The sequence below is a fragment of the Rutidosis leptorrhynchoides genome, chromosome 1 (assembly GCF_046630445.1).
Source record: "Rutidosis leptorrhynchoides isolate AG116_Rl617_1_P2 chromosome 1, CSIRO_AGI_Rlap_v1, whole genome shotgun sequence".
Lineage (NCBI taxonomy): Eukaryota > Viridiplantae > Streptophyta > Magnoliopsida > Asterales > Asteraceae > Rutidosis > Rutidosis leptorrhynchoides.
The window spans coordinates 71,632,950-71,705,038 of NC_092333.1; the positions used below are offsets into that span (position 1 = coordinate 71,632,950).

A 72,089-nucleotide genomic window follows, 5' to 3' on the forward strand; every position below is an offset into this window, starting at 1 on the left:
GAACTTTTCATTTAGATATCGAATGGTTTCAATGAACGGATTAGAAGTTATAGTCAATTGAATTTTTGTATTATTATTAAAAATGTTTATTATTATCGTCGTTATTATCGTCGTTATAGTTTTTATCTAATTATTATTATTATTATTATTATTATTATTATTATTATTATTATTATTATTATTATCATTATCAATAAAAGGTATTATCATTAAAAATTATTATTTTTATTATTATTACTATCGTTATTATCGTTAAAATTATAATTAGTATTATCATTAATATTATCATTAGTATTATTATAATTAAAACTAGTATTAGTAACACCTAATTATTTTGATTACTATTATTATCATTAATATGAATGCGATATAAAAGACGATTAAAAGCTATTAATAAATTGATTAGGAAATAATGAGTATAAGTATCATGATGAAATTAAAATATTGAAAGGTATTGATTTAGATAAAAATATCGTTTTCATAATCCTTATCATTATTATTATCAAAAGTGTTATTAATATTAAAACTATCATTTTTTACAAAAATTATTATTTTTAATAGGAATATCATTGTTAATATAAAATTTCATTATTATTATTAATAAGAATTATCATTTTATCATAATATCATTTTTAGTAAATATAAATATTGTTATTATTATTAGTAGAATAATAATAATTATTATTACAAAATAATACAATTTTTTTTACGTACTATTGTTATTATCGATATTATTTTATCAAATAAATATACGATACAAAGATATTTTACTACGTGTAATATAGTTACATTAATAAAACCTATCATATTATTTTTATGATATTAAATGAACGTTATAAATTTTATTACTTAAGATATATAAAAGTATATTTTTATTATATAAATTTTAATATAAAATTTTATTTATTATATTATTTACTCTAATAAATCTGTTAAAAATATTTAAAAATATAAAATGACTATATTTAAACTATATAATAATCATGTATAAATTTTGGAAATCTTTTTGAGTCAAATTGACTTTTGTTGACTTTTGCATAGTAGTCTCGAGTATTAAGATTGTGATACACTATGACTTGACCTAAATTATTAGACAATTATTGACCAACATATAAATATATATAATTAATATAGGTTCGTGAATCCGGCGTCAACCTTGCACTTGTTCAATGACGTCATATGTATTTTTACTATGAAATACAGTATGGTGAGTTTCATTACTCCCTTTTTAAATGCTTTTACAATATATTTTTGGGACTGAGAATACATGCGCAACTTATAAATGTTTGACAAAATAGACACAATTACTTAAAAACATTCTACGAATGAGTTATGAGTACACCGGATATCACCCCTTTTAGTCTGGTAATCTGAGAATTTGGGAACCGAGCCCCAAATTGACGCGAATCCTAAAGATAGATTCATAAATTCAATTTCATTGAAGAAATACTCCATAAGAGTTATGCAATTTCTAAAGTCTTTAGGGATTATTCAATTCTAGTTTCAATCGTAATTCAAATAAGTCTAATTTAATATTAACTCATTAAATCTATGTTACATCTGAAGAAAATATGCACAAATATATTTTCATAAAGACTGTAATAAAATTCTTTTGTACAAAATATTAATTGTGAAATTTTTTTTAACGGGTAGGTAATACCCGAGGGATATATAAATTCACAATTAATATGTTACATTCTTCAAATCTGATTCAGCAATCATCAACTATACTCACTATTTTCTCAACAATATACATTCTTTCATATGAATCAAAATAACCATATTCATTCAAGTTCAATTACACATTCTGATTTTTAAATCTCAGAATTCAACTCGAGATATAACCAAAATCATCACTCTTAGATTCTTACATATTTCAAATCTATACTTTGACTTCAAAACTGTGTTAAAACATCATATGTATATTAACGATTATAATCTGTGTTCAAGCCCTTCGAAATACCTGAAGACACTTCAAATAATGAACAATCGAGATGATGATCCAACCACATGTTACCCACAGTTATGTTCCTGAAAAGCTCTCAAAACCAAAGTCGTAATTCGACACGTATCAGTGTCAGACTCTTTGACATTTATTAACTAAAATAACTTTTCAATTCCTCTCTAGAGAAGTCCGTTTTGTCACAGCTCCAGCAAGTCAACTTCAGCTTTTCAGTCGAAACAGCCTTATTATAACCTTGATATATACGTTGCCATTTCGCCATCGTTACCGGGGAACCGTTTATATTCCACCACATTAGCAGTAAACTTATCAGCAACCATAATGATCTAGGATTTTCCGAAAAATCATTATATCGAAACCCCATCATTTACTCATCCGCACCTTGTAACAAGAATTGTCATACCAATTATTGAGAATCAGCAATCAGTATTTTGAAATCTCGCTGCATGTCTACATCAACGGTTATATATACATATAACGTCTATCTCCTGGACTTACATATTTTAAATGTAAAGTTTCTGAAAAACACCCTGAACTGTGAACTAGTTCTCAAAATACTGATGATGCAGCAAAAACTATAAACGACCTTAACAGTAAAAAGTTTGATGATAAAGAGTAGTGTGTTGGCAAAGCTCAGAAAAAGAGAATATTTGGTACTGAAAAACGGATTGAGCAAACTATGAAGGAGGCTGTGGATAAATCACAAGGACGAAATCTACCTTCAAAGAATCAAAATGATTCCGTGTCTGCTAAAGTCATTATCGAATACGTTGTTCCTGACTCTAAACCCTTGCGGACAATATTCTTCATCATCCTCTGATATTAGAAATTCTAAGATATCATCGTACCTTTTATCTTCCATATTTCTGAAGATATTTCCATAATTATTCTTATCTGAAATCATTTACCTCTTCGCGCTAACTGTATTACGTCATAAAGGAAAATTTTAAGTTTCTAAAATCTGAAACCTTCGAGTTGGAAGTATGAATGTTTTCGAAGTAGTGTTGGGAGCTGAAGCATGAGTTAGTATAATATAATGACACTTGATCAACGTGATTATATTACAGTAATTCATGCTGAGTTTCTAAATGGAACGTGATGATTCACAGATCATAACGTCATCATGTGCCATGTTACACGACTCGTGTATTCTATTTAACCTCTAAAATATCAAGAAAATATTTCTTGATGACTCGGTCTTTTCTAGGGTATTCTGGTAATTTAACAAATCAAAATCGCGCCATTACGATTTCCTTCTTAGAACATTAACAATGTTCATTCTGAAATTCATATCTGCGAATTCTAGACCATTACAAGCAGTGCTTAATCGCAAGAAGAGGAAATGAAAGAATGAAAACTCCAAAATAGAAATGGGAGTATAAATCGCAGCAAATAGAAGGAAGCATTAACTATGGATGACAATGATTATAGGAGACAGAAGCGGAAACTTTGAAATACAAGGGAAGATATAAAACTCAACAAATTAAAAACCGTATATATCAATGCATATAGCAATGTAAAGACACGGGAGAACTAAAAATACTATAAAACTAAGAGTATAGTAGAAGTAGACAGATTCTTCAGGTGGTAAATGGAAAAGAAGAATGACATATATGAAAGTGAGGAATATATCAAGAAGTAGAACTGGATGAAGCATATTAACGAATGTTTTAAAATATGAGTTGAGGGAGAAAAGAATAGAAGGTGTGAGTTGTAAGGAAACGAAGGAGGTGGAATTATAGTAAAATATCCAACAGATAAATCAAGATGAATTATCGCATTAATTCGAAGAGGATCATAATTTCCTTAATCGTCGAAGAATCAAATCCAATATAGATTACAAAGACTTTCTTTAAATTCGGAGATCAATTATGATGATGTCAAAAGATATGACGAATCACTATAATCTTATTTCATTCACTTACGATAACTTCACTCATACGCTTCGAGTAATCGAATTATTTTATTCATACTTCTTAAACACAATAAAACTCTATAATCGTCATAATAACATTCTCATTGTTAGCCATGACGACCTCTATCAAATTTCGGGGACGAAATTTCTTTAACAGGTAGGTACTGTGACGACCCGGAAATTTTCGACCAAATTTAAACTTTAATCTTTACATTATTCCGACACGATAAGCAAAGTTATTAAGATTAAATCTCAAAGAATTTTAAACTATGTTCATACATTCATTTAACCTCGACCAAATTCCAATGATTCACGAACCATTATATGAACGGATATGATTATAAATGTATATGTGTATATATATTATAACTTAAAAATATTTACAAAGTATTAAACGAATAATACTTTACATAAACGTATTTGTTTCAATATGTTTATCGGCGGAATTAGAAGATAATATTAAATGGTAGAATTATTGGATACATTGAATTATGATTACGAGTCTCTGTTGAGAGGTCCACTTTAGGAAACCTTTCTTTAATGGTATTTGGAATATTTGGTAAAGTAATTTACATGTAAGAACAAATGTGTCAATTGACGAAGGTTAGACAAAATTTAGTGGAGAACTGGATTTCATAATATTCCACTGACATATTTTCAAACATAAGAAAACGATTTCAAAAACTGAATTATTGTAATCTGTTATTTATAAAGGTAAATTGATTATATAGAATTAGCAGAATTTAAACTTTATATTATAAAGGTGTATATATATAGTGTTCCTTAAACAAAAACGTTTTTTGATATAATAGACTTTTAATATTAAGAACGTATTATGACATAACAACTTCTATTATTATAACCTTTGTAATAAAATGATTTTGAATATAAAATAATTTGATTATTAAAATGTATTTGTGAACGTTTGTATATAAATGAGGTATATCAATTTTAAACTTTAAAATACAAATATTACGAAATAATATTTCTTATTATTTAAACGATTTCAAAATATATAATTTTTGAATATCATTAGTTTTGAAAAGCTATATATTATATATATTTTTAAATAAATATTCCAAATTGACTAGGACATTTTTTAAGGACTACTTCATTAAGGTATTATTATTATTAATATTATTATTATTATTATTATTATTATTATTATTATTATTATTATTATTATTATTATTATTATTATCATTATCAATAAAAGGTATTATCATTAAAAATTGTTATTTTTATTATTATTACTATCGTTATTATCGTTAAAATTATAATTAGTATTATCATTAATATTATCATAATATTTATTATCATTAGTATTATTATAATTATAACTAATATTAGTAACACCTAATTATTTGATTACTATTATTATCATTAATATGAACGCGATATAAAAGACGATTAAAAGCTATTAACAAATTGATTAGGAAATAATGAGTATAAGTATCATGATGAAATTAAAATATTGAAAGGTATTGATTTAGATAAAAATATTGTTTTCATAATCCTTATCATTATTATTATCAAAAGTGTTATTAATATTAAAACTATCATTTTTTACAAAAATTATTATTTTTAATAGGAATATCATTGTTAATATAAAATTTCATTATTATTATTAATAAGAATTATTATTTTATCATAATATCATTTTTAGTAAATATAAATATTGTTATATTAGTAGAATAATAATTATTATTATTACAAAATAATACAATTTTTTTACGTACTATTGTTATTATCAATATTATTTTATCAAATAAATATACGATACAAATATATTTTACTACGTGTAATATAGTTACATTAATAAAACCTATCATATTATTTTTATGATATTAAATGAACTTTATAAATTTTATTACTTAAGATATATAAAAGTATATTTTTATTATATAAATTTTAATATAAAATTTTATTTATTATATTATTTACTCTAATAAATTTGTTAAAAATATTTAAAAATATAAAACGACTATATTTAAACTATATAATAATCATGTATAAATATTGGAAATCTTTTTGAGTCAAATTGACTTTTGTTGACTTTTGCATAGTAGTCTCGAGCATTAGGATTGTGATACACTATGACTTGACCTAAATTATTAGACAATTATTGACCAACATATAAATATATATAATTAATATAGGTTCGTGAATCTGAGGTCAACCTTGCACTTGTTCAATGATGTCATATGTATTTTTACTACGAAATACAGTATGGTGAGTTTCATTACTCTCTTTTTAAATGTTTTTACAATATATTTTTGGGACTGAGAATACATGCGCAACTTTTATAAATGTTTGACGAAATAGACACAAGTACTTAAAAACATTCTACGAATGAGTTATGAGTACACTGGATATCACCCCTTTTAGTCTGGTAATCTGAGAATTTGGGAACCGAGCCCCAAATTGACGCGAATCCTAAAGATAGATCTATGGGAACTAACAAGCCCCAGTCAGATAATTTGAACTGCTTTAGTACTTCGAAATAGGTATACAACCGCCAGCTTTAAAAGATATGATCTGTTTGTGAGGTGTACACAACCATCATATTTAAAAGAGTGGCCTGATTGTATGCTTTTTGCATGTCCGTGCGGAATGCCGATATGCGGGGGATATTCTAGATGCATTTTGTTAAGGTCGATTACCAGGTGTTTGTAGTTTGTATGAATGACTTTTATCTCTATGTCGTGCGAAATGCCTGATACGAGATTATGTTTATGAAAGATGGAATTTAAATCTTGTGGTCTATTAAAACTATGGAATTTATGGATTATGATAAACTAATGAACTCACCAACCTTTTGGTTGACACTTTAAAGCATGTTTATTCTCAGATATTAAAGAAATCTTCCGTTGTGCATTTGCTCATTTTAGAGATATTACTTGAAGTCATTCATGGCATATTTCAAAAGACGTTGCATTCAAGTCATTGAGTTCAATAGAGATTATTATTAAGTAAATGATAGATTAGGTGGTATGCATGCCTTTTAAAAATGAATGCAATGTTTGTAAAATTTATCATATAGAGGTCAAATACCTCGCAATGTATCCGTATGTTATTGTACTCGTCATTATGGATTAGGACGGGTCGTCTCAGTTAACTTATTAAATTAATTTAATTTAATTAAACTTATGTTATATCAATTTTAATACAAATATTATATCAGAAAATATTATAACATATAATATTAAAATTATTTATGCATTAATTATCAAAGTTGACTTAAGTTGACTTAGGTTGACTTTTGAGTTGACTTTTTCAGCTGACTTTTACGTTTGACTTTCTGTTGACTTGAGTTAACTTTCTAAATAAGGAAACTTTCCTAAATTAGAAACTTACTAAAAGTGTAAACTCTCTAAAAATAGAAACCTACTAAAAATAGAAAGTACGCGTAACACTTATTCAAATCTTTTGTCACTTAACTCCAAAGTCACTTCAAGTACTAGGACTATCATGCTATGACCCGACCTAAGTTAGATATATTCTGACTTACTTTATTATTTAGGTTGGAGTCTAGATCACTCTTGATCTACTTTATTCATGTAATTGTTAACTCTTCAGTGCATTCTAAGGTAAGTTATAGTCCCTTTTTTACTATCTTAAATCTTTTTAGGATGATAATACATGTTTTTCATTTTTACATGTTAGATACAAGTAATCAAAAATGGTAAATTATTCATCTGTGGGTTGTACGAAAATATACCTTAGCTTGGTAACTTATAACTACGGGCTCTGTACTGTAGTGACCCGAACTTTTCCATGTTTATATATATATATATATATATTAAATGAAATTGTTATTTACATGATTAAGTGTTTCCAACATGTTAAGCAATCAAACTTCTTAAGACTTGATTAATTAAAATAGGTTTCATATAGACAATTGACCACCCAAGTTGACCGGCGATTCACGAACGTTAAAACTTGTAAAAACTATATGATGACATATATATGGATATATATATATATATATATATATATATATATATATATATATATATATATATATATATATATATATATAGTTAACATGATATTATGATAAGTAAACATATCATTAAGTATATTAGCAATGAACTACATATGTAAAAACAAGACTACTAACTTAATGATTTTGAAACGAGACATATATGTAACGATTATCGTTGTAACGACATTTAATGTATATATATCATATTAAGATATATTAATACATCATGATATCATGATAATGTAATAATTTAACATCTCATTTGATTTAATAAATAATGGGCTAACAACATTTAACAAGATCGTTAACCTAAAGGTTTCAAAACAACACTTACATGTAACGACTAACGATGACTTAACGACTCAGTTAAAATGTATATACATGTAGTGTTTTAATATGTATTCATACACTTTTGAAAGACTTCAAGACACTTATCAAAATACTTCTACTTAACAAAAATGCTTACAATTACATCCTCATTCAGTTTCATCAACAATTCTACTCGTATGCACCCGTATTCGTACTCGTACAATACACAGCTTTTAGATGTATGTACTATTGGTATATACACTCCAATGATCAGCTCTTAGCAGCCCATGTGAGTCACCTAACACATGTGGGAACCATCATTTGGCAACTAGCATGAAATATCTCATAAAATTACAAAAATATGAGTAATCATTCTGACTTATTTACATGAAAACAAAATTACATATCCTTTATATCTAATCCATACACTAACGACCAAAAACACCTACAAACACTTTAATTCTTCAATTTTATTCATCTAATTGATCTCTCTCAAGTTCTATCTTCAAGTTCTAAGTGTTCTTCATAAATTCTACAAGTTCTAGTTTCATAAAATCAAGAATACTTCCAAGTTTGCTAGCTTACTTCCAATCTTGTAGAGTGATCATCCAACCTCAAGAAATCTTTCTTATTTACAGTAAGATATCTTTATAATACAAGGTAATACTCATATTCAAACTTTGATTCAATTTCTATAACTATAACAATCTTATTTCGAGTGAAAATCTTACTTGAACTTGTTTTCGTGTCATGATTCTGCTTCAAGAACTTTCAAGCCATCCAAGGATTCTTTGAAGCTAGATCCATTTTTCTCATTTCCAGTAGCTTTATCCAGAAAACTTGAGGTAGTAATGATGTTCATAACATCATTCGATTCATACATATAAAGCTATCTTATTCGAAGGTTTAAACTTGTAATCACTAGAACATAGTTTAGTTAATTCTAAACTTGTTCGCAAACAAAAGTTAATCCTTCTAACTTGACTTTTAAAATCAACTAAACACATGTTCTATATCTATATGATATGCTAACTTAATGATTTAAAACCTGGAAACACGAAGAACACTGTAAAACCGGACATACACCGTCGTAGTAACACCGCGGGCTGTTTTGGGTTAGTTAATTAAAAACTATGATAACTTTGATTTAAAAGTTGTTCTTTTGGGAAAATGATTTTTCTTATGAACATGAAACTATATCCAAAAATCATGATTAAACTCAAAGTGGAAGTATGTTTTCTAAAATGGTCATCTAGAAGTCGTTCTTTCGACTGAAATGACTACCTTTACAAAAATGACTTGTAACTTATATTTTCGACTATAAACCTATACTTTTTCTATTTAGATTCATAAAATAGAGTTCAATATGAAACCATAGCAATTTGATTCACTCAAAACGGATTTAAAATGAAGAAGTTATGGGTAAAACAAGATTGGATAATTTTTCTTGTTGTAGCAACGTGAAAATTGGTAACAAATCTATATTAATCATATCCTAGCTAACTTATATTGTATTATCTATGTATTCTAATATATTATGTAATCTTGGGATACCATAGACACGTATGCAAATGTTTTGACATATCATATCGACCCATGTGTATATATTATTTGGAACAACCATAGACACTCTATATGCAGTAATGTGGGAGTTAGCTATACAGGGTTGAGGTTGATTCCAAAAATATATATACTTTGAGTTATGATCTAGCCTGAGACGTGTATACACTGGGTCGTGAATTGATTCAAGATAATATATATCAATTTTTTTCTGTACATCTAACGTTGGACAACTAGTTGTAGGTTACTAACGAGGACAGCTGACTTAATAAACTTAAAACATCAAAATGTATTAAAAGTGTTGTAAATATATTTTGATTATACTTTGATATAAATGTACATATTTTTTATAGGTTCGTGAATCGACCAGTGGCCAAGTCTTACTTCCCGACGAAGTAAAAATCTGTGAAAGTGAGTTATAGTCCCACTTTTAAAATCTAATATTTTTGGGATGAGAATACATGCAGGTTTTATAAATGATTTACAAAATAGACACAAGTACGTGAAACTACATTCTATGGTTGAATTATCGAAATCGAATATGCCCCTTTTTATTAAGTCTAGTAATCTAAGAATTAGGGAACAGACACCCTAATTGACGCGAATCCTAAAGATAGATCTATTGGGCCTAACAAACCCCATCCAACGTACCGGATGCTTTAGTACTTCGAAATTTATATCATATCCGAAGGGTGTCCCGGAATGATGGGGATATTCTTATATATGCATCTTGTTAATGTCGGATACCAGGTGTTCACCATATGAATGATTTTTATCTCTATGTATGGGATGTGTATTGAAATATGAAATCTGGTGGTCTATTGTTACGATTTGATATATATAGGTTAAACCTATAACTCACCAACGTTTTTGTTGACGTTTAAAGCATGTTTATTCTCAGGTGAATACTAAGAGCTTCCGCTGTTGCATACTAAAATAAGGACAAGATTTGGAGTCCATGTTTGTATGATATTGTGTAAAAACTGCATTTAATAAACATATGTCGATGTAATATATTTCTATTGTAAACCATTATGTAATGGTCGTGTGTAAACAGTATATTTTAGATTATCATTATTTGATAATCTACGTAATGCTTTTGAAACCTTTATTGATAAAATAAAGGTTATGGTTGTTTTAAAAATGAATGCAGTCTTTGAAAAACGTCTCATATAGAGGTCAAAACCTCGCAACGAAATCAATTAATATGGAACGTTTATAATCAATATGAACGGGATATTTCAGTTGGTATCTGAGCGTTGGTCTTAGAGAACCAGAATTTTGCATTAGTGTGTCTTATCGAGTTTGTTAGGATGCATTAGTGAGTCTGGACTTGGACCGTGTTTACTTGAAAAATGATTGCTTAACAAATTTTGTTGGAAACTATATATTTTTAACATGTGAATATTATGTGATATATTAATCTCTTAACGTGTTTGATATTATGTGATAGATGTCTACCTCTAGAACAAGTCCCATTGACTCACCTAATAATAATGAAGAGTCAAATGTAAATTGGAATGATTCGTGGACTGATTCACAAGTTCCCGAAGAGGAACCGGAAGAAGAGTCGGAACCGGAAGAAGAGTCGGAACCGGAAGAAGAATCGGACCCGGAAGAAGAAATAGAACCAGTGGGGGAAATAATAAAATGGTTAAGTAGAAGAAAATCCTCAACCAACCGACCAAAGTTAATTATGGTCAATGGTGTTTCCGCCAAGGAAGCAAAGTATTGGGAGGATTACCAATTCTCCGATGAATCGGATCCCGACAAGGATTCCGATGATGTTATAGAAAATACCCCAGCACAATTTAATAAGGCAAAAGAGAACAATAAGGGAAAGGGCATAAAAATAGAGAAATTTGATTCCAAACCCGATGAACTTTATATGTATCGTCAACACCCGTATTTCTTAAGTTGTAACAATAACCCGGGAACCTCTAAACCACCAGGTTTTTCTAAACCAATGTGGAAAACGACGGCTCGTATTAGGGGAACATCATATATCCCTAGAAACTTGGCAAAACGAACCAAAACCGAGTCGAAATAAGATAGTTGTATTCGTGTGGTGTAATATATGTAATATAGTGTGCTTATGCTTTATGATATATGTAAAAATTGCTTGTATTAATAAGTATTTTTTTTTATGAATCTAACTTTTGTCTATTTTACAGTTTAAAAACACAAAATGGATAGACAACCCAATATTTTAAGAGACCTACCAGGAGACATGATTGATGAAATCTTGTCTAGAGTCGGTCAGAATTCCTCGGCATAACTATTTAAGGCGAGATCAGTTTGTAAGACATTCGAAGAACGTTCCAAGAATGCCTTGGTTTATAAAAGGCTTTCGTTCGAAAGATGGGGGATATCACATTGGGAAATCCATAAGTTACGATGTGTTTACTTTGACGCATATATTGCGGGGAACCCAAATGCTATTTTACGCAACGGGTTAAGAAATTATTTTGACTCAATATATCCGAATATAGGACTTCGTGATTTAGAAAAATCGGATAACATGCAACATAAAGAAGCATGTTACGCTTACGGGTTAGTAATGTTCGCTTCTCACCAAAGTGAGAACAAGAACATCGGGCTACAACTATTAAACAAAACGTTCCCACAAGTGACGGAGTCGGTAATTGGGGTAAGAAATGAGGTTTTTAGATTGTTACGGGACTGTTGAACATTACGTAACCCTCGTCCCTTTGACGACGTTACAACATGCTGTCTTATCAACGGCCATAACGGTTATGTTCCACAAGACCAAGGATGGGAAGTAGTCCTAGTAAAACCAGAATGCATGACTTGTTTCTGGACGTATGAATTACGTGTCTTTATTGCCTTTACTGAACGACTTGTGTACTAGCTAGAATTATCTTCACAGCTATCTTGTATCAAAGTTATTGTGTGCTATATTTCATGCTATATGTAAAATAAGCGGTATTGTAAGTTTGTAAAATATTGTGTAAAAGTTTGAACGCGAAATATTATTATAATCAGTTTTTCATATAGAATTGTAGTAGTTGAATTGTATATTAGCTACTAATTATGAACTTAACGGGTAGGTACTACCCGAATTTAAACTTATAAAACGCTAATATGAAGAAAAAGCTTTTATAAATGAGTTCATATTATGCTACGAGATACTATTGACTACTCTTAATATTCTGTATGATTAACTTGTTTCATTTGACTATTTGAAGGAAATGGCACCGACTACTCGACAAACCATGAATATGAGCGAAGAGGAATTTCGTACCTTTCTTGCTGCAAACATAGCCGCAGTACAGGCTGCGCTACATACCAACAATAACTCCGAACCTAGCAATGCAGCTAACGGCGCAAGAAATCATGTAGGATGCACCTACAAAGAATTCACTTCCTGCAAACCTTTGGAATTTGATGGAACCGAAGGACCGATCGGATTGAAACGGTGGACCGAGAAGGTCGAATCGGTGTTTGCCATAAGTAAGTGTACTGAAGAGGAAAAAGTGAAGTACGCTACGCATACCTTCACATGTACTGCGTTAACATGGTGGAATACCTATCTAGAGCAAGTGGGACAAGATGATGCTCACGCACTACCGTGGTCAGCATTCAAGCACTTGATGAATGAGAAGTACCGTCCCAGAACCGAGGTCAATAAGCTCAAGACAGAACTTAGAGGGTTACAAACCCAAGGATTTGATATTACCACGTACGAAAGACGATTCACAGAATTGTGCCTATTGTGTCCGAGAGCGTTCGAAGATGAGGAAGAGAAGATCGACACATTTGTGAAAGGATTACCGGAAAGAATCCAAGAAGATATAAGTTCACACGAGCCCGCCTCCATACAACAGGCATGTAGAATGGCTCACAAACTAGTGAACCAGATTGAGGAAAGAATTAAAGAACAGGCAGCTGAAGAGGCCAATGTGAAGCAAGTCAAAAGAAAGTGGGAGGAAAACAGTGATAAGAATCACCAATACAACAACAACAACAATTACAACAATAATCGCAACAACTATCCCAACAATCGCAACATCAATCGCAACTACAACAAACGGCCCAACAACAACAATAACAACAACAACAACAACAACAACAACAACAACAACAACAACAACAACAACAACAACAACAACAACAACAACAACAACAACAACAACAACAACAACAACAACAATCATCCCAACAACAATAACAACCGCAACAACAACAACAATCAGAAGCAGCTATGTCAAAGGTGTGAAAAGTATCACTCGGGGTTCTGCACCAAATTTTGCAACAAGTGTAAAAGAAATGGTCATAGAGCGGCGAAGTGTGAGGTCTACGGACCAGGGATTAACAGAACGAAAGGAACAAATGGTGTCGGAACGAGTAATGGCGGAGTAAGTAGTGTCGGAGAAAGTTATGCCAATGTAGTTTGTTATAAATGTGGAAAACCGGGCCACATTATTAGAAATTGCCCGAACCAGGAGAACACGAATGGACAAGGCCGCGGAAGAGTTTTCAATATTAATGCAGCAGAGGCACAGGAAGACCCGGAGCTTGTTACGGGTACGTTTCTTATTGACAATAAATCTGCTTACGTTTTATTTGATTCGGGTGCGGATAGAAGCTATATGAGTAGAGATTTTTGTGCTAAATTAAGTTGTCCATTGACGCCATTGGATAGTAAATTTTTACTCGAATTAGCAAACGGTAAATTAATTTCGGCAGATTATATATGCCGGAATCGAGAAATTAAACTGGGAAGCGAAATATTTAAGATTGATTTGATACCAGTAGAGTTAGGGAGTTTTGATGTAATAGTTGGCATGGACTGGCTGAAGAAGGTGAAAGCAGAGATCGTATGTTATAAAAACGCAATTCGCATTGTACGAGAAGAAGGAGAACCCTTAATGGCGTACGGAGAAAAGGGCAACACGAAGCTACATCTTATTAGTAATTTGAAGGCACAAAACTGATAAGAAAAGGTTGCTATGCTGTTCTAGCACATGTCGAGAAAGTACAAACTGAATAAAAGAGCATCAATGATGTTCCCGTTGCAAAAGAATTTCCCGATGTATTTTCGAAAGAATTACCGGGACTACCTCCACATCGATCTGTTGAATTTCAAATAGATTTTGTACCAGGAGCTGCACCAATAGATCGTCCTCCTTATAGACTCGCACCCAGCGAGATGAAAGAACTGCAAAGCCAACTACAAGAACTATTAGAACGTGGTTTCATTCGACCAAGCACATCACCATGGGGAGCTCCTGTTTTGTTTGTCAAGAAGAAGGATGGTACATTTAGGTTGTGTATTGACTACAGAGAGTTGAACAAACTTACCATCAAAAACCGTTATCCACTGCCGAGAATTGACGACTTATTTGATCAACTACAAGGCTAGTCGGTTTATTCAAAGATCGATTTACATTCTGGATATCATCAAATGCGAGTAAAGGAGGATGATATTCCAAAAACTGCTTTTAGGACGCGTTATGGTCATTACGAGTTTATGGTTATGCCGTTTGGATTGACTAACGCACCAGCTGTGTTCATGGACCTTATGAACTGAGTGTGTGGGCCATATCTTGACAAGTTTGTCATTGTTTTCATTAATGACATACTTATTTACTCAAAGAATGATCAAGAGCACGAAGAACATTTGAGAAAAGTGCTAGAAGTATTGAGGAAAGAAAAACTGTACACTAAGTTTTCAAAGTGTGCATTTTGGTTGGAAGAAGTTCAATTCCTCGGTCACATAGTGAACAAAGAAGGTATCCAGGTGGACCCGGCAAAGATCGAAACCGTTGAAAAGTGGGAAACCCCAAAAACTCCGAAGCATATACGTCAATTTTTAGGATTGGCTGGTTACTACAGAAGATTCATCCAAGATTTCTCCAAAATAGCAAAACCCTTGACTGCATTAACGCATAAAGGGAAGAAATTTGAATGGAAGGATGAACAAGAGAAGGCGTTTCAATTATTGAAGAAAAAGCTAACTACGGCACCTATATTTTCATTGCCTGAAGGGAATGATGATTTTGTGATTTATTGTGACGCATCAAAGCAAGGTCTCGGTTGTGTATTAATGCAACGAACGAAGGTGATTGCTTATGCGTCTAGACAATTAAAGATTCACGAACAAAATTATACGACGCATGATTTGGAATTAGGCGCGGTTGTTTTTGCATTAAAGACTTGGAGGCACTACTTATATGAGGTCAAAAGTATTATATATACCGACCACAAAAGTCTTCAACACATATTTAATCAGAAACAACTGAATATGAGGCAGCGTAGGTGGATTGAATTGTTGAATGATGACGACTTTGAGATTCGTTAACACCCGGGGAAGGCAAATGTGGTAGCCGACGCCTTGAGCAGAAAGGACAGAGAACCCATTCGAGTAAAATCTATGAATATAATGATTCACACTAACCTTACTACTCAAATAAAGGAGGCGCAACAAGGAGTTTTAAAAGAGGGAAATTTAAAGGATGAAATACCCAAAGGATCGGAGAAGCATCTTAATATTCGGGAAGACGGAACCCGGTATAGGTCTGAAAGAATTTGGGTACCAAAAATTTGGAGATATGAGACAAATGGTACTTAGAGAAGCTCATAAAACCAGATACTCAATACATCCTGGAACGGGGAAGATGTACAAGGATCTTAAGAAACATTTTTGGTGGCCAGGTATGAAAGCCGATATTTCTAAATATGTAGGAGAATGTTTGACGTGTTCTAAGGTCAAAGCTGACCATCAGAAACCATCAGGTCTACTACAACAACCTGAAATCCCGGAATGGAAATGGGAAAACATTACCATGGATTTCATCACTAAATTGCCAAGGACTGCAAGTGGTTTTGATACTATTTGGGTAATAGTTGATCGTCTCACCAAATCAGCACACTTCCTGCCAATAAGAGAAGATGACAAGATGGAGAAGTTAGCACGACTGTATTTGAAGGAAGTCATCTCCATACATGGAATACCAATCTCTATTATCTCTGATAGGGATGGCAGATTTATTTCAAGACTCTGGTAGACATTACAGCAAGCATTAGGAACTCGTCTAGACATGAGTACTGCCTATCATCTACAAACTGATGGGCAGAGCGAAAGGACGATACAAACGCTTGAAGACATGCTACGAGCATGTGTTATTGATTTCAAAAACAGTTGGGATCGACATCTACCGTTAGCAGAATTTTCCTACAACAACAGCTATCATTCAAGCATTGAGATGGCGCCATTTGAAGCACTTTATGGTAGAAAGTGCAGGTCTCCGATTTGTTGGAGTGAAGTGGGGGATAGACAGATTACGGGTCCGGAGATAATACAAGAAACTACCGAGAAGATCATCCAAATTCAACAACGGTTGAAAACCGCCCAAAGTCGACAAAAGAGCTACGCCGACATTAAAAGAAAAGATATAGAATTTGAAATTGGAGAGATGGTCATGCTTAAGGTTGCACCTTGGAAAGGTGTTGTTTGATTTGGTAAACGAGGGAAATTAAATCCAAGGTATATTGGACCATTCAAGATTATTGATCGTGTCGGACCAGTAGCTTACCGACTTGAGTTACCTCAACAACTCGCGGCTGTACATAACACTTTCCACGTCTCGAATTTGAAGAAATGTTTTTCTAAAGAAGATCTCACTATTCCGTTAGATGAAATCCAAATCAACGAAAAACTTCAATTCATCGAAGAACCCGTCGAAATAATGGATCGTGAGGTTAAAAGACTTAAGCAAAACAAGATACCAATTGTTAAGGTTCGATGGAATGCTCGTAGAGGACCCGAGTTCACCTGGGAATGAGAAGATTAGAGAAAGAAGAAATACCCACATTTATTTCCAGAAGATACGTCAACACCTCCAACTGCTTAAAATTTTGGGACGAAATTTATTTAACGGGTAGGTACTGTAGTGACCCGAACTTTTCCATGTTTATATATATATTAAATGAAATTTTTATTTACATGATTAAGTGTTTCCAACATGTTAAGCAATCAAACTTGTTAAGACTTGATTAATTGAAATATCTTTCATATAGACAATTGACCACCCAAGTTGACCGGCGATTCACGAACGTTAAAACTTGTAAAAACTATATGATGACATATATATATGGATATATATATATAGTTAACATGATATTATGATAAGTAAAAATATCATTAAGTATATTAGAAATGAACTACATATGTAAAAACAAGACTACTAACTTAATGATTTTGAAACGTGACATATATGTAACGATTATCGTTGTAACGACATTTAATGTATATATATATCATATTAAGATATATTAATACATCATGATATCATGATAATGTAATAATTTAACATCTAATTTGATTTAATAAACAATGGGTTAACAACATTTAACAAGATCGTTAACATAAAGGTTTCAAAACAACACTTACATGTAACGACTAACGATGACTTAACGACTCAGTTAAAATGTATATACATGTAGTGTTTTAATATGTATTCATACACTTTTGAAAGACTTCAAGACACTTTTCAAAATACTTCTACTTAACAAAAATACTTACAATTACATCCTCGTTCAGTTTCATCAACAATTCTACTCGTATGCACATGTATTCGTACTCGTACAATACACAGCTTTTAGATGTATGTACTATTGGTATATACACTCCAATTATCAGCTCTTAGCAGCCTATGTGAGTCACCTAACACATGTGGGAACCATCATTTGGAAACTAGCATGAAATATCTCATAAAATTACAAAAATATGAGTAATCATTCATGACTTATTTACATGAAAAAAAAATTACATATCTTTTATATCTAATCCATACACCAACGACCAAAAACACCTACAAACACTTTCATTCTTCAATTTTCTTCATCTAATATCAATTAGATGAAGAAAATTGAAGAATTAAAGTGTTTGTAGGTGTTTTTGGTCGTTGGTGTATGGATTAGATATAAAGGATATGTAATTTTGTTTTCATGTAAATAAGTCATGAATGATTACTCATATTTTTGTAATTTTATGAGATATTTCATGCTAGTTGCCAAATGATGGTTCCCACATGTGTTAGGTGACTCACATGGGCTGCTAAGAGCTGATCATTGGAGTGTATATACCAATAGTACATACATCTAAAAGCTGTGTATTGTACGAGTACGAATACATGTGCATACGAGTAGAATTGTTGATGAAACTGAACGAGGATGTAATTGTAAGTATTTTTGTTAAGTAGAAGTATTTTGAAAAGTGTCTTGAAGTCTTTCAAAAGTGTATAAATACATATTAAAACACTACATGTATATACATTTTAACTGAGTCGTTAAGTCATCGTTAGTCGTTACATGTAAGTGTTGTTTTGAAACCTTTATGTTAACGATCTTGTTAAATGTTGTTAACCCATTGTTTATTAAATCAAATTAGATGTTAAATTATTACATTATCATGATATTATCATGTATGAATATCTCTTAATATGATATATATACATTAAATGTCTTTACAACGATAATCGTTACATATATGTCTCGTTTAAAAATCATTAAGTTAGTAGTCTTGTTTTTACATATGTAGTTCATTGTTAATATACTTAATGATATGTTTACTTATCATAGTATCATGTTAACTATATATATATCCATATATATGTCATCATATAGTTTTTACAAGTTTTAACGTTCGTGAATCACCGGTCAACTTGGGTGGTCAATTGTCTATATGAAACATATTTCAATTAATCAAGTCTTAAGAAGTTTGATTGCTTAACATGTTGGAAACATTTAATCATGTAAATATCAATCTCAATTAATATATATAAACATGGAAAAGTTCGGGTCAATACACCATAGGCCGGCAAACCCAATGAATATCTAACCCTTCAGTTATTTATAAGGGTTTAGACTTACAAATAGCTTTATACTTTTATTTTTGTTTCAATGTATGCTGTATACTCAGAAAAATATCAGTGTACGTCACATACTTTCAAAAAGTGTTCTAATGTAAACTATTGGCATTGGTGAATCTAGAATGAAAGTTCAATGGGGTCATAATTTTTTTTTACAAAGTACCATTCATAATTTGTAGTCGTTTATCTTCAAAAAATTGTAATCTTACAAATATATGGGGTCATATAGTTAATTTTAGTGGTGTCCTATACGAAATTGAGGGTAATTAACAAAAAAAAAAATTCAATGTTAGTGGGGTCATGGGACCCCATAGTATATAAGGTGGACTCGCCACTGACTATTGGTTACTGGTTACCTGCGTGTGCAGTCCCTGGGGCTAACAGACGTTAACAAGAACCAATTATATATCGAATTGATTGGAGTTTCAGGTTCTTGATTACTCCTTCAAGCTTCGTGTTACATCAGATCATGTTAAAATCCATCTCTGAACAGCAGATCGAAAAGTCAAAGTTTATGAGATTTTGGTCAACAATTCAATTGGATCATTTCTCGAAATTTCAGGTCTTGATTTAAATTCACGAGTGTTAGGTGATGGAATTAGAAAAACTCTCATGAAGAAATCGTATCCTAAAACGCCTAAATGCTAACGTCCGTTAGCTTTAGGGACTGCACACGCGAGCAACCGGTCACCTATAGCCTACATTAGAACACTTTTTGAAAGTATGTGACCTACGCTGGTATTTTCTGAGTATATAACCTACATTATAACAAAAATAAAATTATAAAGCTATCTGGTAGCCTTAACCCATTTTATAAAGTAACGTATTATTTTTTGAAGAATGCTAGACTATGTTTAAACATACAATATTTAACTTTTAAAACTCTATTAAATTAATTCAAAATATAAATATCCTTTTTTTTATTATCGATTTTTTACATAATTTATCTTAGCGTTATTCGTAACAATGATTAGTTATAAACTAGTTGTGGAGCCTCGCTTCGTGCCGGAGGCTCCGTTTTGAATGCGAGTTAAAAAAAAGAGTCTTGATCTATTTTGTAAAAAAGAATTTTTTTCGACATCTAACATTGAAGGGTTATTCCTTTTGTGAAAGTTGCTTCTTTTAGCGTTTGGGTTTTCTTTTTTTCTTTTTTAAAAGTTAGTTGATCTATTTTGTAAAAAAGAATGTTTTTCGACATCTTTATCTTTTGGTAACATTGAAGAGTTGGTTCTTTTACGAAAGTTGCTTCTTTTATCGTTAGAGACAAAAAAAAAAATACTGTAGCACAATAGTGGCCCCTGTGGGTCCAACTGTTTGAGCGCAGCGTACAAATTGGTAAAGCGTGGTGTGTTATTATTCATTATTTATGGTTTTATTAATGGGATAAATAATAATTCAGAATTTAGAATATAGATATAAAGTGGGGGGTTTGATTTGTATTTTAATAGAAGTTAGGAGTTAGTTTTGTGAAAAGCGAAAATGTAAATAGTACTATTCATCGCATATAAGACAAATTAGACAAAAATGGTGAATAGTAAATAGGGGCATTTTTGTCCTTTTACCTTCTTTTTTTTAATTTTCTAATTAAATTTCACTCCACCCACAAAGACCCCACATTTTTTCCAAATATTCAAATCGACCCCCCAAACAGGGGGTAAAGTGTCAAATAACAATTTTCATAAAAAAATCTTAAATAAACAACACCCAAATATTCAACGGGTCATATCTTCTCGCTCGCAACGAGTTAAATTTTACCGACACCATCGTTAAACACGAAATAATTTTGAGAACACAATGTCACTAACTATACGCAAAACGGAGGCTTTTTAAAAAACGCTAAATATTTGGGGTACTTTTCATACACGTTGATTTTGCGTTAAATTTTTAAAAGTCGATAATTACATAGCTAAACGCGAAGATGGACATATATTGTTAATTTAAAATAACATTTAAATCTTTCACGGGTTATACCTTTTAGTTCGACTCGAGTTACGCGCTTCAACGACATCATTCTTTTAGCCACAAAATAATTTTACAAACTAAACGCAATAAAATACATTGAAAACCGAACCCCCGGTGCGAAGCGAGGGTTCAACTAGTTTTGTCTAATAGATAGTATGTTAATATACAATTAATTTATATTTAGTATATTTACATATAACTCTTATTGCTACATTTATCATTTTCCTTTTTTTTTTTTTTTCACAAACAAAATTTATAATTCACAAACATGGTTACAAAGTGTTTAAAACATGGGTTCAGATTATGAGCCAATTTATTTGATCGTTGAAACTTAGAAGTCAAAAATCAAACAATAAACGTACACTTGCAATTATTTGCGTTTGATTATAATAACAAAGCTTCTTATTTACACGTTAATGACACAAATTACCAGATTTCCATAAAAATCACATTCTTTAACGTTTTCCTTGCAAAAAATAATTTTGAAATGCTCATAACACATTGTCACGGATCTTAGTCTGATAGTTCTTTATGTTTACCTTTCTTTAACTAAATGATCTTTAACTAAACGATCTTAAGATAGTCAATTAGTTTGTCATTAAGTTAGTCCGTTAGTTCTTCATATTCTCCCCGTAAGGTTCTTTTGGAGCCTGAAGCATGAAAGATGTGTTTGTTATAATTGAATGATTTAACGTTAAATGGTTTATAATCTAAACGATTCAAAATCTCTAAACAAACTTCGTTTTGAATGAATTATGAACATAAGTTGTTTGATAATCATTTTATATGAACGAAATGACATGAGTAAAATTACTTTATTAACGTGTTAAGTTAATAAAAAATTCAATATACTTGTTTGTTATGGATTTTGGATATAATTGAGGAGTATATTATAGAAAATTTAAGTGCTTAATGGTTATGAGATTTTTCAATTCTGGATGGTGCAGCACTGAATGGTGAACCATTCAGCATCATATGTTATTCAAATGTCGGATGCAAATGCGCTAAATACTGAATGATTCAACATTCAGCGTTATACTATTCAATTAAGAGTTAACAACCACAACTTAAAAATATAATGAGGAGCTTCTAAATTTGGTAAGTGATACTATTAAGATGTTGTAAACAAAATCAATCAAGCCTAATTATTCTAGCATCTGTATGTTGAAATTGATTGAGTTGGATATATTTTGCAAAATTAACTAGTAGTGGTAGTGTGTAGCTGATAGCAATTAGCTCGTAGTTGATAACAATTAGTTCGTAGCTGATATCTTTTTAAAGTATATGTATTTAGGTAGTTGACATAATAACTGAAACTGTTAAAATAAGTAGTAAAATGAAAGTAATTAATTTTTTCTCAAGCGCTAGTTTTATTAGCTTTTAACTTTTTCTTTCAAAAAAGTTTAAGCTTTTTAAACTGAATGAATTTATTATATAAGAACTTTTCATAAAACTTAAAACTAAAAACTCAAAAAAGCTTCAAAAAAAAAAAAAAAGTTGCTAATAAAACATACCCTTAGGACTCGTATAGTCAAAAGAAGTTTTTAAAGATCCTTGTAGTACGGAGTGACCTTTTAATTTAATTATAGTTTAGGTGATATATACTGTAAAACAATATTGCCCATTTTCTTGTCTCAAAATGTGTGTACACCTTAGTCATTTTGGATTTTATATGTTTCCTTCCGACATCGACAACATAATATCTTACTCAAGAGTTGTTTCTTTCATGTTAGAAAAAGTAATTCATCGGTTCATACTCTAAAACACAAACAATATCGTGTGAAACGGGGGATCAAATTTCAAATTTTGAATGAAAGTATTTATTTATGATGATTGTTTGGGGAACAAATCGTGTAAAACTAGTATTTATTTATGATGAAAGTATTTATTTATTTATTTAGGAGTTTGGGGAACAAATCGGATTGAGGTGGCACAGCCCCAATCCCCGGTAAGTGTTCTCCCTTTGCTTTTCGTTTTAATTATCATTTTTATGAAGATAATCTCGTTGAATGTTCGTGGGTTTGGGGTAATAGGAAAATTCGGGTGGGTTAAGGGTATTTGTGGTAAAGTGAGACCGGATATTATTGCGCTTCAAGAAACTAAGTGTAGAACTCTAGGGGATAATTGGGTGCATTTTTTGTGGGGTAATGATAATTGCGGGTACATTCAAAAAGAAGCTAATGGTAACTCGGGAGGTATGCTATTGATTTGGGATACTAATAGTTTTGTAGTAGAAAGTGGGACTAAAAGTGAGTATTTTTTAGCCATTCGGGGTAAATGGCGTGGTTTCGGACATGAATCAATTATTATAAATGTCTATGGACCGCATAAGGATGCAAAGAAAAAAGAGATGTGGTGGTCGTTGGAAAACCTTATTAAGAGTATTGATTCGGCTTGGGTGGTTTGCGGTGATTTTAATGAGGTAAGAAACCAATCGGATAGGCTAAATTGTGTATTTCACCCGTCTAGGGCGAATCGATTCAATGATTTCATTTCGATGACTAATTTGATTGACATTCCGATTAATGGGAAAAGATTCACACGAATTAGTGATGATGGAACCAAATTTAGTAAACTTGACCGATTTCTTTGAAATGATGGGTTCATTAGATTGTGGAAAGACCTCTCGGTTGTCACATTAGAACGGAGAGAGTCGGACCATTGTCCGATATTGCTTAGAGATAATACAATCGATGTTGGCCCTAAGCCTTTTAAGGTCTTCGATGAATGGCTCAAAAAAGACAGTGTTGATAAAGTGGTTCATGTTTCATGGGGGAAAGTGGTAGTAATCCAAGGAAAAATTGTTTATTTAGAGATCGTCTTAAAAATGTGAAAAATGATTTGAAAAGTTGGAGTAAAAGTGAGTATGGGGGCTTAGATGAGGAAATTATTGTGTTAAAAGATGAAGCTAATGGTCTAGAATTACTTGCTGATTCCGGAACAATCAGTGATGGTGATCGTGTTCGATGGTTGGAGGTCCGAAAAAGGTGGATTGAAAAAGAAAAAAATGAGGACAAACATGTTGAAACAAAAAGCTCGCATTCGTTGGATTCTTGAGGGAGACGAAAACTCTAAGTATTTTCATTCATTTATACGAAGGAGGTATAACAAATGTAATCTTAGAGGTTTAAATATAAACGGGGTATGGATCGAGGAACCTAATGTTGTTAAAGAGGCGGGTTTTTAGCATTTTCGTGCAAGATTTGGGTCGAACTTGAATACCGCGAGACCATCTTTCTTCAGTCGATCGTTTAACATTATTGGGCCTGCCACATCTAATTCTAATAATGATTCTGATTATATTGGTTTGGCAAAAATAATTGAAAGGGAGGAATTGGATTTAGAGGATAAATTTAAGGAGGAGGAAATTTTGGAGGAAATTAAAGATTGTGGTAGCTCTAAGGCCCCGAGGCCGGATGGGTTTAACATGGGCTTTTATAAGAAATACGGATGGGTTTAACATGGGCTTTTATAAGAAATATTGGAGCAGTATCAAAATTGATCTTATTGAAGCAATAATTGGGTTTTGGGAAAAATGTGAAATCTCAAAAGGATGCAACACATCTTTCATTACTCTTGTTCCAAAAAAGGTGGACCCGGTAGGTTTAAATGACTTCCGCCCGATTAGCTTAATAGGGAGCTATTACAAGGTGATTGCTAAGCTTCTTGCCAATCGTCTTAAAAAAGTGATCCCTAACTTAATCGGGTTCAAACAAAGTGCATTTATAAAAGGAAGAAATATTTTAGATGGTGCGCTTATTGCGAATGAAACACTTTCTTTTCTAAAACACAATAGTCTTAAAAGTCTAATCTTCAAGGTTGATTTCTATAAGGAATTTAATTGCCTAAATTGGGAGTTTTTGGATGAAATGATGGAGATCATGGGATTTGGTGTTAGATGGAGAAAGTGGATACTTGCGTGTCTCAAGTCGGCTACAATCTCGGTTCTAGTAAATGGGTCACCTACAAAGGAATTTAACTTGGAATGTGGGGTTCGACAAGGTGACCCACTATCCCCGTTTCACTTTATTTTAGCGGCGGAAGGTTTAAATGTTCTTACGAAGAATGCGGTGAAAAACAAAAAATTCTTAGGCGTGGAAATTGGCCATGAAAAAGTTCCAATTTCTCACCTTCAATATGCGGATGATGTGACGACCCAGAAATTTCTGACAAAATTTAAACTTGATCTTTATATGAATTTGACGCGATAAGCAAATGTCTGTTAGGTTGAGTCTCAAAACAATTTTGAACTGTTTCATATATTCAATTGACCTTCGACCATCCTCGACGATTCACGAACAATTGTGTGTAAATAAATATGTAAATATATATAGATATAATTATAAATATAAGTGTATATATACTAATTTGATTTAATAATATATAATTTAATCAGTAGAATTAAAAACATAAAATAACATACCGAATAATTAAGTTGCTATTAAAATGAACATATATATATATATATATGTATATATGAAATATATACTTAATTAATTATTATATGTATATTGTTATATATTAAAATACTCAATATATGTTATTATATAATAAGTAATTAAAAAGTATTATATAAATAATAATATATAAGATTTATAAATTTAATTTAATTACAAAGTAAAAATATAGTTGTTATAATTATTACTTACATTATTATTATGTCAATATTAGTATTATTATTATTATTACTATTATAATTATAAGTAATAAAATTCTAATAACTTTAGGGTTACCAGAAAAATATATTTTTTTAGAAATGATTAAAATTATATATTAGTTATGATTTAAATAAATTATCAGTATTATTATTTTCAAAAATTATGATTTTATTTAATATCATTAATATTGATATCATTCTTATTAGTATTATTTGGATTACTAATATTATTATTATTAATTCTTTTATTATTATTGTTAGTATTTATATTAATTATACTATATACTAATTGTTGTAAATGACATCCAATGAGGAACCGCCACATACCCCCAAATTTACTGTTACACTGTAGCATTTTGCTGTAGCACTTTACTGTAGTATTTTTTATTTTTTTTTTGCAAATACTTATATATTTTTTCTTTTTCTTTTTTTTCAAATACATAAAAATCTAATTCCAATTTTCTAATACGATCGATCGTAGGTGTTTATTTAATGGGTTTTTTAGCAACAAATAGAAGCTTAAAAAAATATAGGTAAAAATGGTTATATTTTTATTTTTCATCACCTTTTTCAATATAATGTATATTATTTGATTTTTATCTGTTAAAAAACCTACTAAAATTATATGGACCATAAGGTTTTGCCGAATAAGTAATTTGTTTAGAAGCCTCAAAACTTAATTTGTTTTGATTCATTTTGTTGTTAAATTGAGCATTGCAACCCAGACTGTAACATATATATCCAGTTGTTTACGTATTTTTCATTTATATAGTAGAATATTACCATAACAGTTGACGGCCATTGCGTAAATAGTCTGGAAAGAGTGGACAACATTTTGATGACTTTCAGGTTGAAAACTGTCTAACGATATAGTAGCGTTAAAATGACACTAATCCGCCTCGAAGCGCGGTCCACAAATCTAGTTATAATACTAATAACTGTATTATTATTATTATTAATAATATGGTCATATTTATTACTTATTAATATTAATTATATATATAAAATAAAAATGCAAGAATATATTTCCTATTTCTATAAAATCTTACTCTCCTGTCTGTGATACAGGCTGATTCCAATCAAAACAAAACAAAATTTGTTAGATATCAAAGTTATAAAATGTACGAATATGTTTCATGTAACTATCACACTGTATTTGATTTGCAAAATTCGTACAAATCATAATTTAATCAAAAGAACAATCCAAGAATCTGTTAGCCATCTCTACCTGTTCTTCTCAGGAAGGATTCTTTCTGTCAACCAGATTGTCACTACAATCTAATGTAAATTAATACTTGTTACAAGTATCAATCACTCAATTCCTCTATATACTTCCCTACTGCTTCTATTCAAGAATCAAAAATAGATATTAAGCGTAAATATTGTTATATGTCTCCGTCTACTTTAATTTACCTTGTTGTCTTCTTCCTGGCGAATATTTCTGTCAACAATCTCAATCTTCTTTTATTTTTGTTGATATCTCTTCGGAATGATTCTTCATGTCGACACCTTTCTCCTTATATATGATATGCACATATGTTGCATTAGAGAGAGAGATAGAGATCACCACGAAATACGAGCGTCATTACTCAACAACCACACCTTCGGTTCTCTTGATCAACCATGACCTTCGAATACCATCGAGACCCCTTCTATTCTTCATGATCACCACCACCATCGTACCATCTAAACCCACCTTTGCTATCATCACTAATACTGCCACTATCATGTTTCTGTTTAACCTACAATATAACTGAACACCACCTTTGAATCCCATATTCATCACTATTCGATCACTACCTCACCATTTCTTTTTGTGATATTCGATCACCATCGCCAACCATGATCGACACCAAGAACAACTATCCTCACCATCATCACTACCAAACCCACCTTGTCGAATTGATAATAATCTTTGAGCCAAGATAAACGACACCACCTTCATCATATAAACCACTATTATTACGTCACCATCATCGGCTATGTAAACAAACTACCACCCTTGATCACCACCATGTGTAACCATCACATCTCTCCACCACCGAACACCCCTTCCTTTTCTTATTCGATTACTATCACAACTTCTCATCACCACCTTCTCTCACTACCATTAACCACCACTTCACCTTCATCACAACCACTTAACCGCTGAAAAAAATCTCCATTTCTATATTTTTCCCGACAAATAACCCATCGAACAAACACTTCAATGGCTGTTATAATTCTGTGCTGCAGTTACAGCTGCAAAATCACCTGTGATGAACTAAACTACTACTATACCTTTTCGTGAATATGCATTAGAAAACCAAGTAAAGGTTATTGACACTTTGTTGGAAACTAAGTTGAAGAATATGTTATTAATGTAAGTCGACAAGTAGATATAGATAGGGAATAAGTGGACGGTAGGGTTGGGGTAATTAATTTACTCAAAGTTAAAGCTTCTCAATTTGATGATACAAAATCCACCCAAGTTGTAGTGCGTATTAAAAAGAAAGGAGGTATCCTTTTTAATAGATAAGAAGGGTCCATGATATTGATAAAAAGATATTTAGGTAGGGTCGTGGTGTTGATATTTGAATCGTTCTCTATATTTATGATCGAATTAGAATAAGTACGATATGATAATGGTGATTAAGATGATAATAAGTGTGATGATGATGTACGATGATGTTCGAGGGTGTCTGATATTTGGGTTAATGGCGGGAACCTTGTTACGGTAATGAACCGAAATCAGTTAAGGATCCATGGATTAATAAAATGTTGGGCTTACTAAACTGTTTTTATGTTGGGTCGTAACTATTGTTATTGGGTCACATGAAAGCCCGACCGATTGTTGTTGCTGCTATCTGACTTCTGTTTCTATTCTAGTTCGATTTTTACAATGAAGTCTGTGAAGAAGATAGCGAGTGGATGGTGTAACGATTACGATTGGGTAATAATGAATACTGATGATCATAAGCGAGATGGTAATGATAATTATGATTTTATGTTCAATAACGATGATGGTGATAACAATAATAATACGATTATGATAATTGATTATGATTATATGATAATGATAATGAGATCGATAATGGTGGTTAGATGATGATATGATTTGATAAAGATAGTATGATGATAGACGATTATGGTAAATTAAGTAGTTTAATTCTAGGAAGAAAAAGGAAGTGGACAAACAAGGGTTAAATGAAATAAAGGTGGTAAGAATTTCAGAAATGAAATAGACAGAGAGATGGTTAAGGATGTTATCAGGTTAGCGGGACGTCGCGGGTTCAAACCCGGACTTGGGCATTTTTTTAAGGACTACTTCATTGAGGTAGTATTACTATTACCATTATCATTATTATTGTTATCATTATTATCATTATTATTATTATTATTATTATTATTATTATTATTATTATTATTACTATTATTATTATTATTATTATTATTATTATTATTATTATTATTATTATTATTATTATTATTATTATTATTATTATTATTATTATTATTATTATTATTATTATTATTATTATTATTATTATTATTGTTATTATTATTATTATTATTATTATTACTACTACTATTATTATTATTATTATTATCATTATTTTCATTTTTTTTATTATAGAAACGATTAAGTAACAAATTAAATAAAATTTTTAATATTATCATTACTATATTATTATTATAATAACAAACAAATATTTTTATATAAATAACTACATTTAATACATATAACATAACTATATTGATATTCTTACTAATTATTTATCTAATGTATATAAAATAGATATATTTAATTAAATTATAAATGAAAACTATAAATTATTAAATATAATAAGTATATCACTAATAATAACATTTAAATTTGTTCGATTACCATTACATGTGTTAATATATATATATATATATATATATATATATATATATATATATATATATATATATATATATATATATATATATATATATATATATATATATATAAATGATATAGGTTCGTGAATCTGAGGCCAACCCTGCATTGTTCAATGTCATCATATGTATTTTTACTACAAAATACAGTATTGTGAGTTTCATTTGCTCCCTTTTTAAATGCTTTTGCAATATATATTTTTGGGACTAAGAATACATGCGCTGCTTTTATAACTGTTTTACGAAATAGACACAAGTACTTGAAACTACATTCTATGGTTGAATCATTATACCGGATATCACCCTTTAAAAAGCTTGGTAGCCTAAGAATTTGGGAATAGACCCCCAAATTGACACGAATCCTGAAGATAGATCTATTGGGCCTAACAAACCCCATCCAGGTTATGGATGCTTTGGTACTTCGATTTTATATACATATGAGTGTACCTGTATATTTGGAGATATTCTAGATGCATTTGTTAATGTCGGTTACCAGGTGTTCACCATATGAATGATTTTTAATTCGCAGGTTATGCGTACTATTTTGTACTCGGGTTACGTGTACAATTATATATCAGAAATCTTGTGGTCTATTAAAATGATGGAATTGAATGTTTATGATAAACTAATGAACTCACCAACCTTTTAGTTGACACTTGAAAGCATGTTTTTTCTCAGGTTTGAAAGAAATCTTCCGATGTGCATTTGCTCATTTAGAGATATTACTTGGAGTCATTCATGGCATATTTCAAAAGACGTTGCATTCAAGTCATTGGGTTCAATAAATATTATTATTAAGAAGATAACAGATTAAGTCATTTATAGATTGGATATATTATGAAAGGGTAAGCATGCCTGTCAACTTTCAATGAAATGAAAGTTTGTATTTTAAAAACGAATGCAATGTTTGTAAAATGTAACATATAGAGGTCAAGTACCCCGCGATGTAACCATATGTTATTGTATTCGTCCTTATGGATTAGGACGGGTCACTTCATGTGGTATCAGAGCGGTGGTCTTAGCGAACCAGGTCTTGCATTACTGTGTCTAACTGATAGTTGTTTAGATGCATTAGTGAGTCTGAACTTCGACCGTGTCTGCATGTCAAAAGTTTTGCTTATCATTTCTAGTCAGAAATCATCTCCTTATCATCTGTAGGAAATTACCTACTTATCATTCCTAGTCTAGACACGTTTTACTGCATTGACTGCATGAATAGTGTATAGACAAAATTCATATCTTAGCGTACCTGCTACTGTAGACTTGCCTGAAATATGCCGTAAATTCCTCCGTAGTCTACAAAATATTTAGTACTATATATATATATATATATATATATATATATATATATATATATATATATATATATATATATATATATATATATATATATATATATATATTCTATGTAGTTAGAATATCATTCAATATTCGAAAATCATTTCATATTGAAAAATCCTTTATTCAATCATACGAAATGGAATTTGCCACTAGTTCAAGTCCCTCGGATTCCGATATGGAGTTTCACCTGAGCTCCAAAAGCAGTGTAACCAGAATGGATCAACAAATCAGTCATCACCAATTCTCGATGAATTGGGGATGGGTTCGTAGTCAACTTAATCAATGGAGATGAGTAGAAGGCGATCCTTTCCACCCACCAACCTGCACTCTTGGAGAAGAATCTGAAGCACTTACCGGCAAACCAGTCCGAAACACCATTTTCACCATCATTTCTCAAATATCTCAACATGATTATATACTATCTCAAATTCGAAACCTTATTCGTCTGCTCGTTCCAACCGTTAACCATCCCAGAGTAATAGAAGAAGTCAACGAAATTCGCGCTCGAGTAATCAATTTGGAGAATATTGTGCAAAACTTACCAGCTTCAGCAACACCACCAACACCCCAAGTTTCAACATCACATGCCTCAACATCTCATTCTGTACCTCGAGTATAATCATCGTTCTACATGACGTTCTACATCATTTATCTTCGTTCGACATGGCGATTATGTAATCTATAATTTTTTAGAGATTATATATTCTTGTTCTAACCGTAAATCATATGAGTTTAATATCATATTAACTCATTAAATCCATGACTACATCTGAAGAAAATATATATGTAAGTATATTTTCATAAAGATTGTAATTAAAGATTCTTTTGTACAAACTGTTAATCGTGAAAATATTTTAACGGGTAGGTAATACTCGAGAAATATTTAGATTTCACATTAACATGTTATACTGTACATTCTTCGAATCCGATGCAACAGTCATTGAACTATCCTACCTACATCCACATATATATTCGTTCATCGAAGAACAACCATTTTTATTCAAATTCAATTTCATAATTCGGATTTTGACCGATCAGAATCCAAATCAAGATTTGACAAGTGGCATAATGAAGAAAATAATGAAAAAAAATAAAATTGATTAGTAACCAATTAATTAACTACGTAAAACTTTAAACCTATACTAACCAAATCTGAGCTAACTGTTCCTAGCTAACTGTTCCTGTATGACTATTTCCTTATAATATACTAGTTTTGGTTGAACTATTGGACTATTGGACTACTATCATTGGACATTTAAAAAGTATTAAAAGAGTAGGAAATATTAATTACAACACTTTTTGACTTAAAAGATCGTAAATAAATTTCATCTACTACAGTTAAATATTTCCTCAAGTTTGCCACTTGATTTCATCTTAAACCTCATTTGTATCTTGATGATTACAATCTCCGTTCAAATCCTTCGAAATTCTTGAAACATCTCGGATTGATAGCCAATGATTCAGTTATGATAACTTTGAATGCTGATGAAGCAGCAAAATTATAGATGGTCTTAATGGCCAAAAGTTTGATGATAAAGAATGAGGTGTTGGAAACGCTCAATAGAAAATTTGATACTGGGAAGCGAATTATGCGAAACTATGAATGAGGCTGTGGACAAATCACCAGGACTAAACATGTACTTAACGAATCCAGATGATTCAGTATCTGCCTAAACCTTTAAACGAATATCTTGCCCCTACTTATTCTAAATTCTTGCGAACAAATTCCTTCATCATCTTCTGATCTTAGAATTTTAAGATATCATCGTATCTTTCGTTATAAATATCTTCGATATTTCTGAAGATACCTTCATCAATATCTTTGTCCGAAATTATCTATCTCCTCGTGCTATCTATGTTGCATCATAAACGAAACTGTTTTAGTTTCTATTCTTCTGTAAAATGTGAGTTTAAATTATGAATGATTTATGGAGAAGTGTTGGGGCTGAAGCATGAGTTAGTATAATATAATGATGCCCGGCCAACGTGATTATATTACAGTAAGTCATGCTGAATTTCTAATGGAATGTGATGATGGTTCACAAATCATACCCTCATCATGTGCCATGTTACATAATTCTTTCATTCTACTTAATCTCTAAGCATATCACGGAAATATTTTCCTTGATATTTTTATTCTTCCGTAATTCCGACAGTTTGCTTATAAATCGTGCGATAACATTTTCTTTCTGATTAGAAGATTTCTTTAAAGTCCTTGAATTCCGGAATTTCAACCCTGACTACGTCAAAAGTCAAAAAGAATCTTATTCTCCCCAGTTCACTATTTTGTGATAGCTTCACTCGTACTCTTTACACAATCGAACTGTTTTATCTATACGACTCAATAATGATAAGACTCTATCAAACTCATATTCGTCATGAAAACATTCTTATTGTTAGCCATGACCACCTCGATCAAATTTCGGGACAAAATTTCTTTAACGGGTAGCGACTGTGACGACCCAGAAATTTCCGACAAAATTTAAACTTGATCTTTATATGATTTTGTCTGTTAGGTTGAGTCTCAAAACAATTTTGAGCTGTTTCATATATTCAATTGACCTTCGACCATCCTCGACGATTCACAAACAATTGTGTGTAAATAAATATATAAATATATATAGATATAATTATAAATATAAGTGTATATATACTAATTTGATTTAATAATATATAATTTAATCAATAGAATTAAAAACATAAATAACATACAGAATAATTAAGTTGCTATTAAAATGAACATATATATATATATATGTATATATGAAATATATACTTAATTAATGATTATATGTATATTGTTATATATTAAAATACTCAATATATGTTATTATATAATAAGTAATTAAAACGTATTACATAAATAATAATATATAAGATTTATAAATTTAATTTAATTACAAAGTAAAAATATAGTTGTTATAATTATTACTTACATTATTATTATGTCAATATTAGTATTATTATTACTATTATAATTATAAGTAATAAAATTCTAATAACTTTAGGGTTACCAAAAAATAGATTTTTTTTAGAAATGATTAAAATTATATATTAGTTATGATTTAAATAAATTATCAGTATTATTATTTTCAAAAATTACGATTTTATTTAATATCATTAATATTGATATCATTCTTATTAGTATTATTTGGATTACTAATATTATTATTATTAATTCTTTTATTATTATTGTTAGTATTTATATTAATTATAATACTAATAACTGTATTATTATTATTAATAATATGGTCATATTTATTACTTATTAATATTAATTATATATATAAAATAAAAATGCAAGAATATATTTCCTATTTCTATCAAATCCTACTCTCCTGTCTGTGATACAGGCTGATTCCAATCAAAACAAAACAAAATTTTTTAGATATCAAAGTTATAAAATGTACGAATCTGTTTCATGTAACTATCACACTGTATTTGATTTGCAAAATTCTTACAAATCACAATTTAATCAAAAGAACAATCCAAGAATCTGTTAGCCATCTCTATCTGTTCTTCTCAGGAAGGATTCTTTCTGTCGACCAAATTGTCACTACAAATTAATCTAAATTAATACTTGTTACAAGTATCAATCACTCAATTCCTTTATATACTTCCCTAATGCTTCTATTCAAGAATCAAAAATAGATATTAAGCGTAAATATTGTTATATGCCTCCATCTACTTTAATTTACCTTGCTGTCTTCTTCCTGGCGAATATTTCTGTCAACAATCTCAATCTTCTTTTATTTTTGTTGATATCTCTTCGGAATAATTCTTCATGTCGACACCTTTCTCCTTATATATGATATGCACATATGTTGCATTAGAGAGAGAGATAGAGATCACCACGAAATACGAGGGTCATTACTCAACAACCACACCTTCGGTTCTCTTGATCGACCATGACCTTCGAATACCATCGAGACCCCTTCTATTCTTCATGATCACCACCACCATCGTACCATCTAAACCCACCTTTACTATCATCACTAATACTGCCACTATCATGTTTCTGTTTAACCTACAATATAACTGAACACCACCTTTGAATCCCATATTCATCACTATTCGATCACTACCTCACCATTTCTTTTTGTGAAATTCGATCACCATCGCCAACCATGATCGACACCAAGAACAACTATCCTCACCATCATCACTACCAAACCCACCTTGTCGAATTGATAATAATCTTTGAGCCAAGATAAACGACACCACCTTCATCATATAAACCACTATTATTAGATCACCATCATCGGCTATGTAAACAAACTACCACCCTTGATCACCACCATGTGTAACCGTCACCTTTCTTCACCACCGAACACCCATTCCTTTTCTTGTTCGATTACTATCACAACGTCTCATCACCACCTTCTCTCACTACCATTAACCACCACTTCACCTTCATCACAACCACTTAACCGCTGAAAAAATCCCCGTTTCTATATTTTTCCCGACAAACAACCCATCGAACAAACACTTCAATGGCTGCTATAATTTTGTGCTGCAGTTACAGCTGCAAAATCACATGTGATGAACTAAACTGCTACTATACCTTTTCGTTAATATGCATTCGAAAACCAAGTAAAGGTTATTGACACTTTGTTGGAAACTAAGTTGAAGAATATGTTATTAATGTAAGTCGACAAGTAGATATAGATAGGGAATAAGTGGACGGTAGGGTTGGGGTAATTAATTTACTCAAAGTTAAAGCTTCTCAATTTGATGATACAAAACCCCACCCAAGTTGTAGTGCGTATTAAAAAGAAAGGAGGTATCCTTTTTAATAGATAAGAAGGGTCCATGATATTGATAAAAAGAGATTTAGGTAGGGTCGTGGTGTTGATATTTGAATCGTTCTCTATATTTATGATCGAATTAGAATAAGTACGATATGATAATGGTGATGAAGATGATAATAAGTGTGATGATGATGTACGATGATGTTCGAGGGTGTCTGATATTTGGGTTAATGGCGGGAACCTTGTTACGGTAATGAACCAAAATCAGTTAAGGATCCATGGATTAATAAAATATTGGGCTTACTAAACTGTTTTTATGTTGGGCTGTAACTATTGTTATTGGGTCACATGAAAGCCCAACCGATTGTTGTTGCTGCTATCTGACTTCTGTTTTTATTCTAGTTCGATTTTTACAATGAAGTCTGTGAAGAAGATAGCGAGTAGATGGTGTAACGATTACGATTGGGTAATAATGAATACTGATGATCATAAGTGAGATGATAATAATAATTATGATTTTATGTTCAATAACGATGATGGTGATAACAATAATAATACGATTATGATAATTGATTATGATTATATGTAATGATAATGAGATCGATAATGTGATCGATAATGGTGGTTAGATGATGATATGATTTGATAAAGATAGTATGATGATAGACGATTATGGTAAATTAAGTAGTTTAATTCTAGGAAGAAAAAGGAAGTGGACAGACAAGGGTTAAATGAAATAAAGGTGGTAAGAATTTCAGAAATGAAATAGACGGAGAGATGGTTAAGGATGTTATCGGGTTAGCGGGATGTCGCGGGTTCAAACCCGGACTTGGGCATTTTTTTAAGGACTACTTCATTGAGGTAGTATTACTATTACCATTATCATTATTATTATTATTATTATTATTATTATTATTATTATTATTATTATTATTATTATTATTATTATTATTATTATTATTATTATTATTATTATTATCATTATTATCATTTTTTTATTATTATAGAAACGATTAAGTAACAAATTAAATAAAATTTTTAATATTATCATTACTATATTATTATTATAATAACAAACAAATATTTTTATATAAATAACTACATTTAATACATATAACATAACTATATTGATATTCTTACTAATTATTTATCTAATGTATATAAAATAGATATATTTAATTAAATTATAAATGAAAACTATAAATTATTAAATATAATAAGTATATCACTAATAATAACATTTAAATTTGTTCGATTACCATTACATGTGTTAATATATATATAAATGATATAGGTTCGTGAATCCGAGGCCAACCCTGCATTGTTCAATGTCGTCATATGTATTTTTACTACAAAATACAGTATTGTGAGTTTCATTTGCTCCCTTTTTAAATGCTTTTGCAATATATATTTTTGGGACTGAGAATACATGCGCTGCTTTTATAACTGTTTTACAAAATAGACACAAGTACTTGAAACTACATTCTATGGTTGAATCATTATACCGGATATCACCCTTTAAAAAGCTTGGTAGCCTAAGAATTTGGGAACAGACCCCCAAATTGACGCGAATCCTGAAGATAGATCTATTGGGCCTAACAAACCCCATCCAGGTTATGGATGCTTTGGTACTTCGATTTTATATACAGATGAGTGTACCTGTATATTTAGGGATATTCTAGATGCATTTGTTAATGTCGGTTACCAGGTGTTCACCATATGAATGATTTTTAATTCGCAGGTTATGCGTACTATTTTGTACTCGGGTTACGTGTACAATTATATATCAGAAATCTTGTTGTCTATTAAAATGTGGAATTGAATGTTTATGATAAACTAATGAACTCACCAACCTTTTGGTTGACACTTGAAAGCATGTTTATTCTAAGGTTTGAAAGAAATCTTCCGCTGTGCATTTGCTCATTTAGAGATATTACTTGGAGTCATTCATGGCATATTTCAAAAGACGTTGCATTTAAGTCATTGAGTTTAATAAAGATTATTATTAAGAAGATAACATATTAAGTCATTTATAGATTGGATATATTATGAAAGGGTATGCATGCCTGTCAACTTTCAATGAAATGAAAGTTTGTCTTTTAAAAACGAATGCAATATTTGTAAAATGAAACATATAGAGGTCAAGTACATCACGATGTAACCATATGTTATTGTATTCGTCCTTATGGATTAGGACGGGTCACTTCAGATGACACCATTTTTTTCGGGTCGTGGAGTGAAGGAAATATTCACAACCTCATGAAACTCCTAAAGTGTTTTGAACTTACTTCCGGTCTCAAGGTTAACTACCATAAGAGTAGTCTAATCGGGGTTGGTGTTGACAAAATTGAAGTAGAAAACATGGCTAGAGCATTTCATTGCGAAGTTGGTACACTTCCATTTATTTACTTAGGTCTCCCCGTTGGTGGTTATATGAAAGAAGAAGTTAATTGGAAGTCGGCAAGTAGTAAATTTGAGAAGCGTCTTTCGGAATGGAGAGCTAAAACAGTGTCATTTGGTGGTCGGTGCTTAATAGTCTTTCGTTGTACCACTTCTCGCTCTTCCGTGCACCGCCATGTGTGATCAAAAAACTTGAGAGTGTAAGACGTTCTTTTTTTGGGGCGGGTCGGGGGGTAAAAAATCTAAAATTTCGTGGGTCAAATGGGTGGATACACAATTACCTTATGGGGAGGGCGGGTTAAATTTGGGAACACTTAATGGCAAAACATGGCCTTGATTGGCAAGTGGTGGTGGAGGTTTAAAACCAAAACCACTTCTTTGTGGGTCAAGGTCATTTCGAGTATTTACGGATCATCAGGCGGTCTTTTGTTGGATGACTCATTTCGTATTGATTCTTACAAATCGGTATGGAATGAGATCCTAAAAACCGGTAATAACTTTAATGCACTTGGTCTTCCCTTTCGGAGTTTTTTTGTAAAAGATCTAGGTGATGGCGAGGCTACTTCCTTTTGGAAAGATGTTTGGATTGGCAATGAAGTGTTAAAAGACAAGTTCAAAAGGCTTTCGAGATTTGATAATGACATTAATGCATCAGTTAAAGATCGGGTCATTTGGGATGGGGCAAAAGGTGCGGGTAATTGGTCTTGGGCAAGAGAACCATTCGAGCGAGCAAAGGATGAACTAGAAGGTCTAACCAAATTGATCTCGGGTGCAGTTTTACATCCGGAAAAGAAAGACGCATGGAGGTGGGCACTGGGTACTAATGGGTTGTTCACCACAAAAGCACTTACAGATATGATTAACTCGGGACTTTTAACTTCAAGTGATTCAAATTGTGAGACCTTACGTAACAAACTTGTTCCAAAAAAGGTGGAGGTATTTGTTTGGAGAGCAAGGAAATTACGTCTCCCGGTTTTGGTGGAACTTGACAAAAGAGGGATTGATCTACACTCGGTTCGTTGTCCGCTTTGCGATGAGGATATTGAAACGGTCAATAACTCACTAATTTTGTGTAAGCATGTTTTTGCGGTTTGGAGTAAAGTTTTTGATTGGTGGGGGCGGGGAGGTATACCATTTATTAATGTTGGGGACCTCTTTCTTGATACGGGTCGGGCGAATTCTTATAGGAGGAAAATTATATGGCAAGCGGTTGGGTGGGTGTGTTCCTATTTAATTTGGAAAAATCGAAACCAAAAGGTCTTAACAAATAAGAGTTGGAATGTGCCGATAACCCTTAACGAAATTCAAGTGAAGAGCTTCGAGTGGATCGCGAAAAGGTGCAAATCTCAAGTAATCGATTGGCACAATTGGATTTATAACCCTCAAATCTTTATTTAATATCGATTGGCACAATTGGATTTATAACCCTCAAATCTTTATTTAATGTGAATTGTAGCTACTGTGTTCGTGTGACATTCTGTCCAAGTAGATGTACATAGGTGTGTCAAGCAATAGCTTGTTTGTTATACTTGTAGTGTGTTTTAAATGCTCCTTCTTGAGCATTTCTTGAACATATATTTTATTTTCAATAAAAGCATTGCCTTTCCAAAAAAAAAAAAAAATTTATTTTATGATGATTGTGTATAAAGTCATATAGCATTTGCTTAAGGCATTTTAATGCAAATCTGCAGTTTTTATGAAAATATGAAGAAAAAGTTGATGACATCAACTCATACATGATACACATAAGATCTCATATTATTTTTAGAATTTTAGCGATCTAAAAGTTCACAATTCAAAGTGTTAAATTGTAAGGTCATTTTCTTGCTGTTTTTACATTTTGCTCCCACCATCTTAATGCCATAGTAAAAAAAAAAATTTTTTTTATAAAAAATCCAACTAACACGAACTCCGCAACCCTCCACGAATACATAAATTAATGCATTACACATATATATATTTGTCTATTTCAGACCTTAAACTTCTAGTCTCATAATTAAAAAGGGTGATGATGCTTACAAGAATTGTGACAAAAAATGAACTTTAATTGAAACAATGTAAAGTCCCCTATACTTTAGTGCAAAACATGTTGATCTTCAATCAAGTGGAGTAATCTCATAATTATGAATTATATATATATACTAGTACTAGGTTTATGAGTTCATCAGGTAGACGAAAATTGTAAATATATATATATATATATATATATATATATATATATATATATATATATATATATATATATATATATATATATATATATATATATATAGGGGCAGGATCCATGGGGAAGTAACCAATCGGGGGAAAGCGGGGGGAAGCAAAATTTTATTTGTTTTTCCTTTTTTTTTGGAATTTTTTTTCCGGCATCAAGATCACACGAAAATATGAACATTTAGAAGAGACACTTCGTGATGAATGTTATTATTTAGGCGGAAAAACGATTGACAAAAATAACATTCAAGATAATATTGTTCGTGAAGAATATGAACGTTTTTTTTTTCTTCATGTTTTGTGAAGTAAAATTTAGCCCGATTTAGAGTTTAGGGTTTAGGGTTTGGTGTTTTGGGTTTATTCCATAAACCCAAAACACCAAACCCAAAACCCAAAACTGTAAACCTTTCGTGTTAAAAACTCAATCTAAATCCTAAATCTAAACCCTAAATCTAAACCCTAAATTTCTAAACCCTAATATCTAAACCCTATAAACCCAAATATCTAAACCCTGGTATCTAAACCCCAAAAGCTAAAACCTCAACATACGCTCGAAAAACACGATAATTGTTATATATTACTTCTTCGTGCGTTTTCCCGCCAAAATAAAAATATTTATCACAAAGTGTCTCTACTAAATGTTCATATTTTCATCCCATCTATAATGTTCGTGAACAAAGTTTTTTCAAAAAATGAAAAAAAAAAAAATTTGTTTCCCCCCGCTTCCCCCCGATTGGTTATTTCCCTCTTGATCATACCACTATATATATATATATATATATATATATATATATATATATATATATATATATATATATATATATATATATATATATATATGCAGGTTCAGACGATAATCATAAAAAAAGTGAGAACTGTGAGATATTATTAGTTTCATAATTTTTATGCATTTATATGCAACAAATTACATACAAATGTTAATTAATGTTCATATCATGAGCAAATTATAAACTTATGGTCATTACCACAAATTACATGTTACATTTTTAATAATATGTAATGTTCACATGTTACACAAATAAATATGCACATGTGAACGAAAAATTATATATTTGATTATATATGAAAAATATAAGTTTTTTTCAAGCTATTTTATATTCATTTTTACTCTCCATCAACATTTAAAAGTAATTCAATCTACTTACATGTAAAAATCTTTGTAGTTATATATATATATATATATATATATATATATATATATATATATATATATATATATATATATATATATATATTTATATATATCTATGATTAATAAATGGAATATAGATGGATATGGACAAAGACTACAATAAAGTTTGAGAAGTTTGGAAAATTGTCGTTGTTAGGGACAAATAAACCAAATGTAAACGTCTTGATGTTACAAAACATTAAAGGAAGTTAATTAAAAATTAAATTAAACCTAATATGGTAAACAAGTAAGAATGGTGGTCTAGATTTTTCCACTTGTCTGAAATTAAAAATTAAACAAGTAAGTTTGGAAAATTGTCGGTGTGCCCCGCATACTTTCGTATTATCAATTTCTAGGGTGAAATGGTGATAGGGTGATTACTACAACGATAAATGTGAGAATACATAAAAAAAAAAAAAAAAGGAAAATGGTGGGAATGGAGTGATGTAAAGTAAGTTGCTTTTTGTTTTTTAAGATGTTTTTATCTAAAGATTTGCGGACCATGTCTGTAAAGAAAATGTGGTCTGAAGGTCTGTATGCTGAATAATAAAGACTGATTGTTTTTAAGTCTGCAACATAACTTAATTCAGTCTGCAACACTTAGAATCACATTTCTAAGTCTGCGAGGCTGCAGACATAATAAGACATAATTTTATCTTATGTCTTCAGAAGGGCACGCAGACATAAGATATAATAAGGTCTGCAGACAAGAAAACAAACAACACCTAAGTCTCCATCTTTAAAGTTTTATTTTATTTAAAAAAAATGGCTGAATCTAATTAGTGAAGAATATTAATACGCTCGTAACGAAGCTAGTGAAGACCTCAATAATATTCAATAATGTTCAGTATTAATTGTCCAGTATTCCTTTTTGGGACGTCCCAAATTAATTGTCCACTTCCAAATATGGAAAGTAAATTTGATGATGTTTACAATATTGTCCCTAATGAATTAATTAAATTACAAAGGTGAGAGAGATTTCTAATTAATTAGTTGAGGGTAAAACAGTAAAGTAAGAAAAAAGTACAGAAAAAGTACAGTGTGATAATGACATTTCTTAAACTGTGTATTTTTTGTCTGGGGACAATTAATCTGGGACGGAGGGAGTACTAGATTTAAGAGCCCGTGCATTGCACGGCAGCTTTAAAAAATAAGATTCGAAGACGTCAGTTTTGATACTGAGTAGCTGCACGTATACAAATATAATATAGATAACATTTGTAATGAAATGAAATGTATTGAAACAATTATTATTGTAAACGTTAATAATGAATACAATTACAATGTAGCTTTCGATTGTTCATAGTCAATTATATCATCTCCGAGTTGCTACTACGCTAAGTTTATAAAACACTTGCCATATAATTCCCAAAAACATCCCCAATTGAGTGAAAGAGTGGCAAAATCAACAAAAATTGTGCAAACTGAAAACAACAAAAAAAGATTCAATGTTTAAATTCACACAAGACATTTGAAAATACATAATACATAAATAAAAGTAATAAGAATGTAGTCACCTGGTAGAATCACTGCTAAAGCAAGCCTCATCAACAGACCCACCATGCCAAAGATAGTTTTTGAAGCCACTGATCTAATCCTAAATCTTCTTCTCTATCAATTTCTTCATTAGCACCTCTCAATTCCATTGTTGTTACTATTAAGTTTTGATCATCAACTAATCCACTTGGAGAAATTGGACACTTGTATTAGCCTGAAAAACATTCATTATTATCATTAACACAATGTAATCAAAAGGCACACGGGTCAAAATTACCACCCTCAAAACAATCGCATATTATGAACATTTGTGGTGTAAGAATCGCATACCATGAACATCAGCTTATCAAGAAATTGCATAGTATGAACATTTGTGGTGTAACGAACTACAAAAATTGAAGACCAACAAACAATAAAACTTACTCAACAAAGAAGCAAACAAAAGTAAGGCAAAGCGGAACCTGCATCATAGGAAAACACAAATTTTTTTTTTATCAAGAACAACATATATAACAAACTATGAGTTGTAATCACTTGCATCCATAAATTTTCTTGAAAACAAAGGGACCAATGAGATGGCGACATGTGGCGCGAAAATCACATGTGATTGAAAAAAAAAAATTCGAAAAATTTTTTTTTTTTAATTTTTTTTTCGAAAATTTTTTTTTTCAAATTTTTTTCCCGAAATTTTTTTTTCGAAATTTTTTTTAAAAAAAATCTTATGTGATTATGCATGTCAATCACATGTGATTGTAAACCCAATCACATGTGATTGTAAACCCAATCACATGTGATTGTAAACCCAATCACATGTGATTATGCATGGCAAATCCAATCACATGTGATTGTACAATTCAATCACACGTGATTGTGCAGGTAAATCACATGTGATTGTAAAAAAAATAAAAAATTTAAATTTTTTTTTTATTAAATTTCGAAAAAAAAATTTAAAAATTTTTTTTTCAAAAAAATTTTTTTAAATTTTTTTCCAATCACATGTGATTTTCGTGACACGTGTCGCGCTCTCATCAGTCCCTTGAATCTCAGCTTAATTTATGGACTCAAATGAATATTCCTCAACAAACTATACCATTGGGGGTGCAAATTATATATGTACTAAAAAGTTACAACCAACGATTGACTATATTTCTAAGAAATAAATAAATTACGAACAAAAACACATATGTAAACATATTGCGAAATCCAAATTGCAACTGTACTATACATGAGTTCCAGCGTGCCTCTGTAGAGGCGGTTTGAAAGTCGCATACGTGAGCGTCGAGTTGTTAAAAACAGCAGCAGAGGCAGAAACGCTCGCACCCCCTCACCCCGTGATAACCAACGAAAGACGGTAGTGAAACTGCTCGAAACAAACTGAATTCAGTTAACAAAACCATCAAGTATCACCCCCAAAAATCAGCTCTCACATGCACTTGTATAGTAAATCAGAATTTTAGATATCTACTAAAAAAGAAGGAATTTAATAATCAAATAACCAAGGTATCATGTGTTATGTGTCCTGGCGCTGATTGAGTGACTAAAAAAACTATCCGAGTATAGCACAGTGGTTTAACAAAAAGCAACCTGATTCCTTGTTAAATAAAAACCCTAGCAAACAAATGTGTGTAGAAATAGAATATATAGCGCCGCAATTCAAAAAGACCCATATTATAATAGCAACACTTTATTCGTAACCGGTAAAACCAAAGCTTCATGTATTTAACCAAAGCTTCATGTATATAACCAAAGCGAAAGCGAACATACATCATAAAATCAGACGAAATATAACCAAAGTGAGCTAAATATTCATTTTTAAATTTTTTTTTTTTTTTTTATCAAGAATAACTTACTGCAATTCTAGATTTGAAAAAGAGGAAAACGAAAATAATTTACCACATGGAATCGAACAAAATTATCCACACGCAATTCCATTTTTGTATGGTACCTGTAGAAAGTTGTATCGTTAGTGTTGTTAAAGTCCCTCATGAACTACCATTCATAAACTTAAAATGTAGATTGTATGGTACCTATTGTTGAAGTGCAAAAATTTGTGAAACACAACCACACATGAAATTTTGTAGTCTCGCTCGATCCTCAAAAGAGATGGTAATTGTTGCTTTGCAGCATCCACCATCAGAAAGGTGAGCAAGGAGTTGATAAACATTGTTTGCGGCATAAAACAATGTAAATGGCTGCATAAGAGGTAGCCACTTGTTAATGAAAAAAAATAAGGGGTAGCACCTAAAAAACCAACATATACAAAGTTTCAATGCATCAAATACCATACCAATATACTAAAACTGTTACTGGAATTATATTGGTTAAGAACTGAAGATACAACGTATAGTTAAACAAATAATATATAAAAGACCTATCATTTACAAAGTTAATATAAAATAGATACATATTTGTTTTGTCGAGTATGACTGACCTTAAGAATTAAAGTATAAAAAACTAACGAAACTGAACCATGTAGCTACGTATTGTTCAACAAACACCTTTTCTCCCAAATCCATATTAACATCCTAATCAAATCATTGCAATTAAAAGTATACATAGTATCAAATTGACATATACTATAATCAGTATTAGTAGTATCCGAGCTTATATTTTCTATTATGTCATATCTGATCAATAAAACACAAAAAATAAATACATACGTATATGATTAGCACAAATCATCAAAGTTTAGGATTGTCTCATCACATGCCTCACTTTACCATTTTCATTATGTTTCAATAACTCTATTGATCCAGCACCTCTCGATTTTCAATGATTTACGTCTTTATCAATTCAAAATAATTTAGATTAATAATCAAACAATTCAAATTGACGTTAAGGTTACTAACTCACTTTTTTAAAATTCGATTTGAAATTGGATCGATACATTGTTATCTGATCCAACAATTTTTCGGGTTACACAAGTACATCGCAATGAAAGATTATGTAAAACACCTTTAAACATTTATGGTTAACATACCTTGCAGACAACGCGATCTGAAAACGAATTGAGAAATTATTATTTGATCCAACAATTGTTCGGGTTAAGAAATCGAATGATATCCATAATGAATAGGGTGAAACTCAAGAGATATCGGATTGATTTAAATGTATCAAGATAATTGAGAAATCCATTGAAGATGAAGAAATAATGGCATAATTGATTTCTGGGTTTAAGATCACGAAACTGATGTGTGCGAGGTGTAGTACGAAATACTATTAATTTTATTACGAAATAATCTTAAATACGATACAATTTTACACAAGTTGTTTATTTATTTATAGAATGGGATATACCTAAACCTTGCTATAACACTTATAGGCAGTGTACCTAATCGTAGAGTAGTGTAGTTTTTAGTAAGTCCGGTTCGTTCCACATGGAGCTAGCTGAGTTTAACGCTATATTTTTTCACAACTATATTTGTATATATATATATATATATATATATATATATATATATATATATATATATATATATATATATATATATATATATATAAGTAGTATTATTTTTATAAAAGGGGTGTTTTACCGTTTAATGGCCGGTTTATCGATTTTAAGTCCTAATGCAAAATATTAAATATACCTTAATTTAAAGCGTAAAGTAAATGACGATAAATTAAAGTGCGATAATTAAAAGTGCAATAATTTAAAGTACGATAAATAAAATGACAGTAAATAAAAATGCGATGAGATATAAAATAAAAGAATTATACTTATTTAAACTTCCGTAATCATGATGTTTGACGTGTTGATTTTATTTTATTACCATGGGTTAATTGTCGTTCGTCCTGAATTATTTGATAAGTCCATCTGGTTTTGTTCATAATAGTCCATCAGTCATAATTATAAAGTGTGAGTCTTCGCCAAATTAACCTTATACCCGAAGTCAAATATTCCAACTAATTGGGGATTTAAACCGTAATAAGGTCTTAATACATTGTTAATGATTACACCAGGTTATCGACTGCGTGCAATCCAAGGTTTTAATACTTTATTAACAATTACACCAATTACCCTTGAATGTAATCCACCCCTGTTTTAACGAGTCCATTGACTATTAATCCATTCTCGTGTCCGGTCAAATGAACAATTATTCGTATTTATAAATATCCCGCCCACTGTACCCAGTAAAGCGTATGTGGTTATATATAGATACGTCAAATTGTAACCTTTATATTAAATTAACAAGATATCATTTAGCTAATTAAATATAAAGCCCATTAATAGTCCATAGTCCAATTTCCACAAGTGTCGGTCTTTTGTCCAAACCCCAATTATGGTCCAAAGCCCAATAACCCCGTCTTAATATTTAGTCCAACATCACGATTACTTCGGTTTAAATAAACACAATAATAACTTAGCTACGAGACATTAATTTAAAAAGGTTGAATATAACTTACAATAAGTATTAATCGCGTAGTGTTACACGGACAGAGTTTTGACTTACAAACTTAAAACATTCGCTACTATAACCTTATTATTATTAACTTAATATTAAAATTATAATTATAAAATATAAATATATATATTTGAGAGAGAGCAGAGAGTAAGATTGAATAAGGTGTAATTTACTCGTCGAATATAGTGGTATTTATAGGACCTGGCCAAGTTTTCTGGCTCATGCGATCGCATGGAAATAAAGCCTCCAGGCCATGCGATCGCATGGCTCCCTTTTACAGCTCAGGATCTTTTGTTTTCTTGTTTACCGACATTTTATTTTAATATATATACTATAATATATATAATTTCATATAATTATATATATATATATATATATATATATATATATATATATATATATATATATATATATATATATATATATATATATATATATATATATATATATATATATATATATATATATATATATTATATTCTTGTGCATAGTTGACTTGTAATTTTAGGTCCGTTGCGCCGCGCGTTGATAGTTGGTTCAGGTCTCGATTCTGAATTTTTGAACGTCTTTTCGTACGCTTAGATATCTTGTACTTTGCGTTTCACGGCTCGTACTCTTGTAATTTTTAGACGTTTCTCATAAATAAATTGAACCACTTGAATTGTATCTTGTACATTTGAGCTTTTTGGTCATTTGCGTCTTCAAATCGTCGAATCTGTATTTTGTCTTCACCTTTTATTATTTAAACGAATATTACTTGTAAATAGAACAATTGCAACTAAAAGCTTGTTTTTCTTGAAGGATAATGCTATGAAATATTTGTTCATTTTTAGCATTATCAAATATTCCTACACTTGAGCGTTGCTTATCCTCAAGCAATATAGAACTTGAATATAACTTTACTAGAATCACTTCTTTATTCTTAACACTTTGTACATCAGTAATTTTGATACGGCGGTATGAACAATGATAGTAACGTTGTGGTTTACAGTCCCACATGACTATAAAAATTTAGATCCTTTAGGAAATTGGATCTTTATGAAAACATTTGATCTTGTGAAAATTCAATCTAGCTTTTACCCTAGATAAGTTTTTCGGAATAACTGTTCACCGGTGTTTGCAAAATATTTTTGTGGGTTTTGTGGGTTTCAGATTTTAAAATTTTAGCTCAAAACTTATGGTTTTGTGTCACCCACTTGCTAACCTTGTATTAGGAAAGCAACACGTCCAGTATACTTGCTCTGTATATTACCTTTCGGTAAACTACCGTCTGGTTGTAAAGGAAAGTGTTGAACAAGCAACTGTTAATGCACTATCTAATGACATGCTTTTGATTATGGTCTACATCGTGTCGGATGCAATTACTATCCTTTATAGGAGCAATAGCAAAGATCACCCTATAATTTTTCGGTCTGGCACAAAGTCCTGTCTTCGACCATGCTATGCAACCACCGTTCTTACGGTTGACACCCGATTTGGTTCAAAAGACCTAATGAATTTCGGTGAATTCTTAGGATTTTACGTTCAATGGTAATGAACGCATTAAAAATAGGTTTTTAGAAAACAAATCGGTTTGTAATTTTGATCAAAATATTTTCTCGTTCAAGCTCGAGTTTAGATATCATCGAATTTCATGAGTTTGTAATTCGCAATCTTTAAAGTCAATCTCAAGGATTGAGTAATATCAGGCTTAAATGCTGATTTTTAATCTTTTAAGGAGATTATTCTTTCTAGGGATCTGATTCATTAGTCTTATAAGCTAATTTGCATGGTGCCCCCCATTGTACGAGACAAATCCTCTCATGGTTAGGATAAGTCTGACCACATGGCGACCCTGTTTGATGCTGAGGTCCATGGATTTCCAGCTGATTTTCGAGAAAACTTTTCAAGGTTTTTCGTAGACTCTACCACTGGTCTGGACGACAACTTCCTGACCGAAATCAAGAAGCGCGTTTATTTTTCTCGGAAGACTTTACTTCCTTTTAAATTCCATTTATATTACAATAAACTGGGTAAAACTGATTAAATCGTCCAAAACAAAAGTATCTTCAATTATTTGTACAAAATATGTGATATATGTTCTAAATAACTTGGTAAATTTTTTCCACACCTGGCTTTTATATTACTTTCTTTGCCTTTTTATTCTCTTCTATTCCATTTTAAATGAATTCAAGCGTTTTGGGTTGTTTATCAATTTATGTCCTTTTCGAGGCAACAATAATTTCGGTGTTAACACCTAGTTTTATCATTCATAAATATGTATAAAAATGATTTTGAGTTCATTTAGTTTAAAATTTTTTACTAGAAGTGGGTAGTTAGTATATAAGACTAGGGCTGTTCTTTATTATCAGAGAGCACTAGATTCTAATACAACTACTGCGTTACTAGTATTTTAATGGTGACTATTAAACCAAGTGTATAATTCAATTGTTTAAAACTCGAAAGAATTTAATCCCTTCCCACACTTAAGATCTTGCAATGCCCTCATTTGCAAGAAATCAGTAAAAATTTAAATTCATGAGGGTGATTAGCGTAGGAAAATGATTAAAATTTTACCAAAGATTCCAAACATATTGTTGTTTGTTTGAATGATAAATGGTGCACATCATTTGTTCATTTCTTCAGTTGTTATTTCACATATATTTTGCATCTTGTCGTCAAATTTAGTTGCTTTTGCTGAACTTAATGCCAGTCTTTGAAAATGCGTTGTTTTACCCTGTTGTGTACAATTGACAATATACATACAATACAAATATATACATGCATGGTAATTTGAAATGGGACTTAATATCCCACTTTCAAATTACAATAAATGAAATATTAATACAAAATAACAAAAATGTTAAAAATTACATAAAAGTATCAAAATATTAAATGTTTAACATAAATAAATAAAAATGTTAAAAGATAAGAAATCACCAATGGAACATTATCAATATGGTTATGGATTTCAGTTCATATCATCGCTCGGGTTCCATTGCTGGTGATAGGTGTCCTGATAGGCTTGGTTGGGGTCGTACAGGTTAAAGGGTGGTCGTATGTCAGGCTGATGTGGTGGATAGTAAGCAGGTCGAGTCGGGATGTAGTTTTGTGGTAACTGATACGATAGCTGACTCATGATTTGGTGCTGATGAACTTGCCAGCTATCGTGTTGGCGTCGCCTGGATTGCTCATACTCATCCGCGGCTCTCCACTGCTCATACTGACTATGCCTAGCCTGGTTATTCATTTCCACCTCATCTATATGCTGATAAACATCAGTATAACTATCCCTAATTTCATCTGCTTCCTCCATCTCCTCATCTGAACCCCTCTCTGCCTGTGGATGGGTGCCCTGATATTGTATTGGCATATTGTGTCTCCGAGTTAGTACCTTTGCACCTTGATAAACCTGCAATCATATTCTCTCGGCTTGTTCCTCAATCTCTACCATCGGACCCCCTTGCTCTTTATCTACACCTAAGTACTCCCTAATGAGAGTAACAAAAATACCTCCCACTATAATACTTCCTACTTGCATTCCCTCAACAACTTTAGAAAGATAATGGCCAACGCAATAAGGAATATTAACAAAGCTCCTCGGGTCTCGAATACACTTAAGATAGAATAAATCGTTTTGGGTCATTTTCTCCTTGTTTCTACCCCGTTGTGTAATTGAGTTCGCTAAAAATCTATGTATTACCCGGAGTTCTGCCCTGTTAATATTTAAATAGGAGTGTCTTCCACCTCGCGTGAACTCCCTAAATCTTGACATACGCCTACATATGGCGTCATTGTCAAAATTCCTATCTACTCTCTCACCTTCGGCAATTAAACTATTACAATCAGGTGTACTAATCTCAGTGGGGGTGTAGATTGATAAAGCTCTAGCCATGTCCAACATGGACATCCTGTACATTCTACTTCTTAAAAGAAATCTAATAAAACTCTTATCTTCTAACATAATAACCTGATTATTTAACTCTATAGTGCTAAGAAATTCAACACACCATTCTCTATATATAGTTCTACGCATGGTTAATAGGCGGATCCAGTCGTTAAATATAGAGTTACCATACTTCTGAACTAGTAAACCTCTAACCGAGTCGGCTAGGTCAACCGCTTCCAAAGGCTCCCAATTGATTACCCGAGGCATTTCAATATTTTTGTGGTACAGGATGTGCATGTTCTTTTGAAATTTCGGGTACTCTGTCCAACAACGATCGAATCTTAGGTTGGGATGTAACTGTTGTTCATTGATAAGTAGGTGTGTAATCCTCGGGTGAGGCTGAAATTGAAGATAATGAGTGTAAAACAGTTGTTCCGGCTCATGATATGGTAAATGTTGATCATAATGTTGGTGTTGTTCTTATTGTTGTGGTTCCGGTTGCATCTCTGGCTGTGGTTCTTGCTGTGGCTCTTGATCAGCTTGTCTAGACGATGATGCACTGTCAGTATCTGTATTTCTCTACAAAACACATTAAACACAAAACTTGTGCATCCAAATATGCATTAGTGTTAGCAGAATAACAACTTAACACAATTTTAATAACATGCTTAATTCATATTAAACTTATACACATTTTCATATTTTTATCAATTCTACAATCTTTCAAATAAGCATATATGAAAATGTACATAATGTTTATAAGCATTTAACTTAAATAACATGTCAAAATAATCATTATTAGCAATTAAATAAGTTTCAAATGGCATTCATATCAAATTAATTAAGTTCATGAATTTTAGACTTAAAAAGTCCACTTTGATACTCAAAAATCATGTTTAGGATCAAATTTTGGATCATTTAGCAAACTAAACATGTTACGCTACTTAATTTAGCAATAATTCATAACAAAAATTGGCCATAACCCGTTTATATCAAAAAGCCCCAAATTGCTCAAGAACATAAACCCTAGATTTCTAAAATTTTTGAAGTTTAAGGCTTCAAATCATGATAAATAGCATCAATCTAGGTTATGCAAGCATAATATACTAATAATTTAACTCTAATTAAGCTAGAAATCAATAAAATTAAATTAGGTAAAAATTGTTCATAATCACTATAAATTCAAAATTAACGAGTTTTAGGGGTGAAATTTCTACCTTTTTGCTCCCTAATCTGAACAAACGCATGATTATGGCGGATTGTAGTAACAAATTTCGTGAATTTTGGTTGAAAATTGGTGATTTTTGGGGTGTTTTTGGGAGTATATTCGTATATGTGTGTGTAAAGTGGAAGGCAGAGAGCAGCTCGCTGGAACTTATGATCCTGACCAGTTTTCCAAGGCCATGCGATCGCATGGTGTTGTAGTGCAAACCCCATGCGATCGCATGGGGTGTGGTATTTTTTTTTTATATATAAAACCTTTAACTACTAAAACAAAAATTGATTTATTTTTAAAATTTTGTTCCTTTTTAGGTTGAGGTCGTTTCGGTACGTTTACCTAGTTCGTCCCTCTACAAAATTTAAAATTTTCCATTTCAAAGCGATCGTTTTAAAAGCAAAGATTTTTGAGTTTTTTTTTTAATGTTTTTGGCATACTTTAAATCAATAAAATTTAAAAACAATGATAACAAAATTTCTCGTCCCGCCCTCGGGTAAAGCAATTTCGGTTCAACGACCTAGTCTTCAACTCACGATGAATTTTAGATATCAAATTTTTAACTTAATGAAATAAAGTAAATTTTTGTTTTTAAATTCACACCAAACTTAAATTTTAAAAGTTTAAATTAATAAAAGTTCATATAAATATTATTAATATTTATATACATTAGTTTTACAAACTTATATTTAAAATAATATAATTATATATTAGTTTAGAAAACAAGGTAAAAATAAAATAAAAATCTTTTTGGTCTTTTATCCACTTTAATTAATCAAATATTGACAAAAATATACGTCCCTCCTTTGGGTAAAGTAATTTCGGCTAAATTACCTAGTTTTACTCCTGACGAATTTCTGAAATATTTTGGATTGATTGTTTAAAGATAATTATACCTTATGAATAAACGGTAAATTTCGCAGTGATGAATTAAATTTTTATATGATATCAATAATTTCGGTTTATTATACCTAATTTTATTGAATATCAATTTAATACTTTATAGCGAACGATTCATCGTTTATTATTAAAAGGTTAAAAGTAATAAATAAAAACAAAATAAAAACTGTACATACTTACCTGTGAGGTAGAATTCTCAGAGACCTGCTTTAGTTGACTCATATGAGAGTCGTTCGATTTGGTTTTCCATAGCTACGTAAGCGTAACCACAAATTTTCAATAGCTTTTCTTCTAAACATATGAACGGTCATTCTCTCCATAGAGTAACGAATTCAGAATTGGAATGTGTTTGATTGTTCGAACATTTCCCTTCGTGTGACCATTTTTCGCATTTATGACATCTTTCAAGGTGTCGTGCTCTTCTATTTGTTACGGATTTTGATTTTCCTTTACCAAAATGTATCTTATTATGATTGTTTCTGAGTTCTTTCCTCACTTCGTCCATTTTGCCTCTTATGAATGATACCAGTTCACTCGGGAAAGTGTTATTATTACGTTTAGTCATCATAGCGTGTAGTAGTAGACCATGGTTCAAATCAAAGGAATTCTTCATCTCGTAAAACCTATAAAACAAAAATTTAGAATGGAGGGAGAAGACTAGTTCTTTAGGGTCTGCTAGGGAAAGACCATTTGGATTCCATTCTCGAGAACTACACGAAAACAGAAAATCTTACTCTAGACAGCATTATATTATCTTTTAAAACATTTGAATCTCCCCACACTTAGTTAGCTGTGGTGTCGAACTTGTGATTAACTTCATTATCAACTTCCATCGGATCATGTATGTAATATTTAACTCTATGACCATTAACTTTAAATTCAATCCCGTTTGAATTTATCAACTCTATTGTTCCATACAGGAAAACTCTTTTGACTATGAATGGTCCAGACCATCTTGATTTCAATTATCCGGGAAATAGCTTGAATCGTGAATTGAAAAGAAGGACTTTGTCTCCTTCCTTAAATTCTTTTGAACTTCTGATTCTTTTATCATGTCATTTTTTCGTTCTTTCCTTATAGATTAACGAATTTTCATATGCATCATGTCTTAATTCTTCTAATTTGTTTAGTTGACTTAATTGTAGACGTACGGCTTCATGCAAATCAAGATTACATGTCTTCAAAGCCCAAAATGCTTTGTGCTCAATTTCTACTGGAATATGACATGCTTTTCCGTAAATGAGTTTAAAAGGTGTGGTGCCAATTGGAGTTTTGTAGGCTGTTCTAAAAGCCCAGAGTGCATCCTCCAATTTCATGGACCATTCCTTCGGATTTGATCCTACAGTTTTCTCTAGAATAAGTTTTAAAGCTCGGTTGGTATTTTCAACTTGTCCACTTGTTTGTGGATGATAAGCGGTTGAGATTTTATGAGTTACTCCATATCTTTTGAGAACTTTCTCAAGTTGATTATTACAGAAATGAGTACCCCGATCACTTATTAAAGCTTTCGGTGTTTCAAACCTAGCAAAAAGACGTTTTAAAAAGTTGACTACAACTCGTGCATCGTTAGTTGGGAGAGCTTGTGCTTCCGCCCATTTAGATACATAATCAATGGCAACAAGAATGTAGAGATTATCATGAGATTTTGGAAATGGACCCATAAAGTCAATACCCCAAACGTCAAATACTTCACATACTTGAATGACATTTTATGGCATTTCATCACGTTGACTTATTTTTCCAGCCCTTTGACATGCATCACAGGATTTACAAAGAAGATGTGCGTCTTTGAAAATTGTAGGCCAATAGAATCCAGTATCGTAAACTCTTTTTGCTGTGAGTTGAGGCCCATAATGCCCTCCTGTTGGTCTGGTGTGACAATGGTTTAAGATTTAACTAGCTTCATCTCCGAATACGCATCAGCGGATTATTCCATCAGGACAACTTTTAAACAAATGTGGATCTTCCCAGAAATAGTGTTTTATATCACTAAAAAATTTCTTTCGTTTTTGGTACGACAACCCTTTTTCAAGAAATCCACATACTAAGTAGTTTGCAAAGTCTGCAAACCATGAAATTTCATTATAATCGATTTTCAAGAGATATTCATCAGGAAAGTTATCTTATATGGCCGATTCATTTAGAACTTCTAATTCGGGATTTTCAAGACGAGAAAGATGATCAGCGGTGAGATTTTCTGCTCCCTTTTTGTCTCGGATTTCAATATCGAACTCTTGTAAGAGTAAGATCCAACGGATTAATCGTGGTTTGGCATCTTATTTTGAAAATAGGTATCTAAGAGCAGAATGGTCGGTATAGACCACCGTTTTAGCTAGAACGAGATATGAACGAAATTTGTCAAAAGCAAAGACAATAGCAAGGAGTTCTTTTTCAGTGGCTGTGTAATTCTTTTGTGCTCCTTGTAATGTCTTACTAGTGTAATAGATAGGTTGAAATCATTTTTCAATTCTTTGGCCTAAAACGGCTCCCATTGCAAAATCGCTTGCATCGCACATGAGTTCAAATGGCAGATTCCAATTTGGAGTTATCATGATTGGTGCATTAGTGAGTTTTTCTTTAAGAATATTAAAAGATTTGATGCATTCATCTGAAATGATGAATGGAGCATCTTTTTCTAGGAGTTTGTTCATAGGAGTGACAATTTTAGAAAAATCTTTTATGAAACGTCGGTAAAAATCGGCATGCCCTAGAAAACTCCTAACTCCTCTAACATTGGAGGGATGTGGAAGTTTAGCAATTACATCTACTTTAGCTCTATCCACTTCAATTCCTTCCTTTGAAATTTTATGACCAAGAACGATGCCTTCTTTAACCATGAAATGGCATTTCTCTCAATTAAGAACTAGATTTGATTGCTCGCATCTAATAAGCATTCGTTCAAGATTAACTAGACATGATTCAAAAGGATCACTGAAGACTGAAAAGTCATCCATGAAAATTTCCATGCATTCCTCTATCATGTCGTGAAAAATGAAAGGTTGCAGGGGCGTTGCAAAGTCCAAATGGCATGCGTTTGTAAGCAAAAGTACCATAAGGGCACGTGAAGGTGGTTTTCTCTTAGTCCTCGGGTGCGATTGGAATTTAAAAGTATCCGGAGAAACCGTCAAGAAAACAATAGTAACTATTTTCGGCTAATCTTTCTAGCATTTAATCTTTCTACCATTTGATCAATGAAAGGTAAGGGAAAGTGATATTTTCTGGTGGCGTCATTTAATTTTCTATAATCAATACAAACACACCATCCTGTTACAGTCCTAGTAGGAATAAGCTCATCTTTTTCATTTGTGATGACAGTCATGCCACCCTTCTTAGATACACATTGAACTGGGCTTACCCATGGACTATCAGAGATTGGATAAATTAAACCTGCATCAAGCAGTTTAATTATTTCTTTCTTAACAACATCTTGCATATTAGGATTTAGTCTTCGTTGGCGTTGCCCATATGTTTTATGACCTTCTTCCATAAGGATTTTATGTGTGCAATACGAAGGACTTATACCTTTAATGTCATGAATCTTCCATGCAATAGCTGGTTTATGAGCTTTTAGCACAGAAATGAGTTGAGACTTTTCATTTTCCGTAAGAGAAGACGAGATTATTAAAGGTAATTCAGATTCACCATGTAAATAAGCGTATTCCAAATGGTTTAGAAGTGGCTTTAACTCTAATATCGGTGGTTCTTCTATCGATGATTTGTATCGATATCTGTCTTCCTCTTTTAGCATTTGAAGTTCTTCTGTTGTTGGTTCGTATTCATTAGCCATGAGTGTGGCTAACATTTCAGCTTCATCAATTGGTTCAGTTCCTTCTCCCAAAGAACATTCTCCTGTTCCTTGCAATTCTGAAAATTCTTGTAACAATTCTTCTTGTGAATCTATAGTTTGAACATAATAACAGGTATCATCTGCAGATTGCGGTTGTTGCATGGCTCTATCAATAGAAAAGGTAACACTCTCGTCTGTAGTGACCCATCCCAATCCATCTGGATGAAGTCTTCAACAGCTGATTCCATTGCGATGATCGACTCCAAATAATATCTTTAAAATGAGCAGATGCACAGCGGAAGGTTTCTTTCATACCTGAGAATAAACATGCTTTAAATTGTCAACCAAAAGGTTGGTGAGTTCATAGATTTATCATAAAACAATAAAATTTATCATTTTGATAGACCACAAGATTTAAATCCTGCATGGTACAAATGGGCCCGAATCCTATACCCACCTGTAATGTACATGCGATATCTTTTAAATACAGTACACATTTCTTGTGTACGAAACCATCTTTCATAAATCTTAGTAACCGTACACATGTCTCGTGTATAAAATATAATACACATAACCTGTGTATAAAAATCATTCTCTCGATACATAACATTCACATCAATTGGTGGCAATTATCATATCCACATAATTCAATGGTGGCAATTATCATGTCCACAAAATTCAATGGTGGCAATTATCATGTTCACATAATTCAATGGTGGCAATTATCATGTCTACATAATTCATTCGAGGAATGTTTTGCTTGTGTCTATCTCGTCAAACATTTATAAAAGCAATTCATGTATTCTCAGTTCAAAATATATATTTCAAAAGCATTTAATAGAGCAGTTATAAAAGCAGTGCATGTATTCTCAGTCCCAAAAATGTAAAGAGTAAAAGGGAATCAATTGAACTCACCATACTGTATTTCGTAGTAAAAATACATATAACATCATTGAACAAGTGTAAGGTGGGCCTCTGATTCACGAACCTATATTAAGTATATATATTAATACACATAATTGTGATTGAACAAATATATTACTATTAGTGATGTAATTCATTTATATACTAGATTAATACGTTTCATTATATATATTTTCATTTTATTTAGATATATTAATATAGTAAAGTTATGTGTATTAAAAATATATTTATATATATAATCTTTATTCCTATACTTATAACTTTAATAATATCATTAATACTTTTATTTTCATAATCGTAATTATCTTAATACTAATGATATATATAATTCTGATAATGATAATAATGATAGTTTTAGTAAAAATAATACTTTTAATAATAATGGTAATTTTTAATAATTTTAATAGAAATTTTAGTAATCATACAGTATTACTGAAATTAATGTTTAACAGATAAGTCGATTAATGATACTTTGTAATATTAATAATACTAAGTATAATACTAATGATACTCCCTATGTTAATGTTAATAATAATACTAATAATTCTAAAATTTTTATAAAAATACTTTAATTGATTTTTATATAGATAACAATAATAATCCTAACAATATTGTTGAATATATAATAATAATAATTTTAATCATCGTCATAATAATAATAATAATAATAATAATAATAATAATAATAATAATAATAATAATAATAATAATAATAATAATTCAACCTCAAAAATAAGGTTTCTAAAAAGAATTGCCATAGCCCAGACTCGAACCCGCGACCTCTCGCTTCTCGTCAACACCCTTAACCATAGCACCATCTGCTTCCTTCTAATTTATTTCTCGGATTAATTTCTTTTAACCCCTGTGTGACTGTATCTTTCTGCTTCATCATAAAAAAATAAAAACTTTGCAGCAGCCTAGGATTGAACCCAGGACCTCTAGATAATCATCAAACACGTCTGACCCTCCCTCTGCTTCTCTATTTCTGATTTAATTCACCACTCTAATCTATTTAATCCTAACATTTCTGTTCCTTCTTATAAGCAAACCGATTTAACCTTCTTCCTTAACATCTTTGTTTCGAATCATCCTAATGGCTATTGTTTCCATCATCATACGATTTCCACCATGTCACCATCATAAGCATATCTTCATAATATCATAATGATCATTATCATGATTCATTATTTCATGTATCACTTAACAAATATCATTATATTCATTTTACTTCTACACAACATTAATCATTTTCTTTTTCTAATTTCAATCCCTTCAGCCCACATGGAACACGTACATGTATCTCGACCTAAAAGCAATATTACAAATCCAATATACACCGGCCCACATTAAGCAGCCTGTTACTTTGCTCAAGCAACACAGTTTCCGTTTGAAAAGATAATAAAAGAAAGGGCTTCTTAATAATTCACGTAGGGTAGTTTGCTAGTAGGTGTCGGCCAACATAAAAAGAGGAAATCACGCATGAATAATGGATAGCTCTATCTTGTCCCACCCATTTCTTAAAATAATTAAATGTGGCTCCATCTTTAACATACCGGTTCCCACTTTCATTACTTTAATCACAATCAAAATAATCGATGTATACATATAGAATTCAAGGAAACTGGTCCTTATCCAGACTCACCCTTCCACTCTTCTTTTATTCTTTAAAAAGGCGACTAATAATCATTTAATCACTTAATCTCTTCATTTACGCAAGTTAACAGTTGTAGGAGCTGGAATTTATACAAGATTTGAAGCAGCAGTAGTATGAGTTATTGTGGTTTTCGAATAGCAAGATCACAGATGTAGCAGCTGTAGCGAAGACTGTCTAGTCCCAACGTTTATGTTTGTTAGCTAGTAATGTGGCAGTGGTGACAGATTATGGTTTATGTTCGGTGATTGTTCATGGATTCAATAAGACAGAAGTAGGAGATGAAGAGAGAGAGAGAAGAGAGAGAGTAGGGTGATGGTTCAATCAAGAAGATACATAATTGATAAGTAAGGTGATGGTATGGTGTTTGATCGAAACTGAAAAGAAAACAGAAGTGGGTTGTAACAAAATAGAAGGTATTCGGATTGCAGGTATTGCTTGAATTGTAACCGAAGTAGCAACGGATACGAGTAGCAAGTTCACGTGGGTTGTGATGGTTCGTGGGTTTTGAATGAATCAAGAATTAAAATCAGTGTTTGTTTATGGTTTGGTGGTGAATGGTTTCGTGATAGTTGAAGATGGCATCGATGTGGCTTGCGAAAGGAAACAAGATCATAGAGTGGCGATTGGATTTAAAACAAGGTATGTGGTGATGATTAAATAGGTGTATCTGCTATACTTCATCACACTGCTAAGTGAAGTTGACGTATAACAAATTAGAGACACAAAATATTCTCGCAGACAAAGAAAATAATAAATGAGATTGACTGCTAACTAATTCTTGGATTCATTCTGTGAGTTAAAGTCGTGATTTGTACTAGAGAATAAATCATCTACAGATTGATAATGAATGGAAACTGATTTTGATTCTCTTAGTATGAAATACGTAATTGTTTTTATTTGTAAATGTATATAATTGTGTTTATATAAATATATATTAGTATATGTATTTTATATATGTATATCTGTATTTTATATATATCTATAAGTATTTATATATATCTATTTATATATTTGATTATATATAGTTCATAAACTTTAATATTTATAATGTTATTAATAATAAATACTAAATACTAATATTAATAAAATTGTTAATAATTATTTCAAAATACTAATAATAATAATAATAATAAAAATAATAATAATAATGATAATAATATCAATAATAATAATAATAATAATAATAATAATTGTATTAATAATATTTATAAATATTAGTGATATTAAGAATCATAAAATTTATATTTTAAATAAGTTTACTAATTACAATCATAATAAAATGATAACAATAATATGTTTATTAATACTAATAATAATAATACTACTTATCATAATATTATTGATAATAATAATATTAATAATTTTGATAATATAATAACTTATATCAAATTTCATATATACTTTATATAATAATTTTAATGATACAAATATTGATAATAATTGTGAAATTAGTGGTAATAATATTAATATTACAAATATATTACTATCAATTATATAATTTATTGAATCTTTAATATTTATAATTTACCATATATATAATATTACTTATGTATAGAATTTGTTTATACACATATATTTACATATTTATCTACACACAATTGTTCGTGAATCGCAAAGAGTAGTCAGAGGGTAATTTGATTATATGAATATAGATTTCAAAACTTTCGAGACTCAACATTACAGATTTTGCTTATCGTGTCGGAAACATATAAAGATTAAAGTTTAAATTTGGTCGGAAATTCCCGGGTCATCACAGTACCTACCCGTTAAAGAAATTTCGTCCCGAAATTTGAGTGAGGTGGTCATGGCTAACAATAAAAATGTTTTCATGACTCATACGAGCTGAAAAATAGAGTTTTATCATTATTGAATAATATAGATAAAATGATTCGATTAATCGAAGCGTATGAATGAAGCTATCACAAAAGATCGAGATGAAGAAATGAATATTTTCCATAACTTTTGACGTAGTCGTGATTGAATTCCGAAATTCAAGGAATTTAAAGAAAATCTTCGAAATCTGAAAGATTTGATTCTTCGGCGAGTAAGGAAATTAAGATCTCTATAATTAAATACGATGATCTGCCTCGATTACTCTGTCTGATATTTCCATTATAAATTAAACTCTTCCGTCCCATTATTCTCACCATTCCTATACTTTCTTTCTTAGTTCATACATCCAAAAAAATTGTGAAAATGCTTAATCCAGTTCTGATCCTTGTCCTTATCCTTACTTTTGCAACAATCATTCTCCTTTTCCAACTTCCACCGGAGGAATCTGCTTTCTTCTACTTCGCACTTGGGGTTATAGTGTTTTTAATTCTCCCGTGTCTTTATGTTGCGATAAACATTGATATACACGGTTTGTAGTTTCTACGTTGTTGTTGGATTTTATATCTTCCCTTATATTTCAATGTCCCTGCTTCTGTCTCCTATAATTATTGTCATCCACAGTTAATGCGCTCTCTTATTTGCTGTGATTCATACCCCCTTTCTATGTTGGAGCTTCATGCTTTTGTTTACTTTTCGCAAGTAATGGTCCAGAATTCATAGGTATGGAGTTTCGAATTATCATATTATACAAGGTAGAAAGAAAAGGTAGTAGCACGATTTGTTTTGTCAAATTACCTGAATCACTGAGAATAGAACTATCAAGAATTTATTTTCTTGATATGTTCAGAAGTTAAGCAGAATGAAAGAGTTATGTAACATGGCACATGATGACATTATGATCTGTGAATCATCACATCCCATTAGAAACTCAGCATGACTTACTGTAATATAATCACGTTGATCAAGTGTCATTATATTATACTAACTCATGCATCAGTTCCTAACACTACTTCAAAACATTCATATTTTAAATTCGAAAGTTTACAGAATATAGAAACTAACAGTTTCTATATGATGTAACACTGATAGCACGAAGAGATTAATGATTTCAGATAAGATTAGTTATGAAAATATATTCAGAAATATAGAGGATATTTATAATGAAAGATACGATAATATCTCAGAATATCTTAGATCAGAGGATGATAGAAACTGTTGTCCGCAAGGGTTTAGAGTAAGGAGCAAGATATTTGCTAAAGACTTTAGCAGGCATTGAATCATTTGGATTCTTTGAAGTCAAACTTATTCTTTGTAATTTTTTGATAATGCTAAAAACGAACATATATTTCATAGTATTATTCCTCAAGAAATACAAGCTTTTAGTTGCAATTGTTCTATTTAAAAGTGATATTCGTTTAAATAATAAAAGGTGAAGACAAAAGACAGATTCGACGAATTGAAGACGCAAACGACCAAAAAGCTCAAAAGTAAAAAAGACAATCAAAGAGGTTCCAATTATTGATAAGAAACGTCTCAAAATTACAAGAGTACAAGATTCAAAACGCAAAGTACAAGATATTAAATTGTACGCAAGGACGTTCGAAAATCCGGAACCGGGACCAGAGTCAACTCTCAACGCTCGACGCAACGGACTAAAAATTACAAGTCAACTATGCATATGAATATAATATAATATAAAATTAATTCTTAAAATTAATATATATATTATATTATATTTATAAAACGTCGGCACAAGGAAACAAGCAACATGTGAGCTCTCCCAGCTGGCCATGCGATCGCATGGCCAGGAAGAAGAAAGTCCATGCGATCGCATGGCATGAAAAGTCAGGCCACATCTCCTATAAATTCGCAGTTTGGTGAACGCAAAAAAAATATATATCCATCCTCTCTATATCTATACGTAAATATTTATATTTATATTTTAATTTTAATTTTAATTTTAATTTTAATCCTAATAATAAGGGTATGTTAGCGAATATTGTAAGGGTGTAAGTCGAAATTCTGTCCGTGTAACGCTACGCTATTTTTAATCATTGTAAGTTATGTTCAACCTTTTTAATTTAATGTCTCGTAGCTAAGTTATTATTATGCTTATTTAATCCGAAGTAATCATGATGTTGGGCTAATTACTAAAATTGGGTAATTGGGCTTTGTACCATAATTGGGGTTTGGACAAAAGAACGACACTTGTGGAAATTAGACTATGGGCTATTAATGGGCTTTATATTTGTTTAACTAAATGATAGTTTGTTAATGTTAATATAAAGATTTACAATTGGGCGTCCCTATAAATTACCATATACACTCAATCGGACACGATGGGCGGGGTATTTATATGTACGAATAATCATTCATTTAACCGGACACGGGAATGGATTAATAGCCACTAGAATAATTAAAACAGGGGTGAAATTATGTAAAAGGACACTTGGCATAATTGATAACAAAATATTAAAACCTTGGGTTACACTCAGTCGACATCCTGGTGTAATTATTAAACAAAGTATTAAAATCTTGTTATAGTTTAAGTCCCCAATTAGTTAGAATATTTAACTTCGGGTATAAGGATAATTTGACGAGGACACTCGCACTTTATATTTATGACTGATGGACTGTTATGGACAAAAACCAGACGGACATATTAAATAATCCAGGACAAAGGACAATTAACCCATGGGCATAAAACTAAAATCAACACGTCAAACATCATGATTACGGAAGTTTAAATAAGCATAATTCTTTTATTTCATATTTAATTTCCTTTATTTTATATTTAATTGCACTTCTAATTATCGCATTTTTATTGTTCTTGTATTTAATTGCACTTTTAATTATCGTATTTTTTAATTATCGCAAGTTTATTTTATCGCACTTTTATTATTCGCAATTTCATTATCGTTATTTACTTTACGCTTTAAATTAAGTCTTGTATTTATTTATTATTTTACATTTGGTTTTAACTGCGACTAAAATTTTAAAATCGACAAACCGGTCATTAAACGGTAAAAACCCCCTTTATAATAATAATATTACTTATATATATATTTGTATTTTTACAAAAGTAAACTAATATAGCGTTAAGCTTTGTTTAAAGATTTTCCCTGTGGAACGAACCGGACTTACTAAAAACTACACTACTGTACGATTAGGTACACTGCCTATAAGTGTTGTAGCAAGGTTTAAGTATATCCATTCTCTAAATAAATAAATATCTTGTGTAAAATTGTATCGTGTTTAATAGTATTTTCCTGCTAAAATTAATAGTATTTTATACCACTCTACTCAAACATCAAGTATTTTTGGCGCCGCTGCCGGGGAACTCAATTTCTTGCTTAAAAGCCGGAAGCGCAACGCTATATATATATATATATATATATATATATATATATATATATATATATATATATATATATATATATATATATATATATATATATATATATATATATATATATATATATATATATATATATATATATATATATATATAAAAAGATTTTTATTTTTAAGTTTACTTTTATAAAAAAAATACGCTTTTGTAAAAATACGTTTTAAATATTCTAAAATATAAAAAAGAAAAATAAAAATATAAATATTTTTAAGAGTTTGTTAAATATTTAAGTTCTATAAAAGTTTCTTTATCTTTATTTTATAAAAATATAAGTTTTATTTAATTTATATAAATATATTATATAAATATATAAAACAGAAAAATAAAACACAAATCAGAAAAAAAAAAAAACACTCGAGTCCAGTACTGTAGCCTCCCAGTAACTGGCCCGAAACCCTAGCCCATGCGATCGCATGGCCGGGTAACATAGAACTCATGCGATCGCATGAGCTCACCTGACACGTCTGATTAGTCTGTCAACTGCATTAATTACGGTGTAATTATTATTATTATTATTATTTAATTAAAACACTAATTAGGGTTAGTATTTTAAATAATTAATTTAGTTTTATTTATTTAATTTGTATTATTTAGTTAATTAGTTTATAAAATTAATAGTTTTAATAAATAAATAATATTTTTATAAAAATTGTACTTTTTACAACTTTTTGTATATTTTTATATTTTGTCCCTTCTTAATAGTTTTAGCGTAATTTTTGTATTTTTCGCTTGTATTTATTTTTAACTCATAGTTTTTGCCATAGTTATTTTTACTTCTAGATTTTTAGGCTTTGCCGTAAAATCCCTTAAGTACTTTTTCTTTTGACTAAGATTTAGGTGCTTTAGAATTTTGTGACGCCTTTTTAAGTTTTAGTACCTTTATAAGATATTGCCATTTGGGATATAGTTTTACTTGTAAGCTTTAATATTTTTAGACGACTTTTACCTATGTATCAATTATCATTCCAATTAGTAATCTCAATTTGCGATTATAATTTTAAGTTAGTTGTAGTAATAAGGTTAGGTTAGTCAAGTGTTTTTTAAGTTTTATAAGTTTCTTTTATTTTTCCGTCACCTTTTATTTTTCTTTCTTATTTTTCTTTTTCGATCTTTTTCCGACGAACTCTTTTTCTTTCTTATTTCTCGCTATTCTAGTTTTAGGACATAGATTTTTATTCTACTTCTTATCTAAATTTCTTAAAATTACGAAAATTTATTTTAAGTGGTTAAATTAATAGACATCAAAATTTTCTGGTTCGTAGTAATAGTTGGATTTGTACGTGGACCGGGTTATTGGAGCCAAACAGTCCTCAATTATATTGAGACCAAACGAATCCTGCCCCTCTGCTGCATCTTTTGGCTATTCGAAACGTGGGCAAAATCAGAAAAGTCTATTGATTGGATAACTTAGTATAATTTTTCTTTCCTTTTAAAAACTAATAGGATATTCAGTGAATACACCGAGCAAGACGTTCACCACCTTTTGTACGTTCACCACCTGTAACTAGATCAAGACATTTAGCAAATATTACCACCGTTGATTTTTCTTTAGAATCGTCATCCAGTCGACCAAGTACTCCAGTTCAAATTTCCGATAATCCATTTTTTGAACCCAACCTCACAATTGAGAATCCGGAGAATATTCAGGAACGATTTGTAGATCCTGAACCATTAAATTTTCCTCCGGAACCACCAATCATTCAAACAGAGATTGTTGAGGAACGAACCATTAAATCAGAATCCTCTAGTGATTCCGATTCAACAAATTCAATTATGGAGAATCTGGAACCATTAAGTATGGAAGACCGAATGAGAGCTAAAAGCACTGGCCAAGGTCACGCAATTACTCATCCAGACATTAATGCGCCAGATTATGAAATCAAAGGACAAATTCTACACATGGTGACTAATCAATGCCAATTTAGTGGTGCGCTGAAGGAAGATCCAAATGAACATCTACGTACCTTTAATAGGATCTGCACACTATTTAAAATCCGAGAAGTGGAGGATGAACAGATATATCTCATGGTATTTCCCTGGACTTTAAAGGGAGAAGCCAAAGATTGGTTGGAATCGTTACCTGAAGGGGCGATTGATACATGAGATGTTTTAGTTGAAAAATTTCTTAAACAATTCTTTCCGGCATCTAAAGCCGTAAGACTTCAAGCAGAAATTGTTACGTTCACACAGAAACCAAATGAAACTCTATATGAGGCGTGGACAAGATTTGGAAAGTTATTAAGAGGATGTCCGCAACATGGTTTAGACACATGTCAAATAGTACAAATATTCTACCAAGGATGCGACATCACTATAAGGAAAGACATAGATATAGCAGCTGGTGGTTCTATTATGAAGAAAACCGAAACTGATGCTTACAAAATTATTGATAACACTGCTTCCCACTCACATGAGTGGCACCAATAAAAAGATATCGTTAGATCATCTAAAGCAGCTAGAGCCGATTCTAGCCATGACTTAGATTCCATTTCCGCAAAGATAGATGCTGTGGAGAGACGAATGGAAAAGATGACTAAAGATATTTACTTAATACGAATTAGTTGTGAGCAGTGTGGAGGACCACATTTGACAAAAGATTGTCTCAGTATTGAATTAACAATAGAACAAAGAGAGAATATTTCATACATAAACCAAAGGCCTGGAAATAATTATCAGAATAATTATCAACCGCCAAGACCGATTTACAATCAAAACCAGAATTATAACAGAAATATTCTATACAACAACCAACAAGGTCCTAGCAATTAACAAGTATCCAATAATACTTACAATCAGCAAAGACCTAATTTTCAAAACAAACCACCACAACAAACCGATGATAAAAAGCCGAATTTAGAAGATATGATGACGAAGCTAGTTGAAACTCAAACGCAGTTTTTCACATCTCAGAAAATAACCAATGAACAAAATGCTCAAGCATTAAGAAATCAACAAGCTTCTATTCAAAATCTGGAATAAGAAGTAAGTAACCTAGCAAGGTTAATAGGTGAAAGAAAACCGGGAAGTCTACCTAGTGATACAAATGCTAACCCCCGAAATGAAACAGCTAAAGCCATTACCACAAGAAGTGGTACAACAATTAAACCACCTGAAATACCTGTAACTTCTGATGAAGCTATTCCTACTCCACAAGAACCACAACCTGATCAAGATAAGGAAAAAGAACCGGTAGTTGAAAAGGTTAATGAAGATAACACAGTTAAGGCTAAACCTTATGTTAAACCATACCAACCACCACTTCCTTACCCGAGTAAAATGAAGAAAGAGAAACTTGAAGCCGAGAAATCTAAATTCTTGGATATGTTTAAACAGATAAATGTAAATCTTCCTTTCATTGATGTGATTTCAGGAATGCCTAGATATGCTAAATTCTTGAAAGATCTAATCTCAAATAGAAAGAAAATGGAAGAACTCTCGGCTGTTACCATGAATGCTAATTGTTCAGCAGTACTATTGAATAAGATACCAGAAAAACTATCTGATCCAGGAAGTTTCACAATTCCATATTTTCTGGGTAGTCTTAGTTCAATAGAAGCATTGGCAGATTTAGGTGCTAGTATAAATCTAATGCCGTATTCACTATACGCTAAAATAGACCTTGGAGAATTGAAACCAACCAGAATAAGCATACAACTAGCCGATAGATCAATAAAATATCCTAGAGGGATAATGGAGAACATGCTAGTTAAAGTTGGTACTTTAGTATTTCCAGTAGATTTTGTTGTTCTGGACATGGAAGAAGATTCTCAAGTTCCTCTCATATTAGGAAGACCATTCTTAAACACGGCTAAAGCAATGATAGACGTGTTCGGTAAGAAACTGACCCTAAGTATAGAGGACGAGAGTGTTACCTTTTCAGTTGATAGAGCAATGCAACAACCGCAATCTGCAGATGATACATGTTATTATATTCAAACTATAGATGCACATGCAGAATTATTAGAAGAATTTCCAGAATTACAAGGAACAGGAGAATGTTCTTTAGGAGAAGGTAATGAACCAATTGATGAAGTTGAAATGTTAGCTACACTTATAGCTAATGGATATGAACCAACAACAGAAGAAATTCAAATGCTAAAAGAAGAAGACAGATATCGATATAAATCATCGATAGAAGAACCACCGAAATTAGAGTTAAAGCCACTTCCAAACCATTTGGAATACGCTTATTTACATGGTGAATCTGAATTACCTATAATAATATCGTCTTCTCTTACTGAAAATGAGAAATCACAACTCATTTCTGTGTTGAAAGCTCATAAACCAGCCATTACATGGAAGATTCATGATATTAAAGGAATAAGTCCTTCGTATTGCACACATAAAATCCTTAGGGAAGAAGGTCATAAAACGTATGTGCAACGCCAACGAAGACTAAATCCTAATATGCAAGATGTAGTTAAGAAAGAGATTATTAAACTGCTAGATGCAGGTTTGATATATCCAATCTCTGATAGTTCATGGGTAAGCCCAGTTCAATGCGTGCCTAAGAAGGGTGGCATGACTGTCATTACAAATGAAAAAAATGAGCTTATTCCTACTAGGACTGTAATAGGATGGCGTGTATGTATTGATTATAGAAAATTAAATGACGCCACCAGAAAAGATCACTTTCCCTTACCTTTCATAGATCAAATGTTGGAAAGATTAGCCGGAAATAGTTACTATTGTTTCCTAGATGGATTTTCCGGATATTTTCAAATTCCAATAGCACCCGAAGACCAAGAGAAAACCACATTCACGTGCCCTTATGGTACTTTTGCTTACAAACGCATGCCATTTGGACTTTGTAACGCCCCTGCAACCTTTCAAAGGTGTATGATGGCGATTTTTCACGACATGATAGAAGAATGCATGGAAGTTTTCATGGATGACTTTTCAGTCTTCGGTGATACATTTGAAACATGTCTAGCTAATCTGGAACGAATGCTCATTAGATGCGAACAGTCAAATCTAGTACTTAATTGGGAGAAATGTCATTTCATGGTTAAAGAAGGCATTGTTCTTAGTCATAAAATTTCAAAAGAAGGAATTGAAGTGGATAGAGCTAAAGTAGATGTAATTGCTAAACTTTCACATCCCACCAATGTTAGAGGAGTTAGGAGTTTTCTAGGGCATGCCGGTTTTTACCGACATTTCACAAAAGATTTTTCTAAAATTGCCACTCCTATGAATAAACTCCTAGAAAAGGATGCTCCATTCATCTTTTCAGATGAGTGTATCAAATCTTTAATATTCTTAAAGAGAAACTCACTAATGCGCCGATCATGATAACACCAAATTGGAATCTACCATTTGAACTAATGTGCGATGCAAGTGATTTTGCAATGGGAGCCGTTTTAGGACAAAGGATTGAAAAACGATTTCAACCTATATATTATGCTAGTAAGACGTTACAAGGAGCACAAACGAACTATACAACTACTGAAAAAGAACTCCTTGCTATTGTCTTTGCTTTTGACAAATTTCGATCATATCTCGTTCTAGCAAAAACGGTGGTCTATACCGACCATTCTGCTCTTAGATACCTATTTTCAAAACAAGATGCTAAACCAAGATTAATCCGTTGGATCTTACTCTTACAAGAGTTTGATATTGAAATCCGAGATAAAAGAGGAGCAAAAAATCTCGCTGCTGATCATCTTTCTCGTCTTGAAAATCCTGAATTAGAAGTTCTAAATGAATCGGCCATACAAGACAACTTTCCTGATGAATATCTATTGAAGATAGATTATAATGAAATTCCATGGTTTGCAGACTATGCAAACTACTTAGTTTGTGGATTCCTTGAAAAAGGATTATCGTACCAAAAACGAAAGAAATTCTTCAGTGATATAAAACACTATTTTTGGGAAGATCCACATTTGTTTAAAGGTTGTCCCGATGGAATAATACGCCGATGTGTATTTGGAGATGAAGCTAGTAAAATATTAAACCATTGTCACACAGGACCAACAGGAGGGCATTATGGGCCTCAACTAACAGCAAGAAAAGTTTATGATGCTGGATTCTATTGGCCTACAATTTACAAAGACGCACACCTTCTTTGCAAATCCTGTGATGCTTGTCAAAGGGCCGGAAAAATAAGTCAACGTGATGAAATGCCACAAAATGTCATCCAAGTATTTGAAGTATTTGACATTTGGGGTATTGACTTTATGGGTCCATTTCCAAAATCTCATAATAATCTCTATATTCTCGTAGCCATTGATTATGTATCTAAATGGGCAGAAGCACAAGCTCTCCCAACTAACGATGCACGAGTTGTAGTCAACTTTTTAAAATGTCTTTTTGCAAGGTTTGGAACACCGAAAGCTTTAATAAGTGATCGGGGTACTCATTTCTGTAATAATCAACTTGTGAAAGTTCTTAAAAGATATGGAGTAACTCATAAAATCTCCACCGCATATCATCCACAAACAAGTGGAAAAGTTGAAAATACCAACCGAGCTTTAAAACGTATTCTAGAGAAAACCGTAGGATCAAATCCGAAGAAATGGTCCATTAAATTGGAGGATGCACT

At 31.3% G+C, this 72,089-nt stretch overlaps 2 protein-coding genes and 1 long non-coding RNA gene across 3 annotated transcripts; 2 read left to right on the forward strand and 1 right to left on the reverse strand.

Moving 5' to 3' along the window:
* The first annotated feature begins 23,583 nt into the window (after positions 1 to 23,583).
* LOC139883373 (uncharacterized) lies at positions 23,584 to 24,186 on the forward strand. Its single transcript, XM_071867585.1, has one exon. The coding sequence runs from the start codon at positions 23,584 to 23,586 to the stop codon at positions 24,184 to 24,186; it is 603 nt and encodes a 200-aa protein (XP_071723686.1).
* Positions 24,187 to 38,972: 14,786 nt separating this feature from the next.
* LOC139883561 (uncharacterized) lies at positions 38,973 to 40,043 on the forward strand. The gene has a single exon (XM_071867751.1). It carries the CDS (start codon positions 38,973 to 38,975, stop codon positions 40,041 to 40,043), a length of 1,071 nt encoding a protein of 356 aa, XP_071723852.1.
* A 3,327-nt stretch (positions 40,044 to 43,370) lies between these two features.
* LOC139861484 (uncharacterized) lies at positions 43,371 to 46,736 on the reverse strand. Its single transcript, XR_011763778.1, has 6 exons — positions 46,529 to 46,736; positions 45,576 to 45,740; positions 45,442 to 45,493; positions 44,774 to 44,908; positions 43,569 to 44,009; positions 43,371 to 43,475 (listed from the first exon to the last, which is right to left on the reverse strand). It is a non-coding gene; the product is annotated as an uncharacterized lncRNA (long non-coding RNA).
* Positions 46,737 to 72,089: the final 25,353 nt, after the last annotated feature.

What these genes read in the sequence shown, in the direction of transcription:
- LOC139883561 (XM_071867751.1), top strand. Translation starts at nt 38,973, where the DNA reads ATGGCCTTGATTGGCAAGTGGTGGTGGAGGTTTAAAACCAAAACCACT.
- LOC139883373 (XM_071867585.1), top strand. Translation starts at nt 23,584, where the DNA reads ATGAAGATAATCTCGTTGAATGTTCGTGGGTTTGGGGTAATAGGAAAA.